General features: G+C 34.4%; 10 protein-coding genes and 1 long non-coding RNA gene across 13 annotated transcripts; 7 read left to right on the top strand and 4 right to left on the bottom strand.

The window, feature by feature from the left end:
* The first annotated feature begins 2511 nt into the window (after window positions 1–2511).
* Window positions 2512–5297, top strand: LOC140872102 (uncharacterized). Its single transcript, XM_073274845.1, has 4 exons — window positions 2512–2868; window positions 3010–3148; window positions 4728–4813; window positions 5107–5297. Exons 1-4 carry the CDS (start codon window positions 2563–2565, stop codon window positions 5236–5238), a joined length of 663 nt encoding a protein of 220 aa, XP_073130946.1. The 5' UTR covers window positions 2512–2562; the 3' UTR covers window positions 5239–5297.
* Window positions 5298–9832: 4535 nt separating this feature from the next.
* On the top strand, window positions 9833–17838 carry LOC140871377 (ABC transporter B family member 2-like). The gene is made up of 12 exons (XM_073273864.1): window positions 9833–10405; window positions 11010–11064; window positions 11256–11431; window positions 13293–13493; window positions 13725–13984; window positions 14120–14660; window positions 14735–15114; window positions 15428–15855; window positions 16018–16259; window positions 16382–16629; window positions 16726–17138; window positions 17231–17838. The coding sequence occupies exons 1-12, from the start codon at window positions 10136–10138 to the stop codon at window positions 17767–17769; spliced, it is 3753 nt and encodes a 1250-aa protein (XP_073129965.1). The 5' UTR covers window positions 9833–10135; the 3' UTR covers window positions 17770–17838.
* A 392-nt stretch (window positions 17839–18230) lies between these two features.
* On the top strand, window positions 18231–21973 carry LOC140872147 (uncharacterized membrane protein At4g09580). The gene is made up of 4 exons (XM_073274919.1): window positions 18231–18743; window positions 20358–20628; window positions 20703–20873; window positions 21527–21973. The coding sequence occupies exons 1-4, from the start codon at window positions 18502–18504 to the stop codon at window positions 21653–21655; spliced, it is 813 nt and encodes a 270-aa protein (XP_073131020.1). The 5' UTR covers window positions 18231–18501; the 3' UTR covers window positions 21656–21973.
* Window positions 21974–22881: 908 nt separating this feature from the next.
* On the bottom strand, window positions 22882–26949 carry LOC140872146 (alpha,alpha-trehalose-phosphate synthase [UDP-forming] 5). Of its 3 annotated transcripts, none has more exons than XM_073274916.1 (4): window positions 26624–26949; window positions 23935–26020; window positions 23527–23797; window positions 22882–23343 (listed from the first exon to the last, which is right to left on the bottom strand). In XM_073274916.1, exons 2-4 carry the CDS (start codon window positions 25923–25925, stop codon window positions 23047–23049), a joined length of 2559 nt encoding a protein of 852 aa, XP_073131017.1. In that variant the 5' UTR covers window positions 25926–26020; window positions 26624–26949; the 3' UTR covers window positions 22882–23046. The 3 variants fall into 3 exon arrangements, with proteins under 3 accessions (XP_073131017.1, XP_073131019.1, XP_073131018.1); XM_073274918.1 differs by lacking the exon at window positions 26624–26949 and adding an exon at window positions 26183–26515; XM_073274917.1 differs by lacking the exon at window positions 26624–26949 and having other exon boundaries at window positions 23935–26515.
* Window positions 26950–31677: 4728 nt separating this feature from the next.
* LOC140872098 (uncharacterized) lies at window positions 31678–34596 on the bottom strand. The gene is made up of 7 exons (XM_073274842.1): window positions 34418–34596; window positions 34249–34338; window positions 33983–34137; window positions 33073–33193; window positions 32373–32492; window positions 32220–32290; window positions 31678–32063 (listed from the first exon to the last, which is right to left on the bottom strand). Exons 1-7 carry the CDS (start codon window positions 34514–34516, stop codon window positions 31820–31822), a joined length of 900 nt encoding a protein of 299 aa, XP_073130943.1. The 5' UTR covers window positions 34517–34596; the 3' UTR covers window positions 31678–31819.
* Window positions 34597–35566: 970 nt separating this feature from the next.
* On the bottom strand, window positions 35567–37658 carry LOC140871608 (metal tolerance protein 1-like). The gene is made up of 2 exons (XM_073274195.1): window positions 37431–37658; window positions 35567–37089 (listed from the first exon to the last, which is right to left on the bottom strand). Exons 1-2 carry the CDS (start codon window positions 37449–37451, stop codon window positions 35851–35853), a joined length of 1260 nt encoding a protein of 419 aa, XP_073130296.1. The 5' UTR covers window positions 37452–37658; the 3' UTR covers window positions 35567–35850.
* Window positions 37659–41248: 3590 nt separating this feature from the next.
* On the bottom strand, window positions 41249–45369 carry LOC140871383 (large ribosomal subunit protein uL11c). Its single transcript, XM_073273870.1, has 5 exons — window positions 45254–45369; window positions 44217–44719; window positions 43952–44124; window positions 43176–43239; window positions 41249–41540 (listed from the first exon to the last, which is right to left on the bottom strand). The coding sequence occupies exons 2-5, from the start codon at window positions 44458–44460 to the stop codon at window positions 41332–41334; spliced, it is 690 nt and encodes a 229-aa protein (XP_073129971.1). The 5' UTR covers window positions 44461–44719; window positions 45254–45369; the 3' UTR covers window positions 41249–41331.
* Window positions 45370–50457: 5088 nt separating this feature from the next.
* LOC140871269 (beta-1,6-galactosyltransferase GALT31A-like) lies at window positions 50458–54446 on the top strand. Its single transcript, XM_073273700.1, has 11 exons — window positions 50458–50697; window positions 52024–52126; window positions 52219–52271; window positions 52403–52611; window positions 52694–52757; window positions 52844–52916; window positions 53149–53269; window positions 53367–53454; window positions 53548–53673; window positions 53888–53997; window positions 54089–54446. Exons 1-11 carry the CDS (start codon window positions 50567–50569, stop codon window positions 54232–54234), a joined length of 1224 nt encoding a protein of 407 aa, XP_073129801.1. The 5' UTR covers window positions 50458–50566; the 3' UTR covers window positions 54235–54446.
* A 253-nt stretch (window positions 54447–54699) lies between these two features.
* Window positions 54700–55798, top strand: LOC140871270 (uncharacterized). Its single transcript, XR_012147672.1, has 2 exons — window positions 54700–54954; window positions 55406–55798. It is a non-coding gene; the product is annotated as an uncharacterized lncRNA (long non-coding RNA).
* Window positions 55799–57676: 1878 nt separating this feature from the next.
* On the top strand, window positions 57677–59811 carry LOC140871268 (glucan endo-1,3-beta-glucosidase 11-like). Its single transcript, XM_073273699.1, has 4 exons — window positions 57677–57815; window positions 57915–59035; window positions 59333–59434; window positions 59586–59811. Exons 1-3 carry the CDS (start codon window positions 57749–57751, stop codon window positions 59402–59404), a joined length of 1260 nt encoding a protein of 419 aa, XP_073129800.1. The 5' UTR covers window positions 57677–57748; the 3' UTR covers window positions 59405–59434; window positions 59586–59811.
* A 1825-nt stretch (window positions 59812–61636) lies between these two features.
* On the top strand, window positions 61637–62242 carry LOC140871910 (uncharacterized). The gene has a single exon (XM_073274653.1). It carries the CDS (start codon window positions 61640–61642, stop codon window positions 62240–62242), a length of 603 nt encoding a protein of 200 aa, XP_073130754.1. The 5' UTR covers window positions 61637–61639.
* Window positions 62243–69870: the final 7628 nt, after the last annotated feature.

The raw sequence follows: 69870 nt of genomic DNA, 5'->3' as shown, positions 1-69870 counted from the left end.
AAAAAAATATGCTAAAATCTATAAATTTAGTGTATATAAAAAACTTAAACTGATGAAATTGAACTAGATTTTCTAAAAAGGCATGTTTGGTGACATTAGCTTTGCAACAATCAATGTCACGTATCACGTTGCTCTTTGGGTAATGCCATGGGGTCCTTATTGAATTGCATTATTAAGTTAAATGATATTCTTATTAAATAGTAAAGGGATAAGGCAGGCAAATAAAATATCTCTCTTCAAATTGTGACGTTTTTCTGTTCATGTTTATCGGTAATCAAACTATTATATATATAAAAAGCGTTAGTAATAGATATATCTCGTATTCTTTTTCATAAATATTGAAATAATAATCATAATAAAAAAAAAATCAATGAGGAGACAAAGTTGGAATTGAAAAGGTCAAGTGGTGAGTGGCGTTCAAATTTCAACACTTTATATTAATTACTTCAAGGTCGGGAATACGTTAATTTCGAGGAAAAAAACAAACAATTCATGTCACACAAGTAGGGGCCCCCCTTTTTCGAGTACATTTGTATGAATATGAATCGGAATTTCTAAGAAACAACCAAATAAACCTCATCAAATTTGTCGTAGATTATCTTTGTAAAATGGCGTCGCGTCAATGGGCCGACGACAAATAATAATTATATGTATTTCGTGTTCGTGTCTTTTTATTTAATGAAATTATTACTTTTCCTAATGAGTAAATAACGATAGCATTTCTAAAATACTCATTGTTTTTCACCTTTGAAAATTCTAAAGATTTCTGAAATATTACTGTGTAAACGTATAAGATGAGATGGATAGACTTGTTTTAATTTTATAAACATGATTAATAACTTTTAAAAGAAAAAAATCGAATGGATCTTGTTTTGTTATTTTGGGCTCAAAATGAATAGGTCCAAATGAATTTAGAAGTGGTCCAAACTAATAAAATCGCCACCCGTTGTTGAATTATTCCAACGCTTTGTTTCGACAGTCAAAGTTAGACTACAAACGGGTCCGATACGGTTGAATTTAAGTGCTGGTCCAAGTCCATTCACACAAACGCACAGATACACATACACACTGTAAATTTTATTATCTTATTATTTCATTTATTTCTAAAGAATTTTCAATTTTTTTTTTAAAAAAAATTGTCTATAGTGTGTATATTGCGTATGCATAACTATTCATATGTGCTCGAAATTGTAATCGTATTTTTAAAAATCATCATTTTTTTCGCTTTTTATCTTGGATTGCGGATTTGTCAATTTTGTTTTTGTTTTTGTTTTTTAACAATTTTTTTGGAGGACCAAGGATTATTAAGATAGTGAAAATAATATTTTATCAGTTTAAAATTTAAATAAGCAATTAAAACAATGAATATTGAAAACCTTGATTTACAAATTTATCCATTTGTGTAATGTTGTTTTTAAACGAGGACGTTAAAATTGTTATGAAATGATACATCTGGAAGTTTTTTGGATATTTTTTATCTTAACTACTTGTACATCTTTAAAAAAAAGAAAAAAATAATAATACTTGTACATAGAAAAAAAATAGGTCGAAGATAATATATTTTAATATATAGAAAAGATAAGCTTCAACCATGTTTGGCAGGCACGCATTTTTTTAAAAATATAATAAAATAAAATAAATATCATTTAACTACATACTAATGAGCAATAAAAACAAAGACGTATGAGTTATACCTCAAATGATATCAAATTCCAACATTCAATAAAAACAAAGACGTATGAGTTATACCTCAAATGATATCAAATTCCAACATTTAGGATAAATCTCGTATTTAGGATAAATCTCGTGTTTGATTGTAGCATGTCTAATATAGAGATATCTATCTCCAACCACTCGAAAGCTATTTTTAAAAAAACCACACACTTGATGTATATAAAGTATACCTGTTAGAACTTAATATTTCATTCATCCCAATAATATAGTCTATTTTGTAAACAAATTATTCAGTCAAAATTTCTAATACATCCTTATATTTAATAATATTATAATAGGAGAAAACAAATTATACACATTAAAAATAGATAAATATTAGCAAAAGATTTTATTGAATGTGAAAAATGAATTATATATTTGAAACAAATGAAAAATAGAACTATATAATTGAAATGAATATAATTAAAGTAGCAAAAGAGTTTAATCCTCAAACTTGAAGTCTGAGGAGTCACATCTTATCCGGGTTAGTCTATGTTATACCAGAAGTGTTTTTTCCCTTATTTCAATATCATTAGATCACGTGATACCCTTATATTTTGTATGAAAATTGACATGTGTGTTGATGATCCAATATTTGTAATTTGACCACATCATGAGGGCAAAAATATTTCAGGTATTGCGTAGAATAATCCCGTCTATTTCCAAATTCTCTCTTTTTCAACAAGAATTAAAATTTAATGGGCTCCATGGGGTTATATGGGCTGGACTCAACAATCAAGAAAGTTCGGGCCAAATATGGCTACTCGGTCTAAACGTAGAGCCCAGCCCACCACTCTCAAACTCAGTTGTGTTGTGCGATACCCGGTCCCCATCTATGAAGTTTCACAAATGGCAGAACACGGCGACAGCTCTCCGAATCCTCCCGCCACCACCTCTCCGCCGCAGATAACTACCGGTGGCCTCATCATATCAACCACTGATGCTATCCGCTTTTTCCTCGAAGCGGCCTCCGCGGACTGTCACCTGTCCGAAGATCTCAGAGATCTATCCTCCTCTCTTATCGCTCATTCATCCCTACCGTATAAATCCCTGAAAAGTATCTGGATCGGATCGGAGACGGATACCCGTCCCGATTTATCAGTTATCCTCTCCGGTTGCAATTTTGTCTTGGCCAGCCCCAAACCCAGGGAAAAGGTACACTCTCCTAGAGATGGTTTCTTTTTCACTTGAATGTGTCATGATCGCATCATTTTTACGTGGCTTTTAGTTCGAAATAATTTTTTCTTGGATACAGTTTTGAATTTGAAGATACCGCTATTTGTGATTAATTCATAGGGTGAGGAGTTGAAGGCGAGGTTGGCAAAACTAGCCGAGGTGGCGGAAAAGAAGATGTATGAAGAATTGGTGAAGGACATTACTCCCAGAAAGAGTGAAATGGAGCCTTTTTCTTCTTACAAAGATCAAATAGGCTTCGGTAAATTTTATTTCCATATGCATTACTTTCTTTGTAAACTGTTGTCACCGGTTCTTTCATTTTGAGCTAGTATTGAATTCTAAACTTAAATCGAGCTCCAGGGTAGAAATCCTAATATTCGAAGAAGGCAAAGCTTGCAATTTTTTAGAGGGACTACCTATAAGAATTATAATATTTTTGCTATTGGAGAAATGAGGTTGTTCTGCTTGGCTATTGTTGGAACTGCCCTGATTGCCACTAAGTTTTGTGCTCAGAGTTTACTTCACGCTGTACACCTTTTTTCTTCTATAGCTCTTCTTCAGTCTCTCTAGTTTGCGAACCGCAATTAGCATCAAAATCTTCGCGAGAATTTTTATGATCATGGAACATGTTCAATTGACAGCATAGAAGCCTGTGAAGGAATTTAATTCATTATATGGGACCTGCTGAATGTTGTTCATGATTTTCCCTTGGCAACAATTAATTTCAAATTGACATCTACCTCTTTGGATGCAGCAACTGAACATGTTGGGATTTCTATGTCATGTCAAATCACTGCTTGTTAAGATGGCAAACCAGAGAGATTTGGTATAGTGTTTTGCTAGTAATGAATGTCCTCATGGTTATATTTAGGTTGTGAGTAACTGTTTTTGATACTTAGTTGCTTCTTAGATAGGTCTTGACAATTTTTTTGACAGCTAGAAATGTCTAGCTGTGAAGGAGGTGCATACTGCTTCCTATTCTTCTGACATTGTTCACACATCATCTAGTCTTTTCTGTTCCTTTTTTGTTTTTCTGCCTCATGGCAGTCACGAGTTTAGAGACTCGTAACTGCAAGGACCATGGATGGGAGAGTTGTAGAGAAAAGATAGCTGATTATCTAACGGAAACAGTCGTTTCTCTTTTACTCACATTTTTACTTATCTAATTTAACATTTTTTATTTGCATAGTCTGTAAATATTTTGATGAATTGACTCTCATTCAGCCAAATGTAAATAGGAAATCATTCTTAGTGAGATCATTCATTAGAAGTTCTCTGGCTTTCTGAAGAAAGGAAAATGGGTCTAGAAATAAATTTAGAACTATTATTTCTAGCTATAATGAGATTATTGAAACCATAATGATTTTGTCATCTAAAATTTTATATTTTTAGACTATTTGGATTGAAGGATTATAATGTAAAGTATTTATGTTAATGCTACGAAATTCATTTTTTTGAGGAGATACTAAATACATTTCACTATTTCAGTTACATGGGAATTGTTAGTTACATTGATTTCAAATTATTCCATTACAGTTTTGACCTCGTGTATTAATGTTTATAATGGAACTGAGTAAAATAAGAGAGTTATTTAGATCCAAATATATTCAAATTCCCCAAATCATTCGATCCTAACACAACCTCGAAGAAATTCTGTTATATAAGCCATTATCGTTGGTACCTAATTCCTCCTCCCTTTGACTCTGAACATTCTAACTTTTGGGGTAGGTGATGGTTATAATGTTAATTTGTCTCTTATTCATTTAAATTCTGTGTTGCTTTCATGTATCTATGCCACAAAAGTGACTTAAAATGAACTGTATTTGGTGAACGAACAGGGCTGCATGTTGTTCTCATAATGTTTACTGGATACTTGGCCGGATATGCTGCATTCAGAGCCTTGTTTAGCCACAGTCCTGCTATGGTAACTCCTCTACTCGATCAGTCTGATAAATTTGTTGATTACTTATAACATTTCCGCGAACAAGAGAGAGAGTTTCTGAAACAAATTTCCCCCTCAAGATAAAGTACGGTAGCGCCTCTCACTTTTGGTCATAATGATGCATACCTCACCTGGAGTCACAAACCTAGATTTCAGGCTTCCGAACTCCAAATGCCCTTTTACCAAGTTCTCGCGTTCATCTTTGCTTCAGTGTTCTAGCTCATTTTTAACATACAGCTAACATTGGCCATATATGTACTTTTTATATGCTCCAGAGTGCTGCTGGTGGCATCCTTGGTCTGGTTTTGGGCATGTTGGTGGAGACCCTTCTGTTTATAGTAAGATCTACCAGTCAAGATCTCAGATCCTCTTCATCCACTTCTACAATGATAAAGAAAAATCAGTAGGCTTCATGTCAAAACGTTATTTATTTATTCATTCATGTATCCATCGATTATGTTCGCAGCTAAACTTTTGATTTAACAACTGTTTGTTGGATAAGACTCCGATGAATCAGTTGAAACGCATCCTCACGGCCGTATGCGTGCCGCCTATAAATTATGTAGGTGAAATCCATGTATGGAAGACAATCAAACGTTTCACAATGTGTCTGATATGGACTCATTTTTCTATCGCCTAAATTTGTCTGCTATAACATCTATAAGAGTTGATGAGTGTACTGCACCGTAAGATCAATTTGAAAGATTAGTTTTGGATAAATATGATAATCAATGAGCCTTTGGTCCGTTGATATGATAAGTGAATGATGCGTATTATAAGTTATAAATAAATGATAAATGTTTGGTTTGTATGACTACAAGGGTGTTCGGTTAATTTATTTAAAACGGTTTATAAGCTCTCGTGTCTTGTGATGTTTTATGAAATTACAACTTGCATGATCTTATAAAATAACGAAGTTTAAAATTGTTGATGGATTTGATATGATAAGATTTTTTTGTTATGATGATCATTATCAAAATGTCAGAACTCATAACATTATGAAATAATAATCATATTAACTATTATTTTTGAATTTATAGTAACAAATTAATTACTATATTAAAATTATTATTATTATTATTATTATTATTATTATTATTATTATAAATATACTTAAATAATTATTGGTATTAACTATTATTATAATACTAACAATAATAGTATAATGATAATGATATCTAATTAATTATATTATAATTATTAATATCAACAATGTTAATAGAATTAATGATAATAATAATATTTATTATTGTTAAGTATTATTATTAGATATTAATCAATTTATATATAATTTAATACATGTGCATGTTTGAAATATTATAAAATACAGAAGGATAATTTTTTTGATATTCAAATAAAATTTTAAAAATTATGTTGGCGCAGTAAATTTTTTTTTTTTAAAAAAATTTATAAGCTGTCAAACAACTTATTTTAATAATTTATAAGTTGTTTTTAATTTTTTTTAGCAAACAAGCCAGACTCCCTTATTATGAATAATAATATAATGTGTAAGAGTAAGTCCATAGTGAAACGATATCAGTAATTTATATTTATAAGACGGGTCAATCTATATTTGGAATGAAAATAATACTTTTAACATAAAAAATAATATTTTGTTATGGATAAGACTGTTTATAGAAATTTTTTATGAATGTTTAATATGTTTGATGTTGTTGATAAATGAAGAATTCTATCTATATATTAGATCAAATACTTAAGATAGCATTGAATAAAATATGTAAATAATAATTGCAACTGAATCGACAGAAGGGATGGGCTTTTATTAAAGTGACCCAATAGTAGAATATACTTTTTTAATCAATTCACACGCAATTGCTATGGTACGTTTATTTGATAAATATATGATTATATTAATAATTATATTAGGTTTATGTTTATTTGTTTTTTTATGGCTCGTATTAAATTATAAAGTTTATTTATATTTATTTATTTTAAATTTTAAATTTTAATGATTTGTCATAAATAAAAGGTGTTGTAAATAATTATTTTTAACTAATTATTTTTTCAATTGAGAAAAAATACATTAACATCCTTTATTTTCCAAAAAATAATATATAAAATCACGTTTAAAAAAATTATAAAATATGAATAGAAATTTCGAATACTTTAAGATATATTTAATACATTTTATTTTTTTTAATATATGAAAAATCTATTTAAAAATTATAAAACATGAATAAAAATTATAATAATGTAAGATATGATTAATACATTTCATTTGATTTTATCCTTATGCATGAAAAACTTATTTTTACTAATTTTTTTAATTTTTGTTTTAAAAAATAAATAATATTTATACTCAATAATTTTGGTCAATTAAAAAAATTTACATATGGATCGAGAATAATTTACATTTTTAAATAACAATCACAATATCAATTTTACAAATACAAACTAAATATAATATTATATATTTATAACTAAAGAAAAAAATTGTAACTCGTCACTTAATCATAATTTCAATCACAAAATTGATTAATAAAAGTAAATGTGTTATTGATTATCCATATCATTATTTCACATCCAATAAAATTAGTTTAATAGTCTCAATATCATTTATCTATATATAAGTAATCTCACTAAATAAACACAGTATTTTGTGTGTTTGTATCCGCTAATATCAAGAAAAACACAAGTAAATTAAATAACAAGATAATAAAAACCGATTTTTAAGTTTTCCCACCCTGTTCGTTCCAATCATGTTATATGAAAAGATTAGATCTTTCTGCAAACTAGAGAAAGCACAAATCAAATTTTCGATATTCTTCAAATAAAATATTGTCGGAAAAACTGCAATTTTGGTCTTATATGTTTGTCACTTTGCAATTTTGGTTCTCTATATTTTCATATTTCAGTTTTAGTCATGTATGTTCTGATTTTTGACAATTTTAGTCTATTTTTTTCGAAAATGCTTACGTGGCACCATACACGTCAGTTCCACATCAACACTGCATTGGTGCTACATCAGCGCCACATCGAAAAAAAGACTAAAATTATCAAAAAAAAACAAAGATAGCGGACTAAAACTAAAATATGAAAATATAAAGAACTTAAATCGCAAAATGACAAACATACGGGACGATAAAATCAATTTTCCCATATATTGTCAAATAAAGAATGACAACATGATTGGTATCTTGGACGATAATTGTTACTATGTCGTTTATCCTCACTTCTCCAAACTCCTCTTTGCTCGTTCATCGCAATGGAGATAGAGAAGGGAAATAACGACACTTTCTTTTTCAGACCAAATAATACCGTCTTTTCACTGATCTTTGTCGTAAGATTTTTAATTGTAGAAAAGATTTTAAGATAAAATGGGTCGGGTATCGTAAGATTTTAATCGTGGAAAGAGTATTTGTAGAAAAAATTATTCCCAATCTTTAGTACTGCATAAAAAACGAGTACTGAAATTCAAAAGATATGGGACACACACATACACGTAAATCACAAAGAGAGCCACTTCTTCGAAAAAAAAAAAAATCACCATATATCTCAACCGTTCCTTTCATTCATCTGTCCCCTTCCCTCTAATTAAGATAATATTTGACTCTCTCTTCAAAAGGGTTGACTCCGAAGGGGACCCCATCCCACATGAGTCAAAGACCTATTGGCTTATGCGGGGTTAAATCGAGGGATGTGCACGAGTAGGCAGGGACCTGAGGAAGAGAACAACATGGTCCAACCCTCAGAGCATACCCCCAAATATTTCAATGAGGAATATGCTCCACACGAGGATCGAACCCGCAACGCTGGAGAATTTCTTCTCACGTCACCTCAGGCCTTACCAACTCGTCTATGCCATGTGGGCTAATATTTGACTCTCTCGCCCACACTCCACACTATATAACCTTTTTGCCAAGTCACGTTGACAACTTCTAAATCATACTCTATACATTATCAATTATTCTGAATTATAACTATACAAGAGTTCATTAATTTCTCTACCGAATTAATTCTAGGTTTGGTCATTTTAGCGTATTTTCTCCGTTTTTACGATGAAGAATTAATACAAAAACGATGAAGAATTAATACTCCATACGTAACGTTGAATAAATTGTAGTAAAAACATTGGTAAGACGAATGTCACGGCTCCGATGATGGGAAGTAGTTGCATCATAAATTTGGCAATCAAAGAAAGAATGGGGGGCTGGATGGATAATACTCTTCCTCCTTACCCTCTATTAAATGAATACTGACATCTTATCAATATATACAACGGTGCGGTGCATGCTGTATATCTTCTACTCTTGGAATTAAAATGAATTAGAACATGATTTAATTTCTACGGGTTTTTTTGAATTAATTAATACCGATCGTCGTTATGAATTCTGATTATAATTTAATTTTAATTGTTAACAATGAAATTATAAACAATAGATCAAATTTTAAATTCATACCTTACTTATTTATATTTAGTTATATAAAATAGAATGAATTCTAATTGACGGTATTATTGAGATTTGAAATCAACCATTCTATCCAAAAACAACCAAAATGTTTCCAAAAAACATATTTAAAGCCATTTGATAGTTAACGTGGATGTTCAAATCCAACTAATTTATGTATATTTATCAGCCCTCAAATTTGTTCAATTTATAATTAGGTCAATTGCATTAGGCAAAAACTCCTATGAAACGGTCTCAAAGGTCATTTTTTTGAAACGGATCTCTTATATGGGTTATCCATTAAAAAATATTACATTTTATGCCAAAAGTATTACTTATTATTATAAATATGGGTAAGATTGACCTGTCTCATAGGAATGTTACTCTTTGTATTATATGTATATATATTGTGTGTAAGATACTAATAAGACATATTTATTACCCCAAAATGCTTACTTTCTGTACGTACCATCTTTCATTTAATATGTTATACTTCATAATTCCATTTTAGAAAGCATAAAATAAATATATTATTTGAATCCAGACGTAGAAAAAAAGAAGAAATTAAGTAATTAACCCGTGGAGTGTGTGTATATATGTGTGTATAACGTACATGCATTCATAGATACATCATACAACTACAAAACGTATATATGTGTCCCTAGCTCACATTATAATACCCAAGAAAAAGTCATAAACGGCCGATAGCTTAGTTCTTGATCTTTCTTTTTTTTTTTTCTTTCTTTTTTTCCCCCCCTAAAGTACTGAAGTCTATATAAATCCAGCAAAGATTCACTAGAAAGTATCACTATATATTATCTCCATTCCTCTATAAAATAATATCATCCCAACACACAAAAGATTTAAAATAAAAAAAAAAAAAAAAGATTTAGAAATGACCCATCAACATTCTGCGCCAACTTTGGACGAGTCCAGCTGCAGCGAACATGAAAAAAGTAGGAGGAAGAAGAAGCAGAAAGTTCCATTCTTGAAACTCTTCGCATTCGCAGATGCGTACGATTACTTTCTGATGTTCGTGGGATCAGTGGGTGCTTGCGTCCATGGCGCTTCTGTTCCCATCTTCTTCATCTTCTTCGGGAAGGTGATCAATATCATCGGACTGGCTTACCTTTTCCCCAAAGAGGCTTCCCATCAAGTTGGCATGGTATGTATATGCCTACACGTACACTACTCTTCTTCCATGATATATCATTCCATCCGCATGTTTAGTTAGCGGGGTAAACATATATGCATTTAGTCTTTATGTTTGTCATGACTATGCGATTTCGATCCTCTATGTTTTCAGATTTCAGTTTTAGCTTTATATCCTTGTTTTTGTGTGTGGCAATTTTAGTCATTTTTACGATGTTGCACTAATGCAGTGCTGATGTGGAACCGACGTACGTGTGGTGTTACTAAAAATGACAAATTGTCAAAAATCGGAACATGAGGGACTATAACTGAAATCTAAAAACATAGAAGACTACCGAACCAAAATTATAATTTTCCATGCATTATTATATTTTGAACATACTTCATTTTAAAAAGTTTTTTTTTTTAGAAGAACATTCTTTTTGTTTTTCGTTTATCCTTATTTAAGGAATGCTCTAATTAGATCATTTAAAAGAGTGAAATTAAAAATAATTTGGGGGGTCCTAATTACCTAGCCCTAACGTCATCTGTTGTGATGTCATTTGTAACTTTGTTGCATGCATGATGGACAATATAAAATTGGGTGATTTATATATATTTGCTGATTCAATTTGCAGTTTGCCTTGGATTTTGTATATCTGAGCATAGCCATACTGTTTTCATCTTGGACAGGTAACTAATAATTATACAAGTCTTATTATACATAATTACATTTTTACTCAACGATAATCATGCGGGGATCGGAATCGAACGAATTAATCTGTCCGATCCCTTTAATACAAACATTTTAATTCCTTTATTTTTTTTTAAAAAATATATGTTACAAATAAAGTAATTAGCATATTCTTATATATATGTTGCAGAGGTGGCATTTTGGATGCATTCAGGGGAGAGACAAGCAGCCAAAATGAGAATGGCATATGTAAGATCCATGCTAAATCAAGATATCAGCCTTTTTGACACTGAAGCTTCCACTGGAGAGGTCATTTCTGCCATTACAACTGATATTATTGTTGTCCAAGATGCTATTTCTGAAAAGGTTCGTAGTACTCGATATCTGATAAACGTTAATTACAATAATAAATATATTAATTTTATTTTGTATGCATGTGCACAAAAATGTAAATTTATTACATGGGATGGGAGGAAATATTCTTTTTCAACGTACAATGACCCCACGTACGTGTAACATTAATTAACTTTGCTAGCTACCTCGTTTTTATCATTGAGTTCATTGATTACGTGGTTCTAGTTTTGTCCATGCATTCTACTTTTTTTCTTAAATTTCTCGAGTTCTTCTTCTCTCATGTCACTCTGTCTCTTCTTGATTTTTTTTTTCCTTCCAATATATATGTGGTGTTTTTGTCTGGTGTTGATTGAAGATAAGCTTCTAAAATAATTTATAAAATAACTTAAATGAACATCGATCTTATAACAACTTAGATTAACTATTTTCGTATATATAAATCATGAGTTCTAGTAGCTGAAAAGTGGTCCTAATTGTAGTGTACAAGAACATAAAATAGGTACGTCACTATATTCTGGAGACCTCTTGTCAAAAAGTTACAACTCATAGAAGGGTGGCCTAGCTCGCATTAATAATAGGTAAGTGAATACATGCATACATACATGTAATTTGGTCATATGTTAGATAACAAAGACGGTTTAATACAAATTTAATGTACTAAATACGTACCATATTTTTACTTAATACCTGCTGGTTTTGATTAAACTATTGATAATTAAATCTTTTCATGAATCTCTGCTACTTTGACTGTTGACTCTTTTGCCAATGCATGCATTAATTAAGATAGTTGGGCCGGGGCCGCCACAAATTAATCTGCCTCGTCTAAAAATTTGCTCGGGAAGTCTATTAGATGACACCTGTCACTCCAAGTTCTTTGACGTTGAAATACTTGCAAACGTTAATTTTTAACACAAATTCTTGTAAAATACAGACACAAGAATTCGACATGGTCCACAATTGATTTGATTGCATCCATCGATTATATTTTCATTGTATCCGATTTTTTTTTATTTTTTTTACCGCGCGTGTTTAGATGAAAAGATTTTAAATTTGTTTCAAATCTCTGAATAATATATTTTTACACATTAAATTGGCAGACGGGCTCTTCGATCTGTAACAGTAGCTTGATGGTTTTGTATCCTTAAATTCACGTCATGTCACACCATAACGTATAATTCATGGCCCGTCGATAAATACGTGATAGTAGAATATATAGGTATTATATTAATTAAGCATGAATGGCCAACTCAAATAATTGAAAAAATATCGCTGTATGAGTTTGATATATTCTCTTAAACATAAAAAGTAGATAAATTTCCTTTTCATTTTTCAATCATGTTCCCTACATTTATTTTATGCTTTGTGTTGTTGGTTGTTCGTATATGCTTTATCACGCTTAATTAAATGCTTGATTCAATATTTCCACAAGTGCATGTAAATTTCGGTAGATTTCAACCTACCACATGGATAATACCCCAATGATAGATCTAATGTCTCATGATTTGTCACGTCAACAATATATAATTAATTACGCCTATGTTTAAAAATACGAACCGTTGGATGCATGGTTTGGGTATTACCCATATACTAGAATCTCATCTACCGTAAAATTCATACTTTTATCTTTGCAGGACAATCTTCCGTATAGAATATATACAAATATATATCGGACCAATTCTGTGCACCTACGTGGTCTAAAATTCAATCGAGACTCTAATATACTCATTTTTACTCCATCATTAGTTCTCGAATAATGATTAACTCTAGTCGCTATTGGGATTCATATTCATCATCATTTAAAAAAAAAATCATGAGTTAATATATAAATCAAGAATGATTATTGCTGATTTAGTAAAATGACAAATGAATGCAGGTGGGGAACTTTTTGCATTATTTCAGCCGTTTCATCGCAGGATTTGCGATTGGTTTCCACAGCGTTTGGCAAATCAGTTTGGTAACACTTTCGATAGTGCCGATGACTGCATTTGCTGGTGGACTCTATGCTTATGTTGCAACTGGCCTTATCGCTAGCGCCCGAAAATCATATGTCAAAGCTGGAGAAATTGCTGAAGAGGTTTGTTATACATTACAAATTATACAATTCAAACTTTTGTGTTACTGCTGAATGATCATGTTTGGTACATGAAAGTTGATCATATAACTCACGTCGTATTCTATAAAACACGTGGTAATGGCGTAACGCCATGCACCAGTTGCATGGTACACATGCATGTTAATGTCCTAGCTAGGAGAAGAGATACATGTGCAATATTAATAAGTCCCTTTGATGCAATTTTGCATGCAGGCAATTGGCAATGTCCGAACAGTGCAAGCATTTGTTGGCGAAGATAGAGCGGTTAAATCATACTCAATGTCTCTGCTGAACACTTACAAATATGGGAAGAAAGCGGGGCTGGCCAAGGGACTTGGACTCGGGACGTTGCATTGTGTCCTATTCCTATCGTGGTCGCTCCTTGTTTGGTTCACTAGCACGGTGGTTCATAAAAATATCGCGGATGGAGGAGAGTCTTTCACCACTATGATCAATGTTGTTATAGCTGGCTTGTAAGATTTTCGATTCTCATACTTAGAGTTTGATGTTTAGTCATATAATGAAATGAGAATACATGCTTAAGCTATATAATAACATTGTATTATAATCATGCAAGAAAACTAAAATTCTTGTGTGTTAATATTTAGATCACTCGGGCAAGCAGCACCTAATGTCACATCCTTTATTAGAGCCAAGGCGTCGGCTTATTCTATTTTCCAGATGATTGAGAGGAACACAATGAGTAAAAGCAGCTCTGAGAATGGAAGGAAACTGCACAAAGTAGAAGGCCACATCCAATTCAAGAACGTCACATTCAGCTATCCATCCAGGCCCGATGTGCTGATTTTCGACAAGCTCTGTTTGGATTTTCCAGCAGGAAAGATTGTAGCCCTCGTGGGAGGAAGCGGATCCGGTAAAAGCACGGTCATATCTCTGATAGAACGCTTCTACGAGCCCCGACAAGGGAACATACTATTAGATGGAAATGACATTAGGGAGTTGGATCTAAAGTGGTTAAGACAGCAGATTGGTTTGGTGAATCAAGAACCGGCTCTTTTTGCCACGACGATAAGAGACAATATTCTCTACGGGAAAAACGATGCTACCATTGAAGAGATCACTAGTGCAGCAAAGCTTGCAGATGCCATTAAGTTCATCAACAACCTTCCAGATAGATTTCAAACACAGGTACTACTTTACCTTACTCAAAACATTTTTTTAGGCCGTTGATTGGTTATGCTTTACTAAAGATGATGTTTTAGGTTGGCGAGAGAGGAATACAACTATCTGGTGGACAAAAACAAAGAATTGCAATAGCGCGTGCCATAGTAAAAAATCCATCAGTCTTGTTGTTGGATGAAGCTACTAGCTCACTTGATGCTGATTCAGAAAAGAGCGTGCAGGAGGCTCTTGACCATGTGATGGTTGGAAGGACGACAATCGTGGTGGCTCATCGCCTGTCAACTATCAGGAACGCTGATATCATAGCTGTCGTACAAGACGGTGCTATAGTAGAAACCGGAAGCCATGAAGACCTCATGTCAAGACCAGGTAGTGCATACTCTTCACTCATTCAGCTTCACGAAAACGCTCCATTAGCTCGCCTTCCATCAGGCCGCGCTGCAACAGTAAGACCTATCAGGTTAGACTTTCACTTACTCGATGAGTGTTAACGAATATGTTGCATTAATATTGTTCTTGTTATCAATCTCTGGATGAATGAATATTCATTAATGTTTTTGTGGAAGCAGAGCAGTAACTGCCCTTATTCATCTGTGTGGCAACGTATCTGGCACAACGATCGACATATATATGACAAAAAATATTGCTATACAGTTATCAAAAATTTTAATTACACCGTTACCATCAAATATAAATTTCGGTGCAACAAAAAGCATTTGATCCTACTGTTTTAATTTCCTTTATGTTCATTTTTTTTCCTGTTTTCTCATTAGGCACTCACGAGGTGCGAGCATCAGATTGTCACGGGAATCATCTCAAAAGACAACAAGAAGTCTAGGCTCAAGTTTTCATTCGGAGAAGTCTGTAAGCAAATATGGTGGTGATGAGAATGCCAAAGCAACAAGTATTTCTTTAAGTAGGTTATATTCCATGGCTCGCCCCGATTGGTTCTATGGCGTACTTGGAACAATAGGTGCTTTCATAGTCGGAGCGCAGATGCCACTTTTTGCTATCGGAGTCACTCAAGCTCTAGTATCATATTACATGGACTGGGACACAACACGTCGTGAAGTCAAGAAAATCTCATTGCTCTTCTGTGGAGGTGGTGTAATAACCCTCATTGTTCATGGCCTCACATATCTCTGTTTCGGGATCATGGGAGAACGCCTTACTCTTCGCCTCAGAAAAAAAATGTTCAAGAGTATGTTCATCATCACGATAACAGCTATGTTAATAGTCATTCCATTGAACTGAAAACTAACTGTATTTCATGCTTAATAAACAGTTTGATATGATGTTGTCCCCTGCTAATATATTTTGGCTACATCTCCATAACTTAGTTTACTTGTTTATTTCTTGGCAGCTATGTTGAGAAATGAGATGGGATGGTTTGATGATGTGGACAACACGAGCACGATGCTTGCATCCCGGCTAGAGAGTGAGGCTACATTGTTGCAAACTGTAGTGGTTGATCGATCCACTATCCTTTTACAGAATGTCGGTTTAGTCGTGACTTCGTTCATCATTGCCTTCATCTTGAACTGGAGACTCACACTCGTCATCATAGCAATGTATCCTCTAGTTATCAGCGGTCATATTAGCGAGGTAGATATGATTTCTACTCAACATACAGTATATTCTGTTTGGCTGAGCTGTGAAAGCCTATATATGACCCTTTGGTATAGTGAAAATGAAAATTATCCTCCTATTTTGGTATTTTATTTCAGAGAATTTTCATGAAAGGCTTCGGCGGTGACTTGAGCAAAGCGTATCTAAAAGCAAACATGCTTGCTGGTGAAGCTGTGAGTAACATACGTACGGTCGCAGCATTTTGCGCGGAGGAGAAGGTGCTAGATCTTTACCAGGGCGAGCTTCTTGAACCATCTAAACATTCATTCCGACGGGGTCAGGCTGCTGGGATATTTTATGGTGTTTCGCAATTTTTCATCTTCTCGTCTTATGGTCTTGCCTTGTGGTATGTTAAATGTCCTTGTTATGGATAGTCTGTGTATGTGGATGATGATACTTATAACATATCAAACAATATAACCAAGCTACAACTTTTTCCTAGGTATGGTTCTATCCTCATGGAGAAGGAGCTTGCAAGCTTTAAATCGGTCATGAAGACATTCATGGTAATGATCATAACCGCCTTATCGATGGGAGAGACGCTAGCTATGGCACCAGACATTCTCAAGGGAAACCAAATGCTGGAATCAATATTTGAAGTACTCGATCGAAAGACAGAGATTGTAAACGATGTTGGAGAAGATGTTTATGTGGTGGATGGTACTATCGAGCTCCACGACGTCGAGTTTAGCTACCCCTCGAGACCAGATGTTCTGATCTTCAAGGACTTTAACCTTACGGTGCACTCTGGAAAAAGCATGGCACTTGTAGGCCAAAGTGGTTCCGGGAAAAGTTCTGTGATATCACTCATTCTAAGGTTCTATGATCCCACGTCAGGCAAAATCTTGATTGATGGTAAGTTAACTCACTTTCTAGCAAGTCTTGAGTACTTAAAACTAAAGTCTAGTTTATATTACAAGTTATAAATATTTTACTTTTGCATACAGGGAAAGACATCAAGACACTAAAACTCAAGTCACTGAGGAAACACATCGGCCTGGTGCAACAAGAACCGGCCCTATTCGCCACATCCATTTACGAGAACATTCTTTATGGCAAAGAGGGAGCATCAGAGGATGAGGTGATCGAGTCAGCGAAACTGGCGGACGCGCATAACTTCATCAGCGCACTTCCGGAGGGATACTCGACTAGAGTTGGGGAACGAGGCGTTCAACTCTCCGGCGGCCAGAAACAAAGAGTAGCCATTGCAAGAGCTATTCTGAAGGACCCTTCAATCTTGCTCTTGGATGAAGCTACTAGTGCCCTTGACGTCGAATCGGAACGTGTGGTTCAACATGCTTTGGATAGATTGATGAAGAACAGGACCACAGTTGTTGTGGCACATAGATTGTCGACCATCAAGAATGCTGATACAATATGTGTGTTGCAAGATGGGAAGGTTATAGAGCGAGGGACTCATTCTAGCCTTATGGAGAGTAAACACGGGGCTTATTTTAAATTGATTAATTTACAGCAACAACATTAACCACAAGAGAATATCTATACGAAATATGTCCTTAATACTTTTTCTCATGATATATTTGACAAAGCTTTGTGTTCGAATTATACTCTTTTCAGCATTTCTTGTTTTTTTTTTTTTTTACTTGGGAACCGCAGCCGCTACCTTCGGTGCGCACTGAATAAATCCCGTACTAATGCAATAGCGTGCAAACTAAGTTAGCGGTAAACCACACTAAGCAAATATCTCAACCTAAGACATTCACTCGTAAAACAAAAACAAAATTAGTTTTTATTCATCCCAAAATCTTTTCCCACATTTTCTACCAAAAAAATGAAACGAGTTTAGGCCAAGGAATAATATAGTAATGTCATTTGTTACTTGCTTTGTATGTAAAGGAATGAAGGAATATTCGAAGCACGTCTCTTGTCCAGTGCCTATATATGGACAAAGGCACAATAACTCACATTTAACTCACGCCTGAAATTTTATGGAAAGAATAAAGGGTGGGAGGGAGAGTGTCTAGAAAGCAACGAAGAAGAAAGCACTCATCCTCTCCACCTCTTCGTTGATTTTTCACAAAATTTTCAATAATTGAACAAATTCACATAATTTGTGCTACCCATACGTGCATGTATGTTTGAATGTATTGTCTCTTAGTTTCTTGTTTCTAAAGTCGGTACTTTTCAACAACCCAGATAAGAAAAAGCGACGCCCGAGCTTTGTTTTCGATTGGTTTGAATTTTTGGGTTCGAGAATATGGAAACTGAATCGGAAACGACGGTGTCATTGTCAAAATCTGGGAATGTCAGTGCTGTAATTAGGGAGAGAAATGAAGCTAGATCGGGGAAGTTCCCGCTGACGATGTGGGAGGTGATGGCGGTGAGCGGCGTCGTGTTGGGATTTGTCTTGGGGCTATTGGGGCTTTACTTGACGATGCCCGCATCTGATTACAGCTTTCTTAAGCTTCCTCGTACTCTCGAAGACCTCCAGATCCTCAGGTTTTCAGAATTTTTAGTAGCTGCTTTATTTTCTTTTCTTTTAAAAAAAATAAAAAATTATCGGGATATTTGTTATTCATTAATGTTGGTGGTGTCTAGATCTTATATTTAGTTAAGCTGGTATACTTGTAAAATTGATTGGCTATTTATCTGATCTGAATTGTGGAAATAATTATGCATTTGGGAACTTGAGATCAGGTTACATTAGCTGAAAAGAGGCTGTTCTTTTTTTTCTTCTTTTTTTTTTTTTTGCTTTTTGAAGTAGGTTTTTTTTATATATATTTTGATTTCCCATCTTGTGTTCTTCCGCTTCAACATAAGGGTGAAGTTACCATTTTGATATACAGATGCATGCTGGTGCTTTCTGTCTATTCGGTTTCATCTAACCTTTAATGGTAACTTATAGTTGTGTGGTTGCAAGATTTTCAGTATGAGACTAATCTATGCGATTTCTCATAGTCAGGTGTTGGAACTTCGAACAAAAATGTACTTATGGAATAAAATTATTGGTGACTTTCTTGGAAGTTTCTTCCACATTGTTTGTGTGATGAATCATAAATATTTTAAAAGAAGTGTGCTTCATTTGTTGCTACAGGTTTACTTTTCCTTATGTCAAATGAGGAGTAAAAAATAACAAAGAAATCACTTGCATGAATTCGGGTTTGAAAGAATGTAGTTTAGATGCAGTTTTTGTGAATTGTGAGAAATGGATTACGAGGACATATTTTTGTCCCAGTCACTCACTAACTGCATAAAGGATTAGCCTTGCAAGGACATTGGTAAATGCTGTAAAGGTATATAGCTTGGTAATTGCATCAAGAATGAAGTCAAGTTCAGAAATTTGTGCAATATATCACAGAAGTTACTTTTGTTAGTCAGAATGAGGAGGAAAAGCGATATGAAATATTTTATGGCTTCTCTGTAACTACAATTTGGTTGATATGGAGGAAAGAGAATGTCATTGAGACTGAATTAAAGTGCTTTCTAGTTTCTTGAATGATGCATCATGAAGCACGACTATCAGCACCTTCATAAAATTTTTTGTCATTTCTATTTATATACTCCAACTAGTCACTCTGGAAATTTGAGTGTCAGTGAGCTTCAAAAGGTTTGATATAACGGTTCATTTGAATTTCAATCACCAAGAAGTTAAAATCATCTTCAACAATTTTCTATTTCTCTGTTGTGCTTCAATTTCACCTTCTGGCTTATTTTTACGTCATGTTATATCTATAATTTAGTCTCGCTTGTTGGTTGTATCGGAATAAAACGGTGATCAATCTCATCAGATTTTTGTTACACTCGTTCTGTATTTGCTCAAAGTTTTGGTTAACTGAGCAAAATGTGTAGCTCCTGCATGCCCATATACACAGAACAAATTTGGTAGAGAGCACATGCACTGGAATATGCATTCTGTTCAGGACTCAGTCTGGTAATTTGAGTCATTTTTCATTTTCTTGTTATATTTGTTGGCTCATTTTCTTTGCCTTTTGTTCTATGTTGTAATTTTGGTTAAGTTTTTTTTTTGGCTGAATAATACTGTTTAAATTTTTTTAAGGATAACACTCCTGATCTGTGTGATGCTTATTACTTTTACTTCTCCTTTTTCCGAAGGGATGACTTGGAGAGTTATACAAGGGACTACACCTTACAGGTTCTTGTGGGGTACAATCTGGTCTACATTTTTATGCAGACCTTTATGATCCCAGGAACAGTTTTTATGTCCTTGCTTGCTGGTGCACTTTTTGGGGTCGTCAAAGGTGTAGTTCTTGTTGTATTCGCAGCTACTGCCGGTGCATCTTCTTGCTACTTTTTATCTAAATTAGTTGGCCGACCACTTGTCTTCTCTCTTTGGCCTGACAAATTAACTTTTTTCCAGTCCCAGGTAACTTTTGACACACTTGAGTTATCTTTTCCTTCGTAACATCTATTGGAATAAATAAGGTTTTTCATGCTCAGGTTGCTAAAAGACGTCAGCGGTTGCTCAACTACATGCTTTTCCTTAGAGTGACCCCTACGCTTCCAAATACATTTATAAATTTTGCTTCACCAATTGTTGATGTCCCATATCATATATTCTTCTTGGCTACCTCCATTGGGCTCATCCCTGCAGCATTTGTTACTGTTCGGGTATCACTTCTCCACTTCTCGCTATACTACTCTTGTTTAGTTGGATGCTTTTAGTCATATCTCTATTATTGGAAGCGCTTCTGGGTGGACATATTAACATTCTGGCATAATATTTTTTTAAAAAAAATTCTGGCATTATAATTATACTCTTTCATCTTTGTAGGAAATAGTGAAGATTGTCGAGAGGGTAGGAAATTGATGACAAAATAATGAAATTTGAGATTGACAAAATAATGAAATTTGAGATTCTTCAGATTCCATATGACAAATAAGGAAACTATGTTATTTGCTTCATGATAAAGGAAAATATGAAGCAAATTCTTTCATGAATATCTTCTGCAATATGCTTTTGTTAAATCTTCGTTCGCTTTTATAGTTCAATATATCCATATATATTGAGGTTGTTTTTGCTTGGCAAGAAGTACATGATAATCGTACTTCATTGATTTTGCATCTCCGTTTCACTTTCCTCCAGAAAATCATGAATCCAACATAGTGTAGAAGTGTAAGAGATGCAAAGGCAAAAACTTGGTTACAATAATGTCGATCAAACGTTAACTGTCACTCCACTTGCTGATATGCGTTTCTTTTAAATCTGAATTTCGATATTCAATATAGCACATACGGATTAGTAACCATCTGGGCTTGTGTAGGCTGGAATTACGCTAGGTGAGTTGCAATCAGTTGGTGATCTCTATGACATCCAGTCTATTGCCATCATGTTCGTCATCGGGGTAATAACAGTCACTCCCACATTATTGGGCAACAAAAGCGAATCTTGATGCTACCCGACAGCTGGGATCCACTCGATTGTTTGCTCCAATGAACTCTACCTTGGGAATCGCGGATGACTGATGAGTAAGCACCATTTGATGAAAACTACAAGAGGTGTTAAGAACTTTCTAACATTGGCTGGAAACTTGCATGGACAACATTGAGCATCAATGGTAAATAAATTGTTGTTATGTTATTATGTCATGTGAAAAAAAGAGTCTTCTCTCGTGTTGTATCATTCTAAGAGGGTACCAGTAGTATTCTCTTTTGTCCGTTTTGTGTATTTCATGTTGAAATGGTTATGTTTAGTAGTGTTCCTTTGTCAACTGTGTTGTGATGCATAATGTTGAGTGAGCCAAATCGACAAGGTTTAGGCACGCATAGTGTCCGTAGCATCCCTGGGTCCGATGAGGTTAAGTCCTTGCAGCTCAACACGAGCCAAGGCTTGGCCGGTTGGTGAACAATGTGTCTAAACCTTAACGCACGAGCCGTTTGTGGACTTCAAAGGCTCTTCATGTTTTCGATGTTCACCTCAAATGGAGGGGGTGATGAACTGAAGATGGAATGCAAGATAATAATTATTTATTTACCCTAATAATAATACTTTTTTCGTATCAAATACATAGTCTTATTTTTTTTTCACACAGATTAAGAAAAAATTATTGGAAAAGTAAATTTTATAAAAACTTTTTATTTTATCCCTATTTAATGTATTAAAAAATAATTGCATAATTTTTAATGTGTAGTTAATAGGAGTATATTAGTAAATGAGTATAAAAAAATATTACTAAATATGGTATATGATTATGTATTTGGGATAAACAAAAAAAGAAACGTGGATTATATAATTGAGACGGAGGAAGTACTAATAAAACCATTAGGAACTGAAAGTTAACAGAGTGTGGAAGACGGAGTATTTTAGGAGAAGCCAAAAAGCTTTCGCCGTTTCCAAATTTCCAATACTCCTTCATCCATTTTAAATTTAAATCAAATTCATTTTTTATTTTTTTTTTAGAAAAGATCAGATTCATTTTCATAAAAGACAATTATCCATTCAAGATGAATAAATAAATTTTATAACCTCTAAATCAATGCATTGTTAAGTTCATAAATGCAAAAATTAATAACTTTGTAATAAGTTTTCAATCTCAGTTTATATTTTTTGTTTATTATTAAACATGAAAGTCGATTAACATTCACTGGGAGGTGATTGGTGTAGACATATATGAAGTGCTGGTAGTTATTATGCATCATTTACACTCTAAAAATTACAAACTCATTCAAGCAAAATACACTACAACAACTCCAATTTACAGCAGCAGACTAAACGAACCCCAAAAGTGAACATCTCCATGAAAAACGTTCCATTCACAAAGAATACTTCAATCTCAAGAGACTACTAGCTAACAGATATTTTAGCAGATAGCTCAGAAGCATCCGCAAGACCTTGAAGCATTCTCAAGATCTCAGCAGTGTCGTCTAAGTAGTACTTGGCCTTGCTCGGCTTTTGCCCGACAGTGCATGCGAAAACTTCAGCAACCGGAGAAAGAGACGCATCAGCCATGGCACTCGTTATCACCTCGAACATGTCCTCATCAGACCGGTCGTCTCCTATGCAAAGCACAAAATCAGGAAGCACTTCCCGCTGTCCCATTGTTGCCAGCATTCTATCAGCTACTAGGCCTTTGTTCACGCCCTGACGAAGAAAAAGCAACGTAAAGAACCGGAAATAATATGGGATCCGAAGAACAGGGGATTGTCCCATGTTTTCTGCAAATCTCCCTCAACAAATGTACTAAGGTTTCTCAAATTAACATGAAGTTTATAAGGAAATAATAAAGAATGCTAAAAAGACAGTACAAACTGCATGTATGCTAACCTGTGGCTTTACTTCGACAATATGTTGGCCACTCTTGACTGAAACAGGTTCGTTTGCCAGAACACTTTCTAGATGATCAAGAAGCTCCTTAGCTTGACATGACCCAAAATCCGGGTCCGCGAGTTGGTAGTTCCAGACAAGCGCACTCTCTTTTGGTTCAATAAAAGAACCATCAGTTGTTTCTGTATATAACTGCATCACCGGTTCAGCAATCTGCTTCCAGTAGAAATCTGTAACAGCAACACAAGTCTCCCATTCTGCATTGCGATTCCTGAAAAGGAAATAGTTTTGAGTTTTCAATGTTTCTATAGCACATGTTTCTTTATCTTAAAATATGGAAGCATCTTTGATTTGGAAGTTGGAACACAAGAAAAATTCCCTTCCAGACATAACATGACAATTTTTTACCTCACAAGATAGCCATGCTCTGCGCCGATGCCCAGGTTTTCACAGGGACCAAACCATCGCGTTAAGATCTCTTTCTTCTTCCCACTGACAACAAAAACCACATTCTTTGGGTCTCTGCACAAACTATTCAAAATTTGAATAGACTCGACGTTTGGATTTATATCAACAGCACTCTGCACCGTCATTGTGCCGTCATAGTCCAAAAGAATTGCACGGTTCTTGGTCCTCTTATATGCCGATACAATATGTTCAACGGACAGCTTGCCGAAACTTGGATCCAAGGCAATCACGCGAAATCCTAAACCAAACCCGATACCCCAGCACCTCCTCCTTACATGGTCTTGACATGTTCTTTCGAGATCTTGCATAAAGCTATGAGCCCAGTAAGCAACATCATGACTGCTAACATACTTATAGTGCTTATCGTGCCGCATTTGTTTTTCTTGCTCAGGGAATATCATAGCAGAATCCATGGATTCTGCCACAGAATCTATGTTCCATGGATTAACTCGAATAGCACCACTGAGCGATGGGGAGCATCCGATGAATTCAGAAACAACCAGCATGCTTTTCTTTGGCACTGACCGATTCAAGCCCAATATTTCATCCAGCTTCTCAGTTCCTTGTCTGCATACAACATACTCATATGGTATCAAGTTCATTCCATCTCTCACTGCTGTGACAAGACAACACTCGGAAATAACATAGTACGCTAAACGCTCGTAGAAATGAAGCGAGGTATTGATCAAAACCACTGGCTCATATCCTGGTTCCCCAAAACCCTCATTAATTCTTGTAACAGTAGCATAAGTTTCCGACTGAACCTCCTGCACGTCTCTTCCACGGCCTCTAGCAGGATTTGCAATTTGAACCAACACAACCTTTCCTCTTTTATCAGGATGTTGGTTAAGAAGTTGTTCAAAGGCCAGAAGCTTCAGGCTAATTCCTTTAAATATGTCCATGTCATCAACTCCAAGAAGAACAGTCCGACCCTTAAATTTATCGCGTAATTCTGCTACCTTAGACTCGGTTTCTTGAAGAGCCAGCACCGAGCAAAGTTGGCGCATGTGTACCCCAACCGGAAGTATTTTGATGCTGACTGTCCGGCCGTAGTACTCGAGCCCTATATAACCACGTTTAGATTGGTAGGATACCCCCAGCATCCTACTACAACAAGAAAGGAAATGTCTCGCGTAATCAAACGTGTGGAATCCGATAAGATCAGAGTTCAATAGTGCTCGTAGAAGTTCAACTCTTACAGGCAGAGTTCTATATATCTCCGATGATGGGAACGGACTGTGGAGGAAAAACCCAAGCTTCACTCTATTAAACCTCTTTCTGAGAAATGTAGGCAATACCATCAAATGGTAATCATGCACCCACACAAAATCATCATCAGGAGAGATCACTTCCATGACTTTGTCAGCAAATATTTTGTTCACAGAGACGTAAGCTTGCCACAGGGAACGATCGAACCTGCCGCCAAGATCTGGAGATAGAGGAAGCATGTAGTGAAATAAAGGCCAGAGGTGCTGTTTGCAGAATCCATGGTAGAATTTACTGAAAAGTTCAAGTGGGATGAAGGCCGGGACACATTTGAAGGTTTCTAGTAAAGTTTGAGCAACATCTTCTTGTTCACTAGGATCAATTTCTTCTTTCAGACAACCCACGTAAATCACTTCCACATCTTCTCCCAGCCCATCTTTTAGCTGTAGAAGAAGAGAATCCTCGTCCCAACTGAACTCCCACGCCTCATTACCACCCGACTCCCTGCGATGTGCACGAAGTGGGAGTTGGTTTCCCACAATAATCACACGATCTTGAGATATAGATGAGGGAACATCTGATCCAGTACTCCTACTTTCATCGTCTAGCTCGGATAACACCCCTGCCACGGTTGCGACTCGGGACAATTTTTTCGCCCCACGAGTGAAGCTCGGTGAACCACCCGAGTTAAGATCCAATAAATTTGAGTATGATCTTGAAACCATTACTTGAAGAGAAGTATATATGTATAGTAATTAGACCAGCTGGTATTGTTAGTTCGAGCACTCCCCACTTTAATTATTTGATCGAAATCTGAACTCTACAAACAAAACCAGATGAAAGAAACGAGGGAGGAACATTAATTGACAGAACCAGACAAACCCACAAATTTTTTTTTTAAAAAAAATAAAATCCAAAAGCAGAATAGATGATAAAGTACTCCTATACCGAAAATTAGCAGATAAAGAAATGAAAAACTTACACCTCAAAGATTAAAACTTCATACCGATACAGTTATGCATAAATCTAAATCAACTAAGAACTACATTAAACAAGCTCCACATGACCACATCAACCAGATCGTAAACAAAAACCAGGCATCAAAATGAACAAAAATCAACGCAGCATTCGAAATATCCGCAGCAAATCTGTCGGTTAAAGGCGGTAACTTTGATGATCAGAAATCAATAAATTAATCAGCCCATCTTCCATCAATAAAGAAGGGTTCTTAAAATGTGGAGAGTGGCAACTTGTCGACTGAAGGGACCATGAGCAAGCTCAAAAACCCAGTGAAAGCATTAAAAAAGCATGAAATACTGTTACAAGTGGCCACGAAAGTGGCAATAATCTTAGAGAAAATTGAAAATAAACAAAAAAAATATATATATGCAGCAACCAATTAGAGTGGTATAGAAGCGTTTACCTTTGCAAGACAGGAAGAAAAGGCACCTCAAAAACACCAAAGATTCCCACTAAAAATATATATCCCAGATCAGATTCCCATTTTCTAGCTCCTCCAGTGGCATCAAGAAAATATTTCTTTTTTAACACCCTTTTGCTTGTTTATTATTTGGTAATATTCGTTACCACATATCTATGATACAATATATTACAACCCACAAAAGATTGTATCTTTATGCAGGGGCGGATTATTTTCCTGAAGCACAGAAATGTAAGAAGAGAGAAAAGGTGGGAATTATCGAAAGGGTAATGAAAGCCAAGAAGGAAGAAACTCAACACTGAGCTAGAAATTTTTGTCCATTGTAATTAACTATGGTTAAGGGTCATATAATTGTCGTTACCTAACAATTGTCGAAGACGTTGCATGCAATCGCTCCTCGAAAGTCATGTGTATTCAGTTGGAATAAATTTGTTCCTTGCTTGATTTAATTAATACTTTTTTTAAAAAAAGTTTTTTTAAAAAAAGAAAAATACTTTTCATTTTGTATATATTAAACATATAATTTATTGATTTTTGTTACACAAATTTAGTTCATCGTTGCCTCATTGGTATTCCTTGGGGATATTTTATTTAATACATACTTCTGCCATGATACAAAATGTTTCTTATAATTTTTGTATATATATTTTAGATAATTTGTATTAACATAAAACTTTTAGTTTCATATATACATTATTAAATAATAGTGAGTATATTAGTAATAAAAAAACTCATGAAAAGTTTGGAGTTGAAATTTATTATTTTCACGATCATTGTGGACCAATAAGTATTTGATGATATGATGATGAGATACAAAAGGTTTTTATTAAATTAATTCATTCATTCACAATAATATGATATAGTATATATTTGAATTTAGGGTGTCCGACAATGAGGGATTAATGTGTAAATGCAGCATCCTACACTGCCAAAATTTCAATAACGACAAATAACACGTAAAATAATTGCTAATCACCAAGGCCTCAACAAATTCAAAATTAATTTAGAAGTCAAAAAATATTATGATGAACGAAAATTGATATTTTATCAGGAAATTTCATTTCATCTTTAGGATACAACTTTAATGGTATATCCAAATGTGAATATTTAATAATAGATGTGAGGTCGTCGATGAGTTGTAGTTCATTTGACACCAATATCTCAAGTTTGAGACGAAGTCTGAGGTCTGAGACCCAATTATAACAAATTTTCTCCTCACTCAAAAAAAAGTGTGAAGTCCACCAAAAAATAATAAAATGATACATGTATTGATAAATATCCACTATTAGATGCACATTTAAGATAATGTCCTATAAAGGTAACATTTTCGACTCTTCATATGTTCTAACACTAAATGTCAATCCTCTTCCACCTTATCTTTGAGATATTAGGTTGCATTTAGATATTTTATCCTAAAATTTCATTTAGGATACAACTTTAAGTTATCCAAATATGAATATTTAATAATAGATGTGGGTCGTTGATGGCTTGTATTGTATTCTAACACCAATATGGTAACATCTCAAGTTTGAGATGAGATATGAGATCTGAGACTCAATTGTAACAATCTTTCACTACTCAAAAAAAAAAAGTGTGGAGTCCACCAAAAAATCAATGAACGTCACATGTATTGATAAATATATACTATTGGATGCACCTTTAAGATACTGTCCTATAAAGGTAACATTTCCGATTCTACATATGTTCTAACACTAAATATCAATCCTCTTCTACCTTATCTATGAGATATTATATAGGTTGCATTTAGATATATGGATTCCAAATCAATAATAACAAATTTTTTTTTTTATTTTGACAAATTCACCGGATAATACATATCAAATCTCAAATAGTTGTTTTTTTAGTGATTATGATAGAATTTAAAATTCATCCCAACATTGAGTCATTTCAAATCTCCCTTAAATACTTTCTCTAGTTTAAACGCAATCTTAACACATATTTCAGAACAAAAGATAATCAATTGTTAACTCAGTTGTGACAAGTATCGTCACATGTATCATACATCTTTATTATTAAAGAATTAGATAAAACCTTATTCTGAACTAAAACCCCATATTTATACTACAAGAGCCCTATCAATTACATATAAATAAATTTCCCCATTTTTCAAAAAAATTTTAAAAAAAGAAGCTAAATTAGTTCCTCTTTATCAAAAGTTTCTTGGCTCATGTCAAAGAAAAAAAAAAGAGGTTTTTTCGCAGATTTAGTTAGTGTTTTGAAAAGTTTCTAAAAAGCATTTTTGAGTTTTATTTTATTTTTTTGACAAACTTTTCAAATTTTGCGAAGAAAAAGTTCAAAAGTGCTTAAAGCATTACAAAACAATACCTTAATTATATTTGCTAATTAGTTAAGTTGGCTTCTACCACTTCGTAGGATTCTACTACTTAACTGATAGGGTTTTGGTTGACTGAATTTATTTTTTCCCCACCCACGAGCTTCCAGTAAAGCAAATTTATGAATCCTTACAAGTTACAACCAACACTATAATTTGTTATAAATAACGATGAAGTACAAATCAAGAATTTATCAGTCTATAAAGTCGTCAAAGTGAGATGACGGAATAAATCAAATCGTAACCCGTCACAGCTCATCATTTGGCATATATGGAAGAATAGACTAGTATGTCATCTGGTCGATCGAGATGAGAATTTCTCGATCAATCCACCTATTTGACAGGTGGATCAACCCGATGAGCTACCTAATTTTAATTTATATGAGGTGGGTCGGGCTGATCGACAGTCCAATTGGAAATTTCCAACCTAGCCCGTCTGTTTGGAAAGCAAGGCTGAATTATCCAACTAGGAACACTTATGTGAGCTTTAACAAGATACACCAATTAGATGTATATGCTTTATATATACTTCATCACATTCAATAAGTAAATAACACATAAAAGAGTATTCACATTGTGCCTATTTGGGTGTCCAGCTTATCAAACTTATATGTGTGTATGCGTGCGCAAAAACAATAATTTATTACGAATAAAGACAAAACGCCCAACATTTCTCTTTCGTTAGTTTAGGAAACTGGGGACCAAAGTGTTATACATTGATTTAATGCACAATGATTTCTGATATTTTAAGGGTTAAACTATTTGATGGATCGGTTAAAACTTATGGGTTGACAAGACAATAAAATTGATTCCCAGCGGCAAACATCGTTTTCTTCATTTCTTGTTTGTCTCAATTTGCACTGAATATTCCACTATTGTATATATATTATATATATTCGCGATTAAATATATCATTATTGAAGGTAAAGTTGTTAATTAAATCTTCTAAAATTCATTATTATTGCAAAATGTCCATTATTTTCTCGAGTATATTATTGGATCAATTGCAAGAACATTTTTATCTTTAGAAATTAATACTCAAAATTGAAAACCCCACATCCTCAATTAAAAGAATCAATTTCTTCCTTCTCATGGGATAAATTTTGTAGTATACCTTAATTACATGAAATAATAGTTCATTAATGACCCCCCAAAAAAAATAAATCAAAATCCCAACATGGCCGCATCAACGCGCATATATAAATGTAGTTGAAAGATTTCAATTAGAGATAAACTACAAAATTCGTTCATTCTTGTTAGGTTGAAAATCATTTTCAGCACATTTAATTGATTGCATCGTCTTTACAAATCAAAATGTCAAGTGAATTTGTGTCGGCGGTAATATTTGGTGTCCAAAACAGAATTGGTCCATAAATTCTAATGGAAGCTAAGAGGTAAGAATAGTTGTTGCGAAGATGACAGGTAACAGTGGAGACACAATTATACTCCAAACATGGGATTATGTATTTCTGGAAAATGAACTTTAATATATAGCCTCAAAATTAAAGGCACTGATTGACATTTCATTCCGCCCATTACATTTATTGTCACTTGTCCATTTAAGACCGATCAAATTCGAGCTAAAAAAAATCGTTGTATTCTAAAGTTACAGATTGTAATTGTAATCTAAAAAAAAAATGGGGCTCACATATGAGTCCATTGGTTTGAGATATAAATCGGGCCTTGATTTCCACCAATCATTTTATTATTAATTTTTTAAATTGAAATCATAGGAGACAAAAAAAAAGGAAATAAATAAATATGTAACCATATATAAAACAAAATGATCAAAATATGTTTTGGCTACCATAGGTGGATGGATCGTAACATATCACCCGTAGTCGCCAACTCGAAGCTTGGACACATCCAGGAAAGTGATCCATCAACATAAATATAAGACTCGTCATTATAAATTTATAAGAATTATTTTGTTGATGTTGATCCCAAACACAAATAACTTGTTTTAAAAATTTGAAACTGTTTAGTTCATAACTTGTGATGTCAAAAGTAAAAACTTCAAGTGTTGTACAATTATTATTATTATTATTATTTTTTATATGTATATAAAAAAAAAGAAGTAAAGTTGTCCAGTAATTAAAAAAAAAAGTGACAAGGTGGCGCGCAAAATATTTATTTACGTGTGCCTTAAGCATCGTCGTTGTAGTTTTTATGTTTATTTTTTTCGAAGGGACATCGTCATTGCTGTAGTTAAGAGTTATATAAAAATACCCATTACCATTAAATCGTATTTTAAAATACATTTAACAAATAAGAGCTCAATTCCCTTATTTTGTTTCTAGTTAAATGGTTTTAAACAACGTGAATTATTATAAAATTTAAAAGGTCGATTATTATTAGGAAGTACTTTGCTATTCAAGAGAACTGAATCAAACCAATCAGACCAACAGAAAAATTAATTTGCTCTCAGATTTTGAAGAAAAATAAATCGGAAAAAAAGAAATACCGTTTCAAACCGATTATATTAATATTAAATAAACTATATAATAGTTTTTGTTAATTTAGTATTTTTTATATATATATGGAACTATTTAATTTTATCTTTAATAATCATATATTCAAATCGAAATTCATGGTTTGCAAAGTTCGGTTATAAGAAAATCATGGGTTGGTTTAAAGCCAAACCGAGCCGAAGTTAAATATCCTCGGGGAATGCATTCAACAAAGCAAATCTCATTTCCCTTAAAATGTTCTATCTCATGACACAAAATATGCATAGCAAGAGGTCATACACATGATACATATTAGAATGGTCAGAAATAAATATACAGCACTTCATCCACGACCAAAATCGAAGCGAGTTGGTCTTAAGAATCATTATCTTCCTCTATCTCAGGCTTGACGAAAAACTCAATGTAAGCAATACGGTTGGGTTGTTGATACCCAGCAGAATCAACCTGAGGATGCGAAACGTTGGGCTTTGCAACCGAAACAAGGTGCTGAACTTTCAACATCCCACCTCTCCCAATGGTAAACTTGCTCCCTCGATTATCCCGGATTACACTGCTCGGGATGTTAGAAGTTGTTGCACGTAGGAATTTGTACTTGTACCTGTCCAAACCAAGTTAAGGTGCCAACCAGTAAGCAGCAGAATTTTGTCACCTTACTCGTGTCACATTGTAGGTGATGTTGCATAACATCAAGAGAGTCAATGTAAACACATTCAAAATATTTTTTTGCCAAGAGGGAATAGAAAATGAGAATAACCTGTGAGATATTTGCCGATCACAACTGAAGGCAATTAAAAGATCAGTATGAGCATAGTAGTTGAAGTCTATCTGCATGATAAGTGACAAATTATTTTATATAATGACAGGCCCTTGAAGCAATTTTTCTGTTAGTACTGGATTTAGGGGTTACCTGCAAGTCCCCATGTCCTTCACCTCTGAAGACAACAGATGGAGGAGATGGCTGTAAATTTATCTGAATGCTTGATCCGGGCCATTCAAGATCATCGATAGCTTCCTTCAGAGCTGCAGACTATCAACTACGAATATAAATATACGTATAGATAGATACATATCTATAAATAAGATATTAGCCATTAACATATATATGGTCATAAGTGTTGTATATATGCAATATATGGTCATTGAAATGTCCTTGTGGTGGCCGTTCATTGATTAGCCGCTGCACGCATAACATGTCACTTCAGGCTCATAGAGCATCAGATGGCTGTTGTCTTCTTTTTATTTTTTAAATCCCATGTGAAGTCGAGTAAGAGAAACTCGAATTTTAAGTCAAATATGTCGAATCTCAACTTACATTTGTTTAATAAGGATAAGGATTTCATGCACCTCCTACTTAGATTTTTTTTTTAAAAATAAAGAGGGGGGCAAATGAAGAAGAAGAGATATCTAATCTTATCAAGAAACCCCTATTTTCGAGCCCATTTCAGGAACATAAGAAATCATCTCCTTGTTCCATGTCAAAATAATTAAGCTTACCATAGAGACCAAGAGTTCTACACTCATTTTAGTTAATAGAGAGTATTTAGCTTTAAGACAGTTTTTTAACCTTTCTAAAGTAACTTGAGTACTGCATAATGTACTAGGAATACTTTAACCGTGAAGCTCATAGGAGTGTTTCCAGCAGTCTCAAAATTATAGTCCCACGATATTGTCTCTGGAATCCTTGTCCTCATCTCAGCATAAATGCAAGCATTAGAAGAATCAACAGATCTAACACAGGGGAAGCAGAAAGATCAAATAATGAGTCGATCTGTCATTGCAATTCTAACTTAAATATAAATCATGTTCAACTGTAATGAAAATTCAGGTAGGTTTTACAAACTAACACTGTATAACTGATGCAGTACAGAGAAACTTAACGGCTTTAAATTATTAAGAATTGTCCAACCTCAAATCAAGATCAACCAAAAAGCTAATGGTTGCATTATTATTCAGGGATCAACCGGAAATTATTATTTTATCTTAGTTCTTTACCTATTGACCACAGGAAAACTTAGTTTTCTATAATTTCGACTTTGTAGTTGTATTTCCCCCATGCTTGGCAGAAAATATTGTGTCAAACAAGACCACAGATCATCAATCATCCTCATTATATGAGTGAGATCTCATCTTTTACTTCCTCTGATCATCTCTCTAGTTTTCTCCATTTCTCATTCCATCTAGTTGAAATTCACCAGTGACCAAACTTCTTGTATTCCAATGCTTTCAACAGTTGACATTAAATTTTAGTAAAGTCCAATCAGTTTCTAGCAATCCTTTTTGGACATCAACATTGATGATAGAGTCCCCTTCCTCGAGGCAAGATAATCCAAAGCAAGAAAGTAGCTTAACTTCAGCTAACGGTTGCAAGACACCCGACTCTAAAATCACAAGGTTCATGGCACACATGCATTCATCACCCTTCACAGACAATATTTTCATGCATTTTCCGGCCCAAAACTTTTCCATTAAACTTTATTAAAGTACGAGCATAAAGTAGAAGAGGCATAAAGAAATTACCGGAGCAAAAGTTGCATATCAGACCCCGGATAACGGATTTCAAGAATGTTGGAGCGTCCAGGGACAGAAAATGTGTTGAGACAGTCAACAAAGAGCCCTAAGCCCACCCCAAATCGTGGCCTCCCGTGAGCTCCGTAATCATACTTAACAAATAGCTACAAAATAAAACCCCCAAAAGCAGAACACATCGAAAGCAATTCTCTCAATAAACTACTGCAAAACAATTAAAACTCTGATTATCAGGAAAAACAATTATGTATGAATACCTCGCGTTGTAAGTAAACCTTAGCTTGAAGACAAGCAGTTTCCTCGACGATTATGACTATCCCGTGTTCTGATATTTCCACAACAGCATCCTGATCACAGAATAATCGCTTATGATCCAAGCCTGTAGAAAAAAAAAAAAAAAAAAAAGAAAATTGGGGAGATTTATACTTGATGGCGTTTCCAGCGGACCGAGGTGAGGGCATCGACAACGCCTTGGACGCAGTCCATTTCACACACCAAGTCCGGAACCTCCACCGACGAGCTCATTCAGCCGCCTTCTCCGTCCGCTCTTTCCCGCCAAAAAAAAACGAGAAGTCTAAAAACCACCGAGTGAGTTGGGGGAAAAAATCTCGAATCCCGAAAGAAAAATAATAGAAAAAGATTGGAATACACCAGTTTTAAATCATGTTTTTATATAATTGTTTACTTTTCGTTAGGGTAATTAGAGTCAAATATCTATATTTATTCTGCAGTGAAGCAAAGAAAAAAAAAAGAAAAAAAAAAACTTTATTATGCAGTTATATATAGTTTTTAAAATTTTCCCTATAAAAAAAATTCATATATATATATATATTTAGTTTTAATAAAGTTGATTAGATTAGATTAAATTCCTAAAATAAAAAGTTTTAATCGCATTTCTGCCTTAAGAAATAATTTCACAGTTTTCAAGATTTAGTTAAGAAGTATATATATCTTCATTCGTTTAGCTAGACATGATATGAATTATCATAACTTCATTATAAAATAAAAGGTAAAAGCATTTAAAAAAAAAAAAACAATCTCAATCACCAACTACACCAACTACTTAGGGAGTAGTGTTTGCAAAAGATTATGTTTTTGTAGAAATGATTAAATTTATATATTATAAAAAAAAGTTTAAAAAATCAAAAGTTGGTATAGTGTTTGGAAACAAATGTGAAAATCTAAGGTAGTGTTTGATAAATAAGTGATTAAAGTAATTTTAACATTGATTTTTTTTATTAGAATCAGTTTTTGAGAATCATAATCACCATATGACTAACTTTTGAATTTCAATTAAGTTAAGCATAAATTAACACATAATTTGAGTTTAAGAAACAAACAAAAGTGATTTCTTTAAGTCAAAATCTAACAATAATTTTTTTAGTGATTGCAAACACTCTCTTAATAAATCGATCATCATTAGATTTTAGTTTCTCATCTGGAACTAATACTTATCAAACAGCCTCATGTAGTCATGTTCATGTTCTTGATGGGTTACAATTTTCCCTTTCATTTTTTTGTTTGTATATAAGCATTTGTAACATCCTAATCCCACATTGTTTGAGTTTTTGTAGAAACATCACAACCACCTTTCCCCATTCACCATAAACTTGTCAAAATTTACAGAAATCAAATCGGGTTTCAAAGCTGAGAAAGAGGCATAGCAACAAGTGAGGTCTCATGTTCTACCTCAAACTAAATCAATCCACGAAAGCTAAAAGAATGGCAGCAGGACATAGTAAAAACCGAAAACTCAAGTATCTTTAGTACTTGGTTGCTAGAATAGTGTTTTACAGATGAAAACATTTCCGCTTCCAACGACTTCGACACAGCACCAGCACAAAAAGGACTCACGGGATCTATTCTCTCTCTATTTGAATTGTTACGTGACTGATGTTGTATTCCCTCTTGATATAGTCGATTACTTTGTCCAACACCATGTCAGCATCAGCATCCGGCTTAACCTTAACATGGCACGCTAATAGAACTTTTCCCACGGTGATCGCCCAGATATGCAACTCATGGACTGCCACGACCTCTTCCATGTCACAAAGACCCTTTTCGAGCCTTGTTGCATCAATCTCTCTAGGAGTGCTTTCCATAAGAACCTCAAGAATGTTGCGCAGCATCCTAATAGTGGTTCCCAGCACGATAATGGAAAAGATGAGGGTACAAATAAGATCAATAATTTTCCACTCTGGTTTATACCATATGATAGCTCCACCAATCATAACCCCAATACTTTGTATGGAATCTCCAAGCACATGAAGGTAAGCCCCCTGAACATTTATATTCCGTTGCTTCTTATTTTTCTTCTTCGACTCATTTTCACCTCCACCTGAATTTTGGAGTAAGGGTTCCGTAGAGTCCCCATCATGGATGTGGTGATGCTCATCATGTTTGGAGTGTCTTGGGTCATGGTAGGTAATGCTGACTCCATGGTGGTGCACGTGAGCATCCTCTGAGCCATGATCATGATCGTCGTGCTCATGATGTCCGTGGCCGTGCCCCGAACCATGCCCATGATCGTGGCCATGTCCGTGACCATGATCATGGCCCAGCAAGATAGCCATGATAACATTGACTAATAACCCAAAAGCAGAGACCAAAAACATCAAAAATCCTTGGACTTCACCTGTATCATGTATGAGACGAAAAATGGCTTCATAGACAAGGATCCCGGCAAGAAGCCAAATCATCTGAATTGACACCAGTGCCCCCAGTATCTCTATTCTGAAAAACCCGTAAGACTGGCGTGGAGTAGCTTCCCATCCTCCGGCCCATAATGAAAACAAAGAAATCGCAAAAGCAGCAACATCTGACAGCAGATGTGCTGCATCAGTCAATATCGCAAGACTATTGGCTTTGATACCTCCAACAACTTCAACACTCATAAAAAGTATGCACAATGCAACCGCAATCAAGAGTTTCCTCATGGACGCCGAGCGTTCTTGGGCATCTTTAGAACTACTCTGGGCATCAGAAAAACCACAGGCTGCTCCCCCACAAGCCTTCGTCCCTGCAGAACCCCTCTCTGTAGCTCTCACATCCGCGCAAACCTCTATGACATGCCCATGTTCTGAACTTCGTGTATCCATCTAAATGCATATAAACACAAAATTCATCACATTTTCATCTTATTTTAGCTAAATGAGTTTGCAGAACAAATTTTTCCATGAAAGACTCGATTATTCATTTATCTTGAGTCAGCTAGCCTCATCGAGCAACCAGTATGCGAAACCAATTTTCACAAGAGGGTCTACAAAAAGTTGGAGAAAATAATATCCACATAATTTGGCAGGAAAATCTTTTATTAAATCTAATAACAAGAACCAGTCCTGGCAGGAAATTACCACATCAAGTATGAAACATCAATCCTATAGTTCATAAGATGGCAGTATAAATAATTCGGGGCAAACCCAGATGTCATAGTCAGTACCAGTTCCAAGTAATGGAACATCAAGCAACCACACGAACTTCAAGCAGAAACCTTTGACTCAACTTGTGATAAAGGATAAAATCCTGGAACACACAAGAGGCAAGAATTCACATAGCAACAGAAATATAAGTTCGAACATCAATCAGAATCCACAATCCACGACGAATTTCACGAGAACGGCCAGGTAATCCAGCAAACAGAAACTAAGGCATCCAAAACAAAAATAAACAAAGATCAATTAATAACATTAATTAAAGTACCTCAGACCAATAATTAGGACGGAGAGAGATGAACACAGGATAAGAAAGGCATAAAAGAAAATCCCGCTACCTTATACGAATCATAAATAATTTCTCTAATGTGTTTCGTGACGTATGCGTACTAAACAACAAAAAGGGCCGAGTCGTTTCCACGAAATAGACATGCCCTTCAACGAAACTTTTTCTTAAAACGCGAACATTGTTATAACAATAAATCAACAATTATCATGTGAACATAAACAAACAAAAGAAAAAAAAAAATTATAAGATTCAAACGCAACTCAAGAACTAGCAGACACGGGATCTCGCATATCTCACGGTGAAAGAAAAATATAAATCTAAAAAGTGGAGAATCGCTGGCATGCATCGATGAATGGATAGGAGTGAAGCAGAACAAGGATGGAAAAAGGGTACCTTTGGCTCTGTAGAGAGTGAGATTGGGAGGGGATCTTCAAAAACCTTTTGGGATGATTCCTGTCTGTCTTCGCCACTCGAGAGTTGTGAACTTGTTTGCCTTATGTTATATTTTATTTATTTAGAAACAATATATTGTATATAATATAAAAGGAAATTATTTTATTTTATTCCAGTCAAAAAGATCCTTCCAACTTTCTGCCAACAGTAACTCTCCGGAACTAGCAAATCATAATTCGCGTGCACAAATTTTTCAAAATAAAATCTCTAAGATGTTTTTTTAAGAAAATATATAAGATATTGATTATAATTAACAAATTATTTTAATTTTTAAATTTACTGAAATAAAATTATTGCAACAAATTTTATTGGATGAAATAAATAAGGGTATTTTTGTACATACATTAAATTATCAAGTTAGTTATTCTAAGGGGTTGATGCTTTATTTTGTAGTATAAATTTTATCTAATCGGACAACTAATAAATTTCTAATAATTTTATCCGCCCAGATAACTAACACCCTATGAAATTATATCTAACTCAACCGAAAATTTAGCTTTGAAAGAGGATCGTCATATTCCATATACAGGATATATTAATTTTATTGAATCAATATGAAATAACTATAAAACAAACATAGAGTAAAACTAATACTTTTGACATAAAATAAAAAAATTAATTAATCAAATCTTATTTTATTTGTCTCATACAATTAACTTATTAGACGGTTTCACACAAATTTTATGTTTATCTTATCATAAACCCAACTCAAGGCTAAAAATTAGCGTAGACAAATACATTTAAAATTCTATATTTATATTAAATAACTTATTAGTATATGTTGGGAGGCAAACTAAGGACTTTAAATATATATATATATATATATATATATATATATATAATGTTATGTTGCTCACTTCCATGCCCACGTGACAATCATCCATTGGATGAATCATTTGTATACGATTCATTTCATTCATTGGATGATTGTCATCTCATAGGTGGGCACGGAAGATGAAAAGCATAGCAAAACTATATATATATATATATATATATATAAGTGGGGCGCTAACGCAGCTTATGTCCATAATACCCCGCACACTATATACACACACCTTGTGGTTAGAGATGTCAAAATAGTCTATCAAAACAAGTTGGTTTGTTTCTTTTGTAGATTGAAAAAAAAAAAAAAAAAAACTAATCCAATCCGTTTATTTTATATAATACGACAGGCCTAACCAATTTTATATAATTTAACGGTTTTAACATCTCTGGTTGCTGTCAATTTCGTAAACTTATATAATTTAGTTAGGCTGCCATTGACAACTCATTCTGTCGATTCCATTTTTATCGCGGTAGCTTAGCCTTCGATATATGTAAATATTGACTTAAAAAATACATATAATATTTATAACATGAGGAATTTAACATATATTATAAAATAATTACTTAAGAATACCAAATTTATTGTCAAAGCTAGTTTTTTTTCCTTTAAAAATAAAATTAAAAATCAATTTATTTGGAGACTCATCAGTCATCACTACTCCTTTAATTACCGCCGACAGACAAATTGAAAGCTGTTCTCAAATCTCTCTCTCTCTCTAAAAAGGTTGACTGGTTTTCGAATGTAAAGTGTCAAAATTCAACAGCGGTATGAAAAATATACATAATTGATGTTGGAGAAATTAAACTACGAAAAATGATTAGATATATAATCAAATAATCTGCACTTTAGCGATCAAAGTATTAAATTATTTGAAGCAATTTTATACTGAGACGACACATTGAAAGGTGTCTTTCGGTGTTTATGTGTTGATGGTGACTGCAGTCTGCAGCTATGAATTTAATTTTTATGGCATTCAATGAGTTCAGACGTGGATCGGTTTTCTTGTAATATGCAATTTATTGCGTATTATATGTACTGCCAAATTTACATGCACTATACTGTTCATTATGATATGGTATTATGTCTTTCTTAGGAAAAATATGATTTTTTTTTGTAATAACTAATCTTTATTAACAAAAAAAGCTAAATTACGAAATCAAAACTTTAGTTGAAACTAGGTAAATATTATACAATATATTATAGAAAAACAGTTGAAATCAATCGAATTGGTAATATATTATAATTATAAACAATCAATATAATCGGCTTTATATTTTGGAAACATTGTGTCTTTATTATTGTATAATATTATTTTTTGATTACAAAAATCAATCTCAATTATGATCTGTCCATTGTTTGAGAACCCATTTTAAATATGTTTGGTTCCATGATATTAGACCCAAAAATAATCACTCGTGGTTTTATTTTATAGTTTAATAGGTAAATGACTACAATAATAATAATAAAAAAAACAAGATAATAAGCCTAAGTTGGGTAGCAAATTGGATAATATCGACTAAAAACGAAAAATATTATAATACTGTCGCTTAGGAGTGACACTTTTTTTTATACATTAAGCGACAATATTTTATAATATAATTCTTCATCGTTTTTGGTTGATATTATATTATTTATTTATTACCTATCCAACCTTACGCTTACAGGTTGAACAGCGAACTCAGCTCCACCAACCACAAAAGAATCTATTTAGAAATTTTTGTCCTTCAATTGGTCTATTTTTATTTTATTTTATTTTATTTTTTGGTACTTTTATATTTTCTTAATTAATACACGCATCCATTTAACGATTATATAAACCATTATTTTTTTAATGTCTTGATGTTCGAAAATAATATTTATCAAATCAAACTTTCTTTGTTTTTTGAACTATCTCGATGATGCTAGAATTTAAATCCGATGCGACACTAATATTCGAATTATTACTTTGAAATTCGAATATTCATCGCCAACAAACCACAACGCCAATGATTATAATTTGTTACATAAATTTTATATATATTCAAACACAAGTTGCGCTGCCGGCCGTTATTAATTTTGGCAAATTCTTAAATAAATTACTGAAAAAAATTTATTTACAAAAATAGAATTATGGTGCATATATAATATTCGACGTGTCTTTGTTTAATAGTGTATAATTTGAAATATTTTAAGCTTACACTTGCTTTACATTTTTGTTGGGATTGGAGCATGAACCCCACATCCCCTTTAATCAACAGGAAATTTTGTAGCCATAATAAGGACAAAAGGATAACGTTGGAGCCATGAGAACTGTATTATCTTAAGAAAGATTGATACAAAGAATCAAATAATTAATTCAAACCTACACAAGTTGCTTCACTTTAGGTTCAAGAACTGGAGGGTCAATTTCAATTCCCATATTAGCTGCAGTGCCTGCTATAATTCTCATTGCCGATTCGATAGTCGTACAATTCAGGTCCGGCAACTTTTCTTGTGCGATTGTTCGCAGCTGCTCGATTGTGATTTTCCCCACTTTCGCCTGCTTTGGGTCCTTGGAACCTTTCTCGACGCCTGGGTTTATGCATTCCAAGAACAGCATTGTAGTATGAATATGAATACACGGGTAGTAAATGAACCCACATGAAATGTAAGAGTAAGAGCATATCAATCCTTGACAAACTTTCGCAATAACACAGGTGGCAGATGAGTTTTTATATTCGAATAACGAGAACAGTGTTGGGAATCTTCATCCCAAATGCCATACAAAAAGGATTGGATTGACTATCTACTGAATAAAATAATATGAATGCAATGTACGATTTAAGCTGACAATCTTATTTTTGAAAAATCCTCTCTTTCCCCAAGATTAGTATAGTAAGTCAGATTCATGTAATACATGAATGAAAAACAAAGAACTACGTCACGTGTTCATTTGTACATAAGTTATCTGGCATGAAGGAACGCCAGAGTTATCTTTCTTCAAGCAGACACAGACCAAAAGCTAAATTAGACGGGTAACTCATAGTATACTTTGTCATGAAAGTATGACAGGTAAACGGTGCCCATCTATCAGCCAATCTATTAGCTAACAAAGGGGATTCGATTTCTCAGTACTTGTGTTCTAATTTGAATTGCATTGGATGTGTGTGCAAAGGTAAAATTAAAAAAAAAATCACATCTTCTTTCTTACTTTCAGCACAGCATAACAAAGTATCTTTATAATTATATTCTGAAGGGGGTTGTTTGACATCAGTGAGGTTCACGTCAAAAGAAATTTAATGAAGTTGCATATTCCCCCAAAAAAATGTCTTTTAAAATATGACCTCCTTAAAGCAATTTGTGTGTGTATTTTTTGTTTTAGGAAAAACGTAACTTTAAAACATTGTTGTTTGAATGTTACGTTCAAACTATCACTTGAGCCTACACGGTAAGTTATTACTGATAAATATGAGGAATTAATGCAACGCAACTCATATGTACTAGCGTTGCATCAAACGTGTTAAGAGTCAAATTGTGTTTTGTTGATAGTTGTGAGCCTGAGCTGGTGTAGTTGTAAAGCACAAATTTTGGTGACAGTGTGAGTGACCCAGGATGTAAAAAGCCATACAAAGGTCAATCTTTGTCTAATGTTCATAATCTATAACCATTCATTCAACTGGTTTTTGTGTCCTTCAATAGAATACTCCGACGATTTTCACTTCATATGGAAGACCAATGGCATTGATTCTTCTATTAAGGGGCATAGCGGCAACAAAAAGAAACAGAACAATGATTACTGAGTTTACCACATTAACACACAAAACTATGAGATATGCTCTGCCATGAGCCTTAAGATGAAGTGCAACATCAAATCCATGATTCATTTTATCATGATTAAGAGAATGTCAAGGAGCACATTTTGTTCTCTATTTGATGCTGAAGGAAAAACATCAATAGAGTGCATTTGTGATATTTTCTTCATTTTCATAATATTTAACTAGATTGTAAAGGTTCTTTAAATCAGCAAAAAATTATCAGAAAGGAAAAGGTGACCGAAACCAAGTTTAATTCTTTTCTCACTTGTCCCAATGAGATCCTTGGACTTGAATTTACTTCAAGGTAATGTAAGACAATGCCAGATTTTGGAGTAAAATAAACTGAGGTCTGAAGAAAGAATTCAAATACATAAAATACAAACTTCATGAAAAATAGAAGGCAAGAGTATACCAGCAGCTTTGATCAATAAAACAGAAGCAGGTGGAGTCTTCAGGATAAAAGTAAAGCTCCTATCCTGTGACAAATTGTCCAGAATCAAAGTTGATATTGATATAATTAAATCATCATCTATGTATTTATTGTTGCAGTCTATTGAGAGATTTCCTCCATTGCTTTGAAACCCTACATGTCTAATTATACATGTATAAAATCAGCTATCTATATAGTTCTGAATTAAGAGAAAGTAACAGTAGTTCTAGTTTTAGGCCATTTGTCAACGGATTAAATCTAAAGTTCGCTCGCCGCAATTTATTCCTCTCTTCCATCTGCTTGATATCTAATCATTCAACATGAATCAAACCGATTACGATAGCGTGGCCACCAGAAACTCATCACTGTTCGGTGCATCTGCTCTCTCCAATCTCTGATTTTACATGAAATTTGTAATTGTTTGGTTTAATCTATGTGCTTGATCAATCTCTCAACGTAAAATCAAAATCTGCTGTTCATATATAACAATGGAAAGCTGTGTTTGTCTGGTAGTTTCTATTAACTCTCTTCTCACTATTCTCATAATTAACAACTGAATCAGTTAAGTAATCTTAATATATTCAATCATCGCTTGATGTAATCTCCTTGTTTCTTCCCTTTCTTCCAAAAGTAAGTTAACATAAAACTCTCAACTGCTAGGCTTGATCACGTTCTCTTTTCATTATCTATTTATTACTCAAATCATTTGACATGAAAGAGTTTAAAGAATTGCATTAGAAAGGGAAAAAAGTGCTCACATCGTAGACCGTAATTTCGACAGGAATGACATAACCGGCTTTATCAGCAGTACGAGCATTGTAATCCTTACAGAAAGCTGCTATATTAACACCTTTCGCACCCAAAGCTGGACCCACTGGCGGAGCCGGGGTCGCTTTTCCCGCCTCCAAGGCCAATTTCACCACCGCAACCACTACCCAGTTCCAAAAAACAAAATTGCCAACAAAATTTTTTTTTTAAAAAAAGATAATTTCTTTGAATTCATTTTGAATCAACAGGCAATACCTTTTTTGGGTTTCCCGCCAGGTTTAGGGGGAGCCATGGAAATGATGGTGAGAGGGCGTGGAGCAGAAGATACGGACAGCGAGAGCCGGTTGTTAAGGAACTGTGCAGTGGTGGAAGCTCTGAGGGGTGAATTGCAAAATAGAGAAGATTGAAGCGCCGCCTCGTTCTCCCATTGATTCCTCTTCACATTCGGAGAAGAAATCGAGATGGAACCAACGTAAGCTGAAAGAGATGAAGTAGCCATATTCTGTCAACAGCAAGAACACTGGCTGGAGTCGAAAAATCCCAAGCAATCGGATAACACACACGACCCACTCACACACAGTATGGTCTTATCGGGCCTAAACTAGATAACCTTTGATGTGGGCCTTCAAGTAAGCCCACTAAACTCGTAATACTTTCCCTTTTAAAATTGTTGATCTCGAAGTACCCATCTCATATAATTTAGAGGCTAATTGGCTTATGCAAGATTAAATCGAATGATGTGTGCGAGCGATAGGAACCTCAAGGAGGGAGCAATATAGTCAACCCTGAGCATACCCTACAATATTTCAATAGAGAATATGTTTCACACGAGAATCGAATCCTCAACGCTGAAAAATTTCTTTCACGTCATCTCAATTATTACTAACTCGTCTATGCCACTGTGGACTACTTTCCCTTTGATACCAAAATAGTGGTATAAAAGTGTTTCTTTCCCTCCTCTTATTTTATACCGTGACCTTCTAGAAAACATGTCCCACACATAGTAAGTGATCCTCCTTATCAATCAAAATAGTATAAAAGTTCGTTTTTCCTTTTCAAAAGGATGACTTGACAAATAATATTTTAACTTTTCCTATAAAACGGATGTATTTTGAATCGTGTATCGAACGTGTTTTCGTATGTATTAAATCATGTAAAACATTCAATAACATGTTCTAGGTCATATGTTGGCCCCTTCAATCAGGCGCTGGCGCCGGTAGCTGTCGTCTTCATTTATTTAGATTTTGATTAGTTTTTGTGTGTGTGTGTGTATATATATATATTATTATTACCTGAAATTGAATTAAAGTGTTCCTTCCAATCTCTGGAAAAACCAAAGCAATGGGTTACCTCTTCCACGCCATCAAAATCAAACTCCCAAGCTTAATTTCCTCTCTCGACATATTAGCCCATCTCAGATTCTTGTTCACAATAATACTCACTCGTCTGGGTATCTACAAACCACCCCCAGAGGAAGAACAAGAAGACCCCAATTCGAGGGACAACAATTATATCTTCATTTTGGACGGCTCGTCCCCTTCGCTCGTCCCGATTCCGGTCCACACTGTCACCGCAGCCATCAAGAAAAGGGTCCCGATCGTTCGATACGGAGATTTCATCCAGAAATTGGGGGAGATGGGCTCTGATTCTGGCCAAAAGGTATGCACCGTGTGCTTGGAATGTGTGGAGTGGAGTGATGAGATCAGAGAGCCGAGTAATTGTAGCCATGTTTTCCATAGGGATTGTTTGGATACGTGGGTTGACGAGGGGCAGGTCACTTGCCCTCTCTGTAGATCTATTTTGCTGCCCCGACCACCGAACAGCAAATATGCTTATCGGATCATGTAATCGAATTTATCGCGACACTTGATGTGGATTCTTCTTGCTCTTTTTCTTCTTCCTGTGATATGAAATGGATCTTGAAATGGGTGTATAGCGATATTGTAAATGGGTTTCCTTTCTGCGATTGCTGAATTGAATGAAACTTTTGACTTTTTTTTTTTTTTTTTCCCTGCAACTCCGAATTCGAATTCTATTTCGATTTTGTAATCAGAGGGAGGATTGAGGGAGGGTTACGTTTCAGTTTCTTAATTAATGTAATGTAGGATTTCTATCTGAGCTTCAAGAACTGAACTTTGAATAATCGGAAACCACTGATTTTTCTTTAAATTTCTTTCCTTTTAAAAAAAAAAATTTGAAGAAAGCACTGATTTTTATTTTTGTTTCAAAAAGGATAAGATTTGATACACAGTTATCCAACAAGTACAAAATCTTTATCCAACATTTAATGTACATAGCTGTGTACTTGGTGTCTTTTCTTGAAACTCATGTATCGAAGAGTATCCAGCGACGAGTTATATTAAATTATAATGATAATATTGACTCTGTTTGGAATATAAACAATAAAAAAAAAACACTTTTCTTGTGAGATAATCTCAGAATATTTATAGGTGACATCGAACAAGAGATTTGTTTCGTAGACTTATTTTATGAGGTGCATATATATTTTTGTGAAAAAAAAACTCGGATCGTATTTTGTCCGCCATGTTTGTCATTCGAATCTTCAAATTCATTGTCAGCATTGTTTAAATCTTGTTTATGTTCTGTGCGTCCACGAGAAGGGAAAAACAAATCATTGACAAGTCATAAATTCTTCTGCCAGTATTAATGTTCTCAAATCATTCTTGGAAAAAAAAAAAGGAAAGAAAAAAGAACAGTCTCATAAAATTAATAAAAGATGTCGATTAAAAAAAAATTAATAAAAGATGTGTATGCGTGATTATTTTGTGAAGACTATACTATATTTTTACAGTAATTTCAATATATTGTTAGTTACATATTCTGCTAGGGCTAGTGAGAAAAAAACAAAGTTAGAGAGGAAGGCGGCCAGGTGTTTGTTTTTTTATCAAAGGGGCATTAGTTGGATCACGTGCATATAGCTGACCCACTTCGGTTGATGCACCTTCGAGACTCTTGAAAGCGAAATAGTTTGCCAAAAAACATTAATTAATTAATTTTATTTTTTATTTTATTTTATTTTTTTTGAGAAAAACAAATCTCAACGAAACCTCTTGAATATGGGCCTCTTGACTCAGTGGTATCTTTATTGTCGCAAAAACTGTGATTGGAATTGGAATGGGTGAAATGTTCGAGATCGTCAGTGTCTCTCCTCATATAAAAATAATCTGAACCGAATTGATTTTTCATCTTAAATCATTAGGTTTTAGGGATTTTTTTAAAAAAATTATGATTTTGTAGAATTGATTATATATTATAAACAAGTGGAGAAAAAATTATTGTGGATAGTGTTTGAAAACAAAAGTGATAAGTGAAGTGAATAGTGTTGGTGGATAAATAAGTTGTTTTGGTGTAGATTTTTATTTGAATCATTTTTTGAAAATCAAAATCACAATATGACTTGATTTTTATTTCAATTAAATTTAACATAAATTAACGTCGAGTTTAGGTTTAAAAATACATGGTTCTGATTGTTTTAAGTCAAAAGTTCGTAATCATTTTTTTTAAATGATCGAAGAGCTCAAGTATGTAGCTTTCGGTTCCTTTTCAAAACCTCATAATTAGCTATTGGCGAAAGCCGATTTGCAATTGTTTAATATGGGCCCGACCCGAAAGTGTGATAGCTAGTTTCAATAAGAGCTATGAACCTTAAGAAATGAAGATTAATTAGCTAAGAAGCTGATACATCAATACCAACTGGAAAGCACACGGGACTCACACAGGTTTGAGCTAAGGATACTTTTGAATCAAAACACGATTAAATTTAAAATAACACAATATCTTGCAAAATCATGATAAAGTGGATTAGGTCAATGCTACACGACAATCTCCCTTGATAAAGTGTTAATACGAATAATCAGACTCATAACAATTGGTCAATACCAACTTATTTCACCGATTTGGATAACTCGATCTTCGCAGATTATCCTCTTATCTTGACATAAAATGATAACTAATAACAAAATCATAATGCATACAAGGAAAAACAATCAATTTAATATGTCAGGTTGTCATGTTTATTTTTTTTGTCTTCTAATTTGTCAAAGTTGTGTTGGTTCTATTAACTTTGTTTATTGTTGGTTTTTAATAATAATTAATCAGAGTGTTGACGTGACACTAAATTGTAATCAATTTTTCGATGTCATGTCAATATTTTCTAATAAACTCTGATGATTAAAAAAAATATAACACAAAGTTATTGGACCGAAACAGCTTTGAAAGGCTAGAAAGCAAAAAATGGGAAAAGAAAAAAAAAACAAATATAGCAAGTTAAAAAGACCAAATTTGCTTATTTTTTTTCTGCTATATATTGCCTTTTATTTTTAAAAAAAATTCAATAATGCTATTCAGATACAATGGAAGAGTAGGTCTTGATATTCACTAAAATCAGAAGGTCCAAATATAAGATCCAAGTCCACCCTAAGTCCAAAGCTTCAAGTTAAAAGTGAACCTGAAACCAAGCAAATAGTGATAAAAGGGGCCGGAAGGGTGTCTCGGCGTTGCCCCTTCGACGCTCAAGTCAGAGTCGAAAAATAAATAAGTGAAGAGACGAGTTAGGGCGTCCTTCAAAATGAAAATGAATGTGTTGCAAATGAAGTGAGCAAACCTGTATTTATAGGAGGCAAGGTAGGAGACCACAAATACTCTATAAGGGACCACAAGCATATATTTCACGCGCCTCTCATTCAAGACAAGAGGGTCTGCCCTCCCAAGACAACCCAATACACAAAGCCGAGCTTACCTATCTTAGGTCTCCCCCATCTTGGACGAACCCCTCCTCCACTTCTTTCTTCTGCACTCCCCACATCCAATATCACCTCTCCATTTCATATTTTCATAAGCTATCGACTCATCTTAGAGACCCCCGCAGCTAGGTTCTAACTTAATGGAGCTCTCTTTCAAGCCTTGGGAGCCAACTCAACACTTACCTTTATGGACCGATCCTACTCCTTAGAATGAAACCCGAACTTAGTATTTGGTTTATGGGTCTTTCTATTGGGCTCAAGTATGTGATAAGCCTACTCATGGTTATCAGATGTGATATAAGTCAATCTTGTACATATTTATAATGAAAAGTAATTTTTTTAACATAATAAACAATATTTTATCACATATGACCTAACTAAAAAATCCATCTCACAAAATTTACTTTTGAATGCCTCACACATGAGTTTTCATGCACATCAATGATTATGCATCATGACCTTGAGTCTTCAAACAGTCTTTTTTCATCACGAACCACTCCTTTATTTGAATTGGGGATGATGGCTGCACACTATGGCCGTTTGTAACCTTTTAATTTTTTTAAAATGTTTTTATTTTTCAGATGTCACGCGAAACTTTTATATATAAAAAAAATTAAACATTAGTATCTGAACATCTGAAAATTTTATTTTATTTTTTGAAAATATAAAATGTTAGAAGCTGAACGCAGTCGTATCCCTTGTACACCGATCTCCCCTTGCACATATCTCCATATATACATTGAGACAATGCTTGTTTAATTTTCTGTATTTTTCAAAAATATAAATATATATATTTATATTATTTAAAAAATATATTTCTTTCGACCGTTTCGAATTTTGCATCATGCCCATTTAATATTAACTTAAATGGTTGACCCCAAAGTAAACCTCATTCCACATGAGTCAAAAATCCATTTATTCATACGAAAGTTAAATCGAAAGATCTGCACGAACGACAAGACTGCTGTCCATTTAATATTGTTTTAATATAAAATGCATCATTTGTCTCCTCCAACACAACGGATACTTAACCCACTGTCATTGTTTTTAATAATTATAATATATAATCATAATAGTAATAAACGAACAATGATGCAATTAAATTATTAGTTAAAACCATAAAAAGGCCAAGTGCAGTTCAAGGGACCCAAGTCAAACTAACCCACAAAAATATTTTTGTCCTACTTTTGCAGTTTACGATACGATTATTATTTTATATTACACCTTTCACCTTTCCAAACATAATTCTATCATTTTTTTTATTTCCTAAAAAAATTAATTTTGTAACACCAAGACCACATATTCAATACAAGTGTTTTTTTTAAAAGTAAACAAGCAATCCATTGAAAAGCAATACGCAAATCAGTGTTCACAACATTTGATAACCAACTGGGTAAATCACCATTTAGCAATTCAAAGTTAAAGAGAATGCATTTCAAGCAAGATAACGAGCCACTAAATTTGATGATCTCGGCACGTTTTGTAACAAAATAAAAGTTGATTATCAAGAAGCGCTCAAATTTCCAAAGCTATAGCGCAAGTTGGACCAAGATTTTTTTTTTGACATAATTACTGCTTGAACCATCTAAAGCGATATTTTGAATAAATATATTTCACATTCTCTAATTTGTTTTCTATAATATATTTTCTTCATAAAAATACATAAAAAATATTTTTTTAAGATCATAAAAGATAATTTTGATGCTATCATATTACCTTGTCTTTTCTTTACCTTTGCAAAAATTTATTCTTTCCTCAAGAAAACATGTCTTGAACTCCTCGAAGTTCCCCCCAAATTATGCTATCATACTTGGAGTGGCGTCTACTGTTTGCAGAGGGGAAATGGGGTTGATCCTCCGGAGCAGGCCTAAGTATAAAGCAGGCAATGGCGGAAATGGTAGCGGTGTTTCCGCTAAATGGGTCTCGGCGTTATGCATTTTTAGCTTCTGTTTGGGAGTTCTCGTCGTTAACAGGTACTTTTCAGTTACCCTCACCATTTTATTTTTTTAACTTCTTCTGTGGCAATGGTTCCCTGATGTTTTGTTATTTATTTGCTCGCATTATTAGTTTCTAAGTTTGTATGATTCTGGAGCCCCGTTGCAGATTATGCCTGGTTTTTTGCTTGAGCTTTTCTTTTTTAAATCCGTTCTCCCCCTTTTATTATTTTATTATTATTTTTTTTTTTTGCATTTTATGAGAACTTGTTCGAGACGTAGCTGATGTCTAAAAGTTGAAATTGGGCATTTAAGGGACCGTGTACTATACGGGCGTATGCTCTCAAGATTCTGGTTTTCGTAGTTAATTTCTTCTGAGACTAGATTACTGTTTGATTTTTTTTTTTTTTCCCCAGATTTGAACAGAAAAGGGAAATAAAAACCGAAACTTTTCTCCAGCGCGGTTTCTAACTTTCAAATGTACTTACCATGGGTGACTTGTGCATTCGATTTTTGAGTCATTACATTGTTTCATGAAGTCACTCTTTGAGCCAGTGTGGGCTCTTTCACGGGAACAGAGCAGAAGAGTTGGAAGGGGAGATTGATAGAGAATAGGGAAAAAAGAGAGGAAACTTTGCCTTTTTGTTCATGCCATGAATGCCGAATGCGAATGAAATAACAAACTGATGCGATCCATGAGAGACATATTAAATTCCTGTTATTGTCAGCTTTGATATTTCAAACCAAAGCAATCCTAGAAACTCTTTAAATCAATAACACAAGAAACAATTCATTCCCTTGGTTAAGTTGATTAGATTTTTGTCTATCTTTTCGGCTAAACATGTCTAGGAGCATTATGAGGAGGACGATTTTTGTGGTGCACTTGCCTGTGTACCTCTTTGAGAATTAAAAAGTTATCCATATCCACTAAAAATTGCTTGTAATGTATGAAAACATGTTCCTGGAGTTCATATTCGTTCGCATCTCTCACACCCCGAACACGGAACACCGAAGCGTGTCATTGGAGTTCTCAAATTTTGGAATTCATATCAAGAATTTCAAGCCTTAGAAGTATAGTATGTGCTAAAAGGCCAGTCTATTTTATTGGTAAATTTGCAGAAGATGTTCTTATTCCAACTGAAATACTAGAAATTCATTAAGAGATTGTCGGTTTGTGGATGAGTATAATTATCGTTGGTTCAAATTGATGTATTTTTTTCTCTTAAAACTGATTGTATTAATTAACTTGCAAATTAATATACATCTGATGCGCTATAACTTACTTCACTTAAGAATTGACTAAAAATCATATGTTCTAGCTGTCATTTAATAATACGTGCACATTACTTTTCTTTTTTTGTTTAGATTTTGGACCCTACCAAATTTAATTGATACGGAGAAGATCGATACATCTGTGAGGAAATATGTGACTGGTGACATTTATCCGGCTACTAGGTGTGTGAAAAAGGTGAGTTGCAAAGTAGTTTTTCTTTGTTTTTTGGTTCTTAGTTTGGCAAGTCAATTTCAGCAGTATATAAATCGATAATTTCTGTCCTGTAGAAAGAACCTTTTGACGTAGTTTCTCAAGTTTCACAAACAGACGACGTAATCACGTAAGTTTAATCTTTGTGCATTTATGTCTCCTTTCATTTTTACTGCTGATTTTGGTTATCCGGTTTACAAATTTGGCATCAAAACTTAGTTGGGCTATTCTTACACTGTCTCCTTGTCTCAATATCTTCAGGACATTAGATAAAACCATATCTTCCCTAGAAATGCAGTTAATTGCTGCGAGAGCAGCTAAAGCTGAAAAAGCCGAAAAACATAGTGGCATGGAATCAAGGCTAGAGGCATCAAATAATCATCCAAAGTTACTCTTTGTCATGGGGATCATTACTGCATTCAGCAGCAGAAAACGTAGGGATTCCATTCGGGAAACGTGGATGCCTCAAGGTTCTCTATTTTTGTAATCTCTTAAAAGTTCCTGTAGACAATTTTATTTCAATGAGGTAGAAAATTTGTTGTGTTATACAAGGGGAGTATTTAAAGAAGCTGGAGAAAGAGAAAGGAATCATCGTACGATTTGTGATAGGGCACAGGTATACTTATTGATTATAAAAATTATTTACTTGATCAAATCAATGCATGGTTTGTGGATTACCGAGGCTTATCTTCTGCTGGTCAGTGCTGCTCCTGGTGGGGTTTTGGATCGAGCTATTGATGCTGAAGATGCACAGCACAGGGATTTCTTTCGATTGGTGACCTATATATTCTACTACTTGTTACACAAACATTTTCACTTGTTGCTTGAAAATATTTAAATCTGAAGGTTTTATATGAACTGTGTGAAAAACTTGCAACTTTGTTTTCGTAGTTTGCGATGATGTTGCCAGATGGTAAATTATCCATCCTCTACCACAAATATCCAAGATATCTGTTTTCATACCCCTACTCACAAAGTGCTAAGAGTTTACATTTTCTTTGATTCAGAACCACATAGAAGGGTATCATGAGTTGTCCGCAAAGACCCAAACTTACTTTTCAGCTGCTGCTGCCACGTGGGATGCCAATTTCTATATTAAAGTTGATGATGATGTACATGTCAATCTCGGTTAGCAAAATCGTATTTCCAACTTTTCTGCCCTAGGAGCTTGTGAAAAGTTGTGAATATTTGAGTTTTACCAAATATGGTTAATTTTCTTTGGCAGGTACCATAAGTTCTTTATTAACCCGCCATCTGTTGAAACCCCGTGTTTATATTGGTTGCATGAAGTCTGGACCTGTTCTAGCGCATAAGTATGAATATTGAAGCTTACGGTGAATTCTGCTTTTTTCCCCCTCTCTGAAAGAAAAAGAAATAGTGTTTTAATGTGTTGACTTTATGCACAGAGGAGTCAAGTACCACGAACCAGAATACTGGAAATTTGGCGAAGAAGGAAACAAATATTTTAGGCATGCAACAGGACAAATCTATGCAATTTCCAAAGATTTGGCTACCTATATATCTGTTAACAGGTATAATTTGTTTCTCTGTGTGTGTGCGCGCGCAATAGAACATAATCTCAATATATTATATGGATGATCTTTCGACGGTCCAAAAGAAAGCTTTGACGAACGGACCAAAGTAGTTAATATATACAAATGGCTCTTTGCTTAGTTAAAGGGTTGGTACAGCCGCATAGACAATCATCATGAAGACAAATTTTTTGATTGGCTGCCAACTTTGCAGACACGTACTTCATAAGTACGCAAACGAAGATGTATCTCTTGGATCATGGTTCATCGGTCTTGATGTAGAGCATATTGATGATCGAAGCCTGTGCTGTGGAACTCCCCCTGGTATAGATAACTTCCAGTTCATTCGGTTTGGCCTCCAAATGTATGAGTTCATAACATATTTTGACTCAATGATGTTGGTTTATTATATAAGATTGCGAGTGGAAGACTCAGGCCGGAAACCCTTGTGGCGCATCGTTTGATTGGAGCTGTAGCGGCGTATGCAAGTCGGTTGAAAGGATGGAACAAGTTCATCAGCGTTGTGGCGAGGGGTCACTTGGGATCAACTCCAGTTTTTGATGTATCTTCATTTGTTGATATAGAATTCTGCAGCTGCACATCCTATTGCTTTTAAGTTGTAATATTATCGATGTAATGTAATATAGCAACTCTGCCCCAATTTTGCAAACTGGTTGAGTTGCTACCTTGAAATAACATATATATATTCTTTCCTTTTAATTCTAAACCATTGGGAAACTCTTATCTTATACATTAGTATAGAAGTGTAGATGCATATTTTTTTGGAGTAATATGTAAAATAATCTTTTAAATCCAAATCAATATGTTGGTTTCTATTTTAATACTATTTAGATATATATAATTTTATATAGAAAATTAGAATAATTTTATTCCTTAAGTGAAATATAGCCAACAATTATTATTACTTTTTATTATTTATTATCGAAAACTTTTTTATTTATTTATTTTTTAGGTGAGAAAGTAATATTAGTCGTCACATTTTTTTTTAAATTTTTTATTGGTTAAAGGAATTGAGCTTTTTTGTTGCATCAGTGGAAGGAGAGGAGGAGGATAGAGAGCGAGAGGTTGAAAGATACGGCGTCGAGATCCCGCGGCTGAGTTTGGGATCTACGGTAGATCTTTGAAACATTTACGATTGGACGGTGTAAGATGAAGGGTTCTTGGACTCTCGTTGCAACGGCGTTGGCCGTTTCTTCCGCCGCTCTATCCTCCGCCACCTGCGCCGATCGTGCTGTAACTCTCATCCCCTGTATCGATCAGGTTTTTGTTTCCTTTTTGCACATCATATCGTAGTTCCTTTCACCAAGGATTTTAACTTCTTTCTTCAAGGACTCGACGATGTGCACAGTGCAATTCAAATTCGTTTCTTTGCGTTTTAATTGCTAAATTTTATGGACATGTCCTTGCTTATGTTAGCAGGGACACAACCCTAAAAGTACATCCGAGGATTCCTTTTGTCGTTCTTGTTTCTATATTTGTTTCTAATAATATTTGCAGGGGCAGTCACCCACAAATTGGAGTAAAATAAAAATTTTATCTTTAGTTTTCACCTCCAAATGCATAAAATCTGACATCCAAATACGTAAATTAGCCACGCTCATTCCAGTTCCGGTCTCCACCCTTTCGTATTTGTCACCCTTTTCCATTTCTGTTGTCACATTATTGGATAGCTCATTCGACTTTGTTTTCTGAATCGTTTTTCTTTTTGTAGGGCAAACCAACAAACTCGTTCGCACGCTTGGGGAAGAAGGATGAATATTCTCCAAGGTTCGATGGTTTGAAGTTCATCGAGACCCTTGTTACGGCCCACAGGTGACCGATCAAATGGAAAAAGTGGAAGTCCTTGTGCTACAGTTATGTCAAAATAGGATTGATTTGTGTTCATTTTTTCGGCTGGAGTAATTTTCAAATAAGATGAGAGCACGTTCATAGATTTTATCATTTTATGTTTAGGATTTAACATTGTGGATTTTCTCATGGTTGGTAGTTTTCCAAGTTATCCCCGTGTGGTTTGTTTTGAGAACCAAGAGTAATTGATGACTGTATTTCCATTTTGCACTATAGTGTGAAGTTTTCTTTATGGAAGTATGTATTGGTTTGATTGGTAATCTCTGTACTTGTTTAACTCGGTAAATAAATGACATTATCCTTGTGTAATGTAATCATTTAGCGGTACAGGTCGATTGGAATCATGATTTCTTATTGATAGTTTCTGGTTTTTATATGTGTGATTCAGCTGTGGCATGTGCATGGAACCTAATATTACTGCTTGATTTGTGTTTTGGTTTGATTTCTTGGTTCTCGAATATGGAACCTTTCATTTGGCAGATGTGTGCAGATAGCCAGATACATACATTAGAATCATTTTTGCCGGAATTTCTAGTTCCTTCTATACATACATTAGGAACATCATATTTCCAAGATTCTTCGCTTTTATACAATTCCATATTCTGTATTTCTTACATATTGGACTTGCCTCTTATACACGCTCTTTCTCGAAAGCACTGGAATGGCTTTGTTTATGCTGCATTGCTGCTCATGCACTTGGGATTTCTACTACTTGCACGAGTATAGTGGGTTGATTGTGTGATGGGTAAAACAGCTTCTTCTTAATGCATTTAACCTCGAGAGTTTCAGTGGCAGCATTCCCAAATATGCAAGGCATGCCTCAAATCAGAGGGCTAGTCCGTGACAAGGGACTCCTGGACACTACACGTCCCTTTATTATGTTTAGAATATTAATGCTATTTGATGTGGTTGTACCCTTTTCTTCTCCACCCCCCCCCCCCCCCCCACACACGCACACACACACACACACACACAAAATCCCCCTCCCCCTACACAATCTATTACAAATATACTGAATACTGAAGAGGAACAATTGTCCTGGAGTTGAGACTTTTAGCGGATGAGGCATCTACATCTTTTGCCATACTTTATATCATGGCTCTGCACTTCTTACTGATACCTTCAAATCTCCAAGTACATCCAACACTTGTGATATCTCGACTCTCATTCATTCGTTTTGATCTTTTCATGTTTCTTCGATATAGAGAGATTAAAATTTGAATTGAAGCATTCAAGTTTCATTGTGCTTTTTTATTTTTATTATTATTATTTTACCATGGAACGAAAGTTGATATGTTTAGTTTAGTTTCGTTTCAAGTATTTTCAGAAGTTTCTTTCTTTCTAAAATATAGTCATACATATTGCATTGAAAAATATGTTGCATGTGTTATTTTATTCTTTGCATGAAACGATCAAGTGGTGACACGCCCAAAGAATGATAAAAACATCTAACCTAGGCTTTAGTAAATGCCAAGTGATAATTCGTGGACTTCTAAAACACGGCACGCCCATTTATTGTCTCACACGGGCCAGAAGACGCTAGACATTGGTTGCTCGGCTCATCTGATGATACAATAGCCCAAAAGCTAGAATCTCTAAAAAATTGGAAGAAGAAAAAGCTGGGTAGTGTTTTGGCATCGTGGGACTCTGTGCCTACTGCCTAGTGATTGATATAACGGTCTCAATGATCATGTTAGCAATATTGGTGATCCCCGGAAAATTCCAAATCCAGAAGTCCAAAGTCCATTGTGGGACTCAGCTTACTGGACTCTCAAAATGCACAAGTGTTTGTGAGAGCTTCTAGCTAGCAAATATTACATGGATAATCTTGTGAATTTTTGAAATCAAGTTCCTTATTTGTTACTCGGTAGTGCTTATCTTGCTCAAAACAAGGGATTCTCAACACATTTTGGATTGGATTCTTTATATATTTTGTTAAATATCCAGTTTTATATATTATTTATTGTAGATGCCATGCCACAGTGGCGAGTTTGAATTTGTAAAGGAACAGGGGACAGGTGTCAACGGTTTAGTCCACCCCATTCACCTTTACTCTTTTTTCCAGTAAAAACAATATTAAAAAAAAATAACAATAACAGTAAGATTCTTTTTGTACGAGCCAAGCTTCGTGAATTGTTCCTTCTACTTTTTTTCCCCATCCCTCTTGAGTGAGTACTGTCTCATTATCAGAAAAAGAAGCAGATTCATGCCAATTGCCATGGATCTCATTCCCCTTCTCCGCAGTTGCTCCACATTTCTACTCATTATTTCAGGTATAATCATTGTTCAATCCCCCTTCTCAATTTTCTGCACTTTTAGAATATATATTTGAAATCTAATCTTTAGGAATATTGTGTTGAAATGAGTGGCAGTATCAGTAGCAACGTTCTTGATACCAGCAGCTTCGGTGTCTCTGGGCATAAACTACGGGCAGATAGCCAACAATCTCCTCCACCCGGAGGACGTGAAGCCTCTCCTCAAATCCATCGGCGCCACCGGAGTGAAGCTCTACGACGCTGATCCACGCGTCCTCAAAGCATTTGCCAACTCGGGCCTCGAGTTCACCGTCGGTCTGGGCAACGAGTACTTGGCCAAGATTAGAGACCCAAAGCAAGCCCTTTCATGGGTCAAGATCAACGTCCAATCCTACTTACCCTCCACCAAAATCACCTCCATTGTCGTCGGAAATGAAGTCCTCACCTTGAACGATTCCCTTCTCTCCTCTAATCTCCTTCCCGCAATGGAAAGCATCCACGGGGCTTTGGTTTCCCTCAACCTCGACAAGCAAGTTATGGTCACTACAGCTCACAATTTGGGCGTATTGGATGTTTCATATCCTCCCTCTTCCGGCTCATTTCGCCGGGATCTTAACCAGAAACTCTCCGGCATTTTGGATTTCCACTGCAAAGTGGGTTCCCCGTTTTTAATCAATGCCTACCCTTACTTCGCCTACAAGGCCAACCCCAAGCAAGTGTCATTAGATTTCGTCCTGTTCGAAGCGCGACCGGGGACTAATTTGGTGGATCCGGTTTCGGGGCTGCGTTACGACAACATGTTTCACGCGCAGATCGACGCTGCATATTCCGCCGTTGAAAAGCTCGGGTACAAAAACGTGTGCTTGCATATCTCGGAAACGGGGTGGCCGTCCAAGGGGGATGCAGATGAGGCCGGGGCCACGCCGGAAAACGCCTGCAAGTACAACGGCAACTTGCTGAAATTGATCTCTGCCAAGAAAGGGACTCCGATGAGGCCCAATTCGAATCTGAATGTACATTTATTCGCGTTGTTTAATGAGAATTTGAAGCCGGGCCCGACTTCTGAACGGAATTTCGGGCTCTTCAAGCCCGATGGGACTCCAGTGTATAACATGGGATTCAACGTGACAAGTTTGCAGAGTAGCAACAGCTCCGGGCCAGCAACAGCCTCTTCTTCGTCGCCGGCGTGGAGTGGCACCACTTCCTCTGGCTACTTGTCCATTACTGCTAATGAAGCTGTGAGTTTATTATGCTAATATAATATTATCATTTATGTCTTTATCTGTCTCGTTTTGGATTTACTTTACTTAAATTTCTAGTACATTATCATACATTAAAAACCCATCACATTCAGTTGAAACATGGTTTTAAAGATGCTATCTTTGTCTCTCTTTTCTTGGGAGGAGAGTAACTTTCGACTACTTTTGTGTTTTTTGCAATTAATTTTATTTGGATCCAAGGAAAGAATGATTTGATTGGAATTTCTTGTTGAAAACACTTGAAATCAATCAAATGTTTGGTGTGTGTGTTGGCAGGGGAAGAAGCTTTGTTTCAGATTTTCATTGTTAATGGTGTGGCTGATGGCAATGGCAATCACCCATTTATAACAAACAGGTGGATCTTCCATTCCAATCCTGGTGAGAACACTACATATATACTACACATCTGTCCGCTTATTTTCTTAGAAATCTAACCTCGTATATACGAAATGGTTGTACGGAAAATTATATATCCCGAGTAAATTACAGTATTCATAATAATGTTTCCCCTTCCCATCATGATATGCAGGCTTTGAATGGACGAAATAATTCAGGGGGAGAGCTTTTTGTTGGGATATCATGCCATTCGATTTCCCCAACCTATTTTTTTTCACCAGTCTGCGATTTGTTTTTTGTACTAGTCATCATTTGTTAAATTGGGTGGTGGTTTATTTATTGTTTTATTTATCACCATTGCTAATTTATGTTGTTATTATTTTAAAAATAAAGTTATAGAGATTGATTTCTCAGTGGATATTGACTACTTTGAAAATAGCATAATATTTATGAATTAACGTTTAAAGGATATTGTTATCGTTTTTTGATCGGAGACTGTGTCTCATAAGATTAAGTCGTGAGATAGTTTTATAAGAGTTTTTGTGTTTTTACACGATCGATCAGTCCTAACATTTTTATCATTTTAATTATAGGCGAGATGCGTGGAATTTTCATGCTTAAAAAAACAATAGTAATGCTAATTATGTACACTTTTCATAATAACATGTCCAAAAAAAGGCTCAAAGTGTCCCCCAAAATGCTTGTGTAAAAACTAAAAAGAGAGTGAGTTTTATAATATTAGACCTTTCACAATAGTTTTAGTTCTTGAAATCCATTAATTTTTTTTATTTGTATTCAGAATGAGGTTTTTATAGGTAATATAAATATGTAAAAAAAAGTTGAGAGTTTCTGATATGTCCAAGGTGGCGTAATTCATCTTTTGTTAAACATATGATTACTTCAGTAATTCTAGCTAGCTAGAACAATCAATTTCAGTGTTTTTTGCACAAATATTTTTAATTTTACATCCCAATTCCCATCCAACACATCTCGTCAAAAAAAAAAACTAGCATAGACTGATCAATATTCCCTTGACTAATTAAACAATAAACTAAAGACGATTATAACATATGTTGTACACCAAAAATATATGGTAAAAAATGATAATAGCATGCCAAATAAGTACTGATTTCTTGTAATTATTTAGTAATAATCTTTTAATGATGACTAAAACCATAAGTTATCGTTAGTTCTTGCCAGAAAAAATTCGGCGGGAGAAGCGAAATATTCGTGCGAAAGAATACAAGGATTGATGGATGGAGAATATAAACATGACTAAAGCATATATCATCGGGACAATAACAATCGGGATTCGAGGAGCATCATCTTCTAGGAACTGCAAATAAAGGATGGTTTCGGGGGTCGGCCACTTTATACTTTATAATTTTGATTTTTCATATTCAATAATCGCTTCCACAAGGGGATCATAATCAAAGTTTTTGATTGTTGAATTTTATAGAAAAGAAAATAATTATCATTATACTCCAAAAGCAATGATGTTGGCTTCACTTGGGACAATACGTTAAGGGGCCGCATATATAGTGGGCCAAACCTTGATACGTATTTGTTTATATGTGTAATGTGAAGGAATCTAAACCAAAAGCAAAAGTAATTGCCATATGCTCCAATCTCTTGACCCGATAATTAATCCTCAAATACTACTAGAATTTGTTTGTCTTCTACTCTCGGATGACTAGTGACTCATCATCCTCTTATAATTTTTATATTTTTACTTTTTGTTCATATGAGATAATAACCAGAATAGTTTATCATATTTAAATCGGCTGGCTTCAACCACGCGAATGAAAGTAACATGCATATTATATGTGTACGTTGCTCGATAAGTGTTCACATAATTTTTCATTGTTCATGTTTATAAGATCAATTATATATAGTGTTAATTTATAATGAGTCATATATGTGAACAATGAATACTTATATGAGTATCGATTGAGGTGATGTCTTATATATTAAATAATTGAATAATACAATCTAAATAGATGCTCACATAAGTGCCCACAACGATTGTCGAGAAACCCTGTCGAGAAACCCGTAAATTCAATGTTCATATGTTGCTACTTTACCTTTCATCATCATGAGGATGTCCGGTAAAGGACTAAAGCCACAATGCTTCCATCACTTTACCTCCTTTTGCACTTTATTTGAATCACCCTCCAAAAACACATTACAATAAATACCACACACAAATGTATGCCACATACCAACAATTCAGCTAATTAACATCACATGGGGAATTGCTTGATCGGAGGCATGGGAGACGGCGACCGGTCCGCCGTCATCAAAGTTACGACGTTAAACGGCGGCGTAATGGAATTCCACACCCCAGTAACGGCGGAATCCATCACAGACGAGTTCCCCGGCCACGGAATATTCCGGAGCCACGACCTCTTCTGGAAGCCGTTACCCCACAGCCAACTCCTCGCCGCGGGGGATTCTTACCACCTGCTCCCGCTGCTGGACAACATCGTCACGAGCGGCGGTGCCGGAACAAAAGCGGCGAGGTTGGGGCACGTGAGATCTAACAGCGCCCCGGATCAACCCGCAGGTGCGGCGGCGGCGCCGTACAGGATGTCTTTCCATAGCCCATCTGGGCTGACGAAGAGGGCGGCGGCGCGTGGGTTTTGGAAAGTGAAGCTGGTTATCAGCCCGGAGCAGTTGATGGAGATATTGTCGGAGGAGGAGAGGACGGAGGAGCTGATAGAGAGCGTGAGAACTGTGGGGAAGTGCGGGAGGTGTGTGTACGGATCCGATGAGTGGAGCTTTTGTAGCAGTAGAAATGCGGCTTCTAATTCTAACAAAGATGCTTCCTTATTATTATTAGACTTGTAAATTAAATTGGTAATAGATACATTACATACAAACCCAACTTGGAATTTTATTCTTGGTTCAGATTTGGTTGCAATCTCTCTTAATTAATTTACATGCATGCATATACTTGTTTCTCTTGTTTTTAAATCTTTTTCTTTCCATTTTTAGAAACTCAAATACACCCCAAATGCAGATAAGTAGTATATGAGAAATTCTCAAAAAATCGGATCTTTTTGTCAGTCGAACCAACTTACCGGCCACTTATTAATTAATGAATTCTTCAAGTTAATTTTTTTAAAAATTTTTAACGACTTTTTCAATGCATTATCTACTCTCACTACAAAGACAGAAGAACTTTAATTATACACTTGAACTTGAAATGGAAATTGGTATCGGGATCTTAAGGCAATAAGGGAAATTGTCATGTTTATATGTCGGGTCGATCTCTTTTACGGTTAATGAGATCCTACCATATGAGTAATATACTCAAATCATTTATGCAATGATCCACATCTCAACACATATGCATAATTAATATTATAGGGTTGACATGACAAATCATGAGTTTTAGATCTCCTATTACAAGGGTAAGTCTATCTCTCTCCGAGCGTGTTAAATCCGGTGGGGGTGATAGCTATTAGATGTGTGAGTGATAGGTTACACCTAAAAATTTAAATGAGCCTGAGTTCAATCATGAAAGTCTACTCCAAATATTTTTGAGGCCCAAACTTATTTAAATATTATATATATTTAAATCAAGCAGACCCTGAATTCTACAAAAGCCCATAAAAAGACTCAAGCCCGTGAAACTCTTCGAATATCTATAAATAGCTCAAGTCACCTCATTATTAAGGTACACACATTCTTTAGTATTATACTGCGATACTCTCGATTATTATTCCTTGAGTAATAACTGACTTGATCGTCGGAGTGCCTTCGCCAGAAACCCTCCCGGCTCCTCTGACTTTGTTTTGTGACGTAGGAACAACCCACTGAGAATCTTCATAGGGAACATACAAGGATTTCTTGATACTCCGGACTTTACGAAAGCAACATCTTACATACAAGTGATTTTTGGCTACATCAGTGAGCCTATGCATATCAATGGACCAAACTAATTGGGAGTAAATTAAATTTTCATATTGGTCCTAATTGTGGTCACTAATCCCATTAATTAACTAAATGGTTCATTAACTATCGATATATATCTTGCTTAGGGCTGTCAAAAAATATCGAAATGCCGTCATACCGCCTTTACCGTACCGAAAAAAAATCGAAAATATCGAAAATTTTGGTATACCTTAAATTTCGGTACGGTATGATACCGTACCGAAATTTTCGGTATCGGTATAAGATTTTTGAATTTTTGGTATTTCGGTATATCGGAAAAATATCGGTATACACGGTATCGGTATGATACCGTGTATACCGATATTTTTTTTAAAAAAAATAGTATTAAAAAATCGGTATACACGGTATCATATCGATATTCGGTACGGTATCGGTATGGATTTATGTCATACCGAAACATGCCGGTATACCGAAATTTTAGGCAAGGTATCGGTATCGAAAATTCGGTATAGTATGCGATATTCGATATGATATGCGGTATACCTTACCGAACCACCCCTAATCTTGATACCGGGCTTTAATTTACTTCTCTTGGACCAACAAATACTGCAATTAGCCCCGGCCATCAAACCTTCAGTTGTCGCCACATATTGTATCTGAATCTTCTTCTTCATCGTGTAGTTACGTGTATTGAATACGCTTGAATATTAAAAATTGTATAGAACCAAAAAAACCTATATGACTAAAATGAGTAGATTATAGAATAAATGTGAAGTTTCTTATAAAATTCTGATACAAAAGATTCGATATGTTGTACATTTTTTAATACAAGAACCTCATAGATACATACATTTAAGGTAATCTTTTGGAGAGCTTATAAGTAAAACTTATCAGCATTTTTTTCATAAAATGTTTAATTTTTTGTAAAAAAAAAAACTGAGAAGTGTTTTTTAAAATATCTTTCAAACACTATCCAAATGAAGGTTTACTCATTTAACATTTATCATACGTAATAAATCATCTTTTTTCATGTATTAATAATATTTATAATGTTTGTAGAAGATTTGAAAGAGGAGCAGTGAGGGAACATGTAGATCGATGTTATTATTTTTTATCAATATTTTTTAGATAAGTTTGTCGCATGAGGTTTATGAGTTTATCTTATAATATAATTTATCTGATTATTACTACAACTTGCAAATTAGTGCGTTAAGTCTGCAGTTATCCGATACACATTAAAAAATAATAACCGATCACTGTGATGAAAAAACACATTACCAATTCTTGATTTAAAATTACTAGTCATGGACTCATGGCACATACATTACGTACGAGAAGTTTTTGTGATAGAAATGGACTATATTATCCTCCCATTGATTGCTCTTCTTGTTTGGGTAAAATGATTTAACTGGAGATGTTTTTTTATTTTTATTTTATGGTAAATAGAGATTTTATTAATATAAAGAAAGTAACATTAGAGGTAATCTTGTAAATATAAAATTAAATATATAAGATGGATTGTGTAAGGGAATTGAGGTTGCACATAAACAGTTTGAGGTGTTGTCAAAAGGTGTTGACAACACCTACAATAACACCTTGAGTAATTTGCAGCGGAATATAATTTAGATTTTTATTGAAGATTCAATGAACAAATTTTTTCCATAAATTTTTTTTAAATTTTTTTTTTGCAATAATATTAATTAAATAATTATCCAATTTTTTAAAAAATTAAAATATCAAAATACTTTATTTTTATTTGTTTGAAAATGGAATAAACACATTTGTTCCACAAAAATTCTTATATATTTTAATATGTGTAAAGACATATTGAGTTAAATAATGAAATCATGAGTTCAAAAACATATATTTGAAAATATCTTATTTTTCAACTTTATCTTTAGTTTGTAATTTGTATACACTTAATTAAATACTGTCATAAGACATTTTGTAGTGACTCGCACCGTGATCATTTACTAATCAAGAGCTTACACATGCATTTAACTAAATTAAACAATAATCAGAAATTATCAGCGGAAACCATAAAATCAGTTACAATCCCAAGGAAAGGAATCTGTAAATACTTAGTTATACAACCATATCGAAATGTATAAACTCAAATGAAATAAATACTGAAAGTCTAGTCAGAACACAAACATCTCCAACTGCTTTCAACCTACAGTCTAAGCTCTCCTAGAACCACCCGCATCATCCAAACGCAAATCTGTCCCATGGAATAGGGTGTCCAAACAACAGTACGAGGACGTGAGCATAAAACGTTCAGTACGAGAATATGAGTATACAAATATTATATGTGCATGAATGCAAGTGATCTAGATATCAAGACACGACAGTCAAGAAACAAGCTCACAAGCCGAGCCCAAGGTATATAGACGCTGCGTCGTCGTATCAGGAGGTGACTCCTATACCCAGTGGATAAACGATGACCTGATACTAGTTCAAGTGTCCAACCATAACGGTGACCTGACACAAGATTTACGTATCCAATCATATATCTTCTACATGTAGGGTGAGCGCCCTACTACAGGATATCTCAAAGATACAGGATCAATATGCTCATGTATACAACATACAGACTACAGTCATGACAAGCTATACAGATAAAGTCATATAAAACATGCAACCACATAATACATGTATACTCAATCTGGATATCTCGAACTGTAATTCCGTACCTTAATTCTACTCGGCAAGGTACACCAACTCTATTTATAAGCCTATAGTCCGCACTACAATACAAAATACACATGTATCATAATCTTAACTAAAATCCTTAACTAAGCTATAGCATACTCCCTATTTTTTATTTGGAGCCAGATCAATACTTTCGATCAGACTGTCCCAGAACTTGGGCACCACTCCGCTATAACTCCTTAGCACCTCGCCAAATCTCGGACCAAGCCTAGGAAGGCTGTAAATCTCCCCAAACACTCAGAAGTCGAGAGAAGAAGTTGGAAATGGTGAGAGAAATTTGAATCTCGAAATCCCTATTTATAGGAGGAGATCGGACGCTCCGGTCGGGGGTTCGGACGCTCCGATCTCTGCATGCAGACCATGCCACTCCATGCACAGTTCGGACGTTTCGATCTCTACTTCGGAGGCTCCGAACTGCTGCGTGTCCGATCGGCAATGACACCTCTCCAGCTGCATGACCTAACTGAGTTTGGACGCTCCGATCATGGTTCAGACGCTCTGATCTCTTCGTGGTCTCCGAACTAGGAACTGAGCTTCCGAAGTGTTCCGACCCTCCGAACTTGAGTTTGGACCTTCCGATCTGCCCTTGATAAAAAAAATCATAATTTGTCCATTTAAATACATAATTTTAATCAATTAATCTTGTAAAATGAAACTGATCTACTACACATATATTGAGCCCCAGTATGATATCCTAGATACAAATTAAATACAGACCACCTAGTCACCAGCTTAAAACTTACTCTATTTTATTTGGACATATCAAAACAATTACATATAATCATAAATGGTTTTTTTTGAAGCCATAATCATAATATATATATATTTTTTTTTGCAGAAAATCATAATGATTTCAAAATATATAAATACTCAATTTTTAAAAATAATTTTGGACCCGTATTTTCAGGTACGTACGGTATAACAAAATCCCAAACCCACGCACTTAGGCCGTCTTTGCGAGGTTTCGGTAAACTGGAAATTTTTTAATGGTAAACGAGAGACACTAAACAATATATATTAACCCAGCTGGTACGTAGGGTGCGGCATGATTTACAAAAAATTAAAAAACTTTTAAATTAAAATGTCTTTTCATCGACTGGTGATCATGATAAACATGGAAACATATCACATAACAAATACAGTGAATATATATATATATATATATATAATATGGTTGTGTGACAATTATAATCACACGAATATAGACTCGATGAGTACTCTACTAGTTCCGATTACCCTGTAAGCCCAAATAAATATATCAAACGCTTCTTTATTCCAAGGTCATTGCGATTTAATTTGTGAGCCGTTATATAAATTGAGTTTTATAAAAAGTTATTGAATAATTTTACTATATATGGTATTACAGATTAAATACGGATGCTATATATTAATATACATGTTATTTACAAATGCACATGCATGCATCGCGTGCTCACTTGTTCATACACACATTATTTAAAAGAGCCGATTTTGATGGACATGACTCAATGTTTGTTACATGTACCCAAATAATTTCTGTTCCGCCTTTTAATTACCTAAAAGACGGTTTTATTATTTGAAGCGAGTACGTTAAATTTGATTTGCCTTGATTCACATAAAGTATTAGAATGCATATGCACTACATAATGAATTTATTTAATGTTTCCATCATCAAAAATATAATTAATTAACGTTAGTACTTAATTCAATGCACAGGCTCCAAGTGGTAACATTTTTGCATCAGGTTCAGAGGCAGAAGATGTGGGCTGTAGGGTTTTCAGGAAGAAAGGTTACCACAAGCTAGCCAACAGTAGAAACCAGTACCGGTTCCAAGATTTCATTGCCTTCACGCGGAAAACGGCGGCATGATGATCAATCAAATACTCGATCAACCTTCATTAGAACAAGGGAACTAATGCAAGTTTTAGAAAAGGAATCACAGGGAGATGACGATAAACTAATTGAGCTCGAACACTCTTCCATTTTCGGGCAACTTCCGAGATTGAAAACTCCAAGTACTAATACAAGTGAAGAATATTTGCAGAATCCAAGATTGGACCGCTTCGTGGCGTCGCAGCTGAATGGCGAGCCGATGAATATTGAAGATTTTGATACCTTTTCCTTTCATCATGAAAATGATATGCAGTTGCTTGACGTACAAAATTCAGATAAACAAGATATGGAAAATTTTCCAGTTTCAAGTTCGGATACAAATTTGTGGAGCTTTTCTCATTAATTGATCACCATTGTCAGAAAAGCAATTTGTTTGAAATATCTAGATTGTGTTATGCATGTGATTAAATTTTATGTAACGATCCCATATGTTCATGGACCCGTACATTATGTCAAATTATTGGAGCCAACTATACGAGTAAATTTGTTTTTGCCCCCTCAAAAAACCAAAAGAAAACACATTTATTTCTAGACTAAATTTAAACTAGCTAATGAAATATCTTGTTTCTCTCTTATTCTTAATTTTAAGTTTTAACCAAAATTTTATTTTATCTAAATTACAATTATTACGATGCGTAATAGTTAAAACTCAAAAGAAAGTAATAAATAATTGAAATAAATGGTTGACCAAAAAAAATAATTGAAATAAATAGATGTTATAAGCAAAAACATAAAAAATTTACACTTCTATTTCTAATTTTAACGAAAAGAAGCAAAATACTAATTACTTCAAATATAAAAATGAGAAACGATGCCACTTGCAATTTTGAATTATTTTTCAATATTAATATAAATAATCCTTGTTAGTTTAATAATAATAATAATAATAATAATAATAATCATAATAATAATAATAATAGGTATTTTTTCAATTAATTTTGTTTCGTAATAATTTTAAAATTTACTTTATATATTTATAAAGTTCGAATTTACTAGCTTGTGGTGTTTAATTTACTCGCGTAATTATTTTAAATAAGTGATTAAAATAGTTATTTTATTTAATCTTAAAAAATTAACCTGCACTGTAATAGTGTTGATGTTTGAAATTGGGCTAGGCACTTCTGCTCGGTTCTGATATATAATACGATTATACTAAATATTGAAAAACATGAATATTAATAGAAAATTAATGTATAATTTGAATTATTATAAAACTCGAGTCAATTAAATATTAAACATCACTCGCATCAACAAGTTTATAATCAACTTAGCTTCATGTTAGCGATGCATATTGCATGATGAATGTAACGTTTTCTCAAGTATACATGGTCACGTAAGATCATTTGGGGTGTTGAACACCATATATAGAAGAATAATTTGCTTGAAAAAAGTATTGAAAATCATGTATTTATTTGATTTTATGTCGTACATTTCTATTTCCCTCACACACATTGGATTGTGTGTTAGGGCTCAGGGATATATAATTGCATGAAATAATCAAGGAAATCCAACTGTTTTATTTTAGATTATATGTATATATATATATGTATATATATATATATATGTATATGTTTCATAGATCAAATTTAGCCGCAAGATAGAAGAAAAAAAAAAGAGACAATTGAAATGACACAAAATGAGAGCTTAATCAATATTTCAAACTGGGTGGAGTTTTTAAATTGATTGGATCAATGAGTCTCAGGTAAATTTCCTCCTTTCATGGGACTCACAATAATCAAATCATGCTTTTTCATTTTGAGGGGCTGCGATTTTGACAACTTCGTACAAATTCTTTCTCCGATAATTAATTTAGCCGTCCAAGTCATTGATTAAAACATTTAATATTGTGAAATATAATTTTAATGTACTGTATTTATTTAATCTTTTAAAAACGCCATTATTATATATTTTTTAAGAAAATCATGTATAGTGACATAGCCATATAATACAAAGCCAAAGGTAATTATTTAAGTTCGCATTAATTAGTTTAACTC

The sequence above is a fragment of the Henckelia pumila genome, unplaced genomic scaffold, assembly GCF_033568475.1.
Source record: "Henckelia pumila isolate YLH828 unplaced genomic scaffold, ASM3356847v2 CTG_461:::fragment_3, whole genome shotgun sequence".
NCBI classification, from domain to species: domain Eukaryota; kingdom Viridiplantae; phylum Streptophyta; class Magnoliopsida; order Lamiales; family Gesneriaceae; genus Henckelia; species Henckelia pumila.
This window is presented reverse-complemented; position numbering and strand designations above follow the sequence as displayed.

Bases quoted from the DNA above. Each gene is read 5' to 3' on its own strand.
- LOC140871608 (XM_073274195.1), bottom strand. From the start codon at position 37,451: ATGTTCCATTACTTGGAACTG. The intron at 37,090-37,430 runs GTACTGACTATG...ATATGCATTTAG, and splicing joins TGTTCCATTACTTGGAACTG to ATGGATACACGAAGTTCAGA.
- LOC140872102 (XM_073274845.1), top strand. From the start codon at position 2,563: ATGGCAGAACACGGCGACAGCTCTCCGAATCCTCCCGCCACCACCTCT. The intron at 3,149-4,727 runs GTAAATTTTATT...GTGAACGAACAG, and splicing joins CAAAGATCAAATAGGCTTCG to GGCTGCATGTTGTTCTCATA. The intron at 4,814-5,106 runs GTAACTCCTCTA...TATATGCTCCAG, and splicing joins TTAGCCACAGTCCTGCTATG to AGTGCTGCTGGTGGCATCCT.
- LOC140871910 (XM_073274653.1), top strand. From the start codon at position 61,640: ATGGGGAATTGCTTGATCGGAGGCATGGGAGACGGCGACCGGTCCGCC.
- LOC140872146 (XM_073274916.1), bottom strand. From the start codon at position 25,925: ATGGTTTCAAGATCATACTCAAATTTATTGGATCTTAACTCGGGTGGT. The intron at 23,798-23,934 runs GTAAAAAATTGT...TTTCCTTTTCAG, and splicing joins GAGCATGGCTATCTTGTGAG to GAATCGCAATGCAGAATGGG. The intron at 23,344-23,526 runs GTTAGCATACAT...TTTCTTCGTCAG, and splicing joins TTGTCGAAGTAAAGCCACAG to GGCGTGAACAAAGGCCTAGT.
- LOC140871269 (XM_073273700.1), top strand. From the start codon at position 50,567: ATGGGGTTGATCCTCCGGAGCAGGCCTAAGTATAAAGCAGGCAATGGC. The intron at 50,698-52,023 runs GTACTTTTCAGT...TTTTTTGTTTAG, and splicing joins GGAGTTCTCGTCGTTAACAG to ATTTTGGACCCTACCAAATT. The intron at 53,674-53,887 runs GTATAATTTGTT...CCAACTTTGCAG, and splicing joins ACCTATATATCTGTTAACAG to ACACGTACTTCATAAGTACG.
- LOC140871268 (XM_073273699.1), top strand. From the start codon at position 57,749: ATGCCAATTGCCATGGATCTCATTCCCCTTCTCCGCAGTTGCTCCACA. The intron at 57,816-57,914 runs GTATAATCATTG...AATGAGTGGCAG, and splicing joins ATTTCTACTCATTATTTCAG to TATCAGTAGCAACGTTCTTG. The intron at 59,036-59,332 runs GTGAGTTTATTA...GTGTGTTGGCAG, and splicing joins CCATTACTGCTAATGAAGCT to GGGAAGAAGCTTTGTTTCAG.
- LOC140871377 (XM_073273864.1), top strand. From the start codon at position 10,136: ATGACCCATCAACATTCTGCGCCAACTTTGGACGAGTCCAGCTGCAGC. The intron at 11,065-11,255 runs GTAACTAATAAT...TATATGTTGCAG, and splicing joins ACTGTTTTCATCTTGGACAG to AGGTGGCATTTTGGATGCAT. The intron at 15,115-15,427 runs GTTAGACTTTCA...TTTTCTCATTAG, and splicing joins GCAACAGTAAGACCTATCAG to GCACTCACGAGGTGCGAGCA.
- LOC140871383 (XM_073273870.1), bottom strand. From the start codon at position 44,460: ATGGCTACTTCATCTCTTTCAGCTTACGTTGGTTCCATCTCGATTTCT. The intron at 44,125-44,216 runs GTATTGCCTGTT...GGAACTGGGTAG, and splicing joins TGGCGGGAAACCCAAAAAAG to TGGTTGCGGTGGTGAAATTG. The intron at 43,240-43,951 runs GTGAGCACTTTT...AATTTGTCACAG, and splicing joins TCGAAATTACGGTCTACGAT to GATAGGAGCTTTACTTTTAT.
- LOC140872147 (XM_073274919.1), top strand. From the start codon at position 18,502: ATGGAAACTGAATCGGAAACGACGGTGTCATTGTCAAAATCTGGGAAT. The intron at 18,744-20,357 runs GTTTTCAGAATT...CTTTTTCCGAAG, and splicing joins GAAGACCTCCAGATCCTCAG to GGATGACTTGGAGAGTTATA. The intron at 20,629-20,702 runs GTAACTTTTGAC...TTTCATGCTCAG, and splicing joins TAACTTTTTTCCAGTCCCAG to GTTGCTAAAAGACGTCAGCG.
- LOC140872098 (XM_073274842.1), bottom strand. From the start codon at position 34,516: ATGAGCTCGTCGGTGGAGGTTCCGGACTTGGTGTGTGAAATGGACTGC. The intron at 34,138-34,248 runs GTATTCATACAT...TTTATTTTGTAG, and splicing joins AGGTTTACTTACAACGCGAG to CTATTTGTTAAGTATGATTA. The intron at 33,194-33,982 runs GTAATTTCTTTA...CCCCTGTGTTAG, and splicing joins GATATGCAACTTTTGCTCCG to ATCTGTTGATTCTTCTAATG.